The 71,227-nt window shown below is 43.2% G+C and overlaps 4 protein-coding genes across 6 annotated transcripts; 3 read left to right on the plus strand and 1 right to left on the minus strand.

Annotated features, from left to right (window-relative positions):
- The first annotated feature begins 12,737 nt into the window (after positions 1 to 12,737).
- Positions 12,738 to 22,050, plus strand: zgc:158260 (uncharacterized protein LOC571389 homolog). 2 transcript variants are annotated; one of them, XM_049001708.1, is made up of 8 exons: positions 12,738 to 12,873; positions 14,070 to 14,445; positions 14,659 to 14,801; positions 16,481 to 16,649; positions 17,893 to 18,087; positions 20,620 to 20,691; positions 20,925 to 21,002; positions 21,362 to 22,050. In XM_049001708.1, the coding sequence occupies exons 1-8, from the start codon at positions 12,827 to 12,829 to the stop codon at positions 21,440 to 21,442; spliced, it is 1,161 nt and encodes a 386-aa protein (XP_048857665.1). In that variant the 5' UTR covers positions 12,738 to 12,826; the 3' UTR covers positions 21,443 to 22,050. The 2 variants fall into 2 exon arrangements, with proteins under 2 accessions (XP_048857665.1, XP_048857657.1); XM_049001700.1 differs by having other exon boundaries at positions 16,469 to 16,649; positions 21,362 to 22,049.
- Positions 22,051 to 22,570: 520 nt separating this feature from the next.
- On the plus strand, positions 22,571 to 26,176 carry LOC125725078 (uncharacterized). The gene is made up of 2 exons (XM_049001699.1): positions 22,571 to 22,891; positions 23,994 to 26,176. Exons 1-2 carry the CDS (start codon positions 22,654 to 22,656, stop codon positions 25,124 to 25,126), a joined length of 1,371 nt encoding a protein of 456 aa, XP_048857656.1. The 5' UTR covers positions 22,571 to 22,653; the 3' UTR covers positions 25,127 to 26,176.
- Positions 26,021 to 41,636, minus strand: LOC125725071 (coiled-coil domain-containing protein 158-like). 2 transcript variants are annotated; one of them, XM_049001698.1, is made up of 21 exons: positions 41,465 to 41,636; positions 38,305 to 38,450; positions 37,360 to 37,440; positions 36,952 to 36,994; positions 36,523 to 36,653; positions 35,687 to 35,790; positions 35,190 to 35,299; positions 33,949 to 34,204; positions 33,203 to 33,279; positions 31,695 to 31,794; positions 31,303 to 31,422; positions 30,836 to 31,210; positions 30,217 to 30,394; positions 29,929 to 30,081; positions 28,713 to 28,825; positions 28,423 to 28,581; positions 27,947 to 28,039; positions 27,670 to 27,783; positions 27,412 to 27,551; positions 27,203 to 27,264; positions 26,021 to 27,053 (listed from the first exon to the last, which is right to left on the minus strand). In XM_049001698.1, exons 3-21 carry the CDS (start codon positions 37,424 to 37,426, stop codon positions 26,890 to 26,892), a joined length of 2,559 nt encoding a protein of 852 aa, XP_048857655.1. In that variant the 5' UTR covers positions 37,427 to 37,440; positions 38,305 to 38,450; positions 41,465 to 41,636; the 3' UTR covers positions 26,021 to 26,889. The 2 variants fall into 2 exon arrangements, with proteins under 2 accessions (XP_048857655.1, XP_048857648.1); XM_049001691.1 differs by lacking the exons at positions 38,305 to 38,450; positions 41,465 to 41,636 and having other exon boundaries at positions 33,967 to 34,204; positions 37,360 to 37,782.
- A 2,180-nt stretch (positions 41,637 to 43,816) lies between these two features.
- ccng2 (cyclin G2) lies at positions 43,817 to 48,587 on the plus strand. The gene is made up of 8 exons (XM_049000225.1): positions 43,817 to 44,056; positions 45,266 to 45,401; positions 45,608 to 45,745; positions 46,087 to 46,337; positions 46,672 to 46,750; positions 46,841 to 46,939; positions 47,073 to 47,275; positions 47,605 to 48,587. Exons 2-8 carry the CDS (start codon positions 45,267 to 45,269, stop codon positions 47,708 to 47,710), a joined length of 1,011 nt encoding a protein of 336 aa, XP_048856182.1. The 5' UTR covers positions 43,817 to 44,056; position 45,266; the 3' UTR covers positions 47,711 to 48,587.
- Positions 48,588 to 71,227: the final 22,640 nt, after the last annotated feature.

The following is a 71,227-nucleotide window of genomic DNA, read 5'->3' on the forward strand; positions in this document are numbered from 1 at the left end:
TTGTAAATCATTGCATTCAGTATTTGTTTTACACAGCGTCCCCACGTTTTTGGAAATGGGGCTGCAATATCATTGAGCAGCATTTTGCCATCGACAAAAATGTGTCTCTAAAATGGCAAATATATAGGGTATTATGATAGTTTCACAAAGTATACTGTCAAAAAAAGCAGCTTTTGGAGACAAAACATTAACATTGAATTATTATGCTAACTATAGCTATTACCCGCTTTTGTTTTAAAGCAGGAAGCTGACACAAGTTAGCTCACAGAATGTTTGTTTCGAATGCTCTTTCATGCATGTCCTACAATGTCAGTCTGTTTTTGCATTTTTCAAACCGACTCCAACATGCCAGAACTGTTTTGTTTGCTAACACTCCACTTGATTGTAATACTTTCCACTTTCAGTTTTATTATACAAGTTCCACTCTGTGTCAAGAACAGACAGAAGACGAAAAGCTCCATAATACTCTGATCTGTGGAAATTATCATGGTAAATTAACGAAATGGACGCTTTTTTTATTTTCAGATGTATTTATTTATTAACTTTGTTGCGGTCCTAATTCATTTGTAATTTATTACAGGTTTACCGAGTCACTTTAGTGAATGTATACAATTTTCCAAACCCTTTATAAAAATTGTAGTAGGACTGGGGGTATAAAGCAAGATTCTTTTGGTTACAGATTTGCGCCTGGCGCACTTCACTATGGCAAAGTTTAACGTGGCTTAAGGATGAGGGTGAGGCCGGTTAAGGTGACCGTTTGGCTGGGAGGTACTGGCCATACAACTAAAATAAAAGGGACCTTGGAAAGGAAAATCTCACAGCTGTGAGAGATGGATGTTTCAGGAAGATTGGTTTTATCCACACTTTTGGCATTGTACAGTGTGTCACCAGTGCTTAATGATAAATCAGTCCTTTGTGGAATTCAAACGTGTTGTGGAACTTTTCTCTGAAGTTGCATCTATTACAGCTTTTCGGGAAGATAGTACATCGTCCATTCCATATGCAAAAAAAAAAATAGTGCTTTTACAGATGGTCTCCTCATAGATGTCCATGTATTATCGTTGCTGTAGATTTAGCTTGGCCTAAGGAGGTCATAGTATTCTATTGTTTTTTGCCTTAGCAAAGGCTCTCACAGAACTGCTTATGGTGGAGAGAGAGAGCTGCATCATCAAGACAGAGAGCACACTAATGAGTTACTGAAGATAAAGTGTTTGGGGTTAGGAAGTATAGGAGAAGAAGCCAGATTATAGCAGATATGGACCCTGGGTGTGAAAGACTCTTGTGCTGACTGACACATTTCAGACAAACATGCAAATAGCTTGAAGTTCAAACAGGCCATTCACAACTGGGTGCAGAGCAATATACTCACAGCCCATTGTAACTTTCTGTGGATCCCAATTTCTGTGCTTATATGCAAACTACAATACAGAGAAAAACATTCCAGTTCAATTGCAATTTGGTCAGTTACACAAAAGTGTAGAAATCATGCGGAAAAATTGATAAATATGAGATCTACCACAACACTCAAAATTTTGAAGATTTTTTTTAAGGTCACAATGAATTTGGGAGGAAAAAATATAAAGGTTTCACTTCTGCTTGGAACACCATTCTAGTTTTTTGAATCTTAAGTTCTAGATGGGGCTTTTACTCCAAATTAGTAAAAAAAAGAAAGGGTAATGTTTCACATAAACTGCACCTTCATAATGCTTTTATATTGCATTCATAAAACGTTTAGTACACCTTCATAATGTATTCATTAAGTATTCATAAAACATTCATAAACATCATGTATGTATACCTTAACATCCTAACATCTATTAACAGCTGTAATATACATTAATAACAAACATTATATAAAAATTACAAACATCATAATTGTATAATCAGTTAAAGCTGTTAAGACTGCTTAGGAATGTTCTATGAATGCATTATGAATGCATTATTAAGGTTCTACCTACAGAGCCCCAGCCAGGTCTCTCTATTTAACATTTCCTTGGCTACTGCTCTCTGATTTCTGTATAAATACAGCCCCCTAGTGTGACTACTGCAGCCTTTCATATTAGTTGACCTGATAAGTAATTCTACATTGAGATTTACTTCTGCAAATACAAGCTTTAGTGTGTGGCAATGGAATGAGTTTGGAATTGTAAACCTAATTACTTTTTTCCAGCACACAAACATCTTTATTTACTCCTTCCAAATGGTAGCTTGTGTCACATGTCTGACAATCCCCCTACAGAACTGGCACAGACGTTTGAGATAGATAAGAGCATTCTAGTCTTACAAGGTCTCTGCAAGGTCAAAAGAGGCCACGGAGTAAATGATCTTGAAGGAAAACCTTACTTTCGTCATTCTTGTTTTGCACTTATTTGACAGACAATGTGCAGCTCAGTGGGTTGGAACACAGTACCTATAATCAGAAGCAGGGGCACTGTAAAGGAGGAGGGGAGTAGCAGGGGGATGTATGGACAATCCCAAGCTCAGGGGCCCTAAAAAATTTGGAACATAATTGGATTGGTCTGGGTTGGGGGACCAATATCACATACTTTCATGGGTCCTCCTGATGAGAAGATCACCAGGCTAGGCAGAGTGATTGTACCACTAGGCCCTTGAGCAAGGCGTTTAACCAAGATGGTCTGTGGTCTGCCTCTGCTTTCCCAAAATGCATGTTGCTTTGGATAAAAGCGTCTGCTAAATCAATAAAATGTAAGCAAGAGTAGGAAATTAAGAAATGAAACATGCCGACATAATGGCAGAGAAGCTACGAGGAGGCTTCACGCTGGGGCCGAAACAGCAGCTGACGAGATGTTTTCAGTCCACCGAAAGACCTTGTGATGGGTAAGAGGTAGCAAGATGGATGGACTGACTTCCGTCTGTATGTCCAAAAACATCTGCCATCCCAGCTCAGTCGGAACTAATAAATAATCAGAATAGAGAGATAGTTAGGATGTGATCCCTGTGTGAACATACCTCTGTGCGTCTTCAGAATGTCTTCACAATGCGATCTGTCTTAAGGCTCATTTCCTTATACATAGGCCACACCCCAGTACGGGGCAGGCAAGGTCATGGCAGATAATGACAAGGCCGGGAGACACATCTTATGAAGATTCTGCAGTTTGTACTTTGATCAGGCACTAATGCTTGATTATGTGTTTTTTATAAAGAGGTGCTTCCCCCCCCACACCCCCGGCACCAAACCTCAGAGCTGCTCCAGCCCCACCAATATCAAGCCACATCTACCCCGTTATGCAGCGCGCTCAATGTCAATGAGAGTGAGTGTGATATGGCGTGACGATTTGCAGTTTGTGAAGAGTGTAGGGTCGTCTGCCTGTGTTCAGTCCAGGCAACCTATCATATCACGTCACGGAGGCAAGAGCCTGGATCACAGAGCTGTTGTGGAGTTGGGTGGGGACTCAATCAGCCCTTTTCTCAGTGGCTGGCATGGATCCAAGTTGGATGACCCCAACTCTAGGTAAAGTTCTTCCTGTCTTGGTCACGGAGCGTTCTATTAAATATTAAATAATCTCACATAAACAAAATCTCCAGGTCTGAAGAAAATCATCTTCGTTGTCTGAGTCTTCTGTGCTCCTCTGGACTTTGAAATGATGATATTAAGTGTCCTACACAGAAGAAATACAGTTCAATGTCTAACTTTTGAATATCCATTTCTTTTACAGTTAGCGGTGTTGAAATAAGGTGTTCAGGACTCTGCCTATAATTATTTCATGTGGACATAATCCTGTGGTCTTCGTAGGTATTACTCTTGTACACACAGAAAATGTGGACATTATGTGGATTCAGTTCTAAGATAATTGAGCATAACTTTTCTGCAAATTGTCCTTTAAGGTCCTGCTGTATCTCTCTACCACTCGTGCTGATTGCAGGTGATAAGAGCAATGCAGATAGTTATATTTGCATGTCTTTGCACAGTTCTTTCACCACTTATGTAAAGTGGGGTACTTGGCCATCAAATTCCTGGGGATCCCAAATCTGCATACAAAGACCTTCAGCAAAGCTTTGACCAATAAAGTGACCACTGATCCTCTACAACAGGGGTGGGAAATCCTATCCTCAAAGGGCCAGTGTGTATGCAGGTTTTTCGGTCAGCTGTTCAAACCCAGGTGTGAGAACTTTTTAGCCATACGAATGAACAACGGCCCTTTCTGGATAAGACTGCCTACCTCAGGTCTACAACAGTGTTTTTCAAACCGGTCCGCGGGGACCCCCAGGCAGTGCAGGTTTTTGCTCCCTCCCAGCTCCCTGCCAGGCAGTGCAGGTTTTTGCTCCCTCCCAGCTCCCTGCCAGGCAGTGCACATATTTGCTCAAAAACAAGCAAAAACATGGACTGTCTGTGGCTTCCTGAAGACTGAGCTGAGAAACAATCTACATGGATTAGCTTCCACCCATTTAGACAACATGACTACTATGCCTAGTATAGAAATGTTTTTATATTCAGCCGGCATTTCAATAATGTTCGTCTGCAGATGTCTAAATGGACCTTTGGGGGGGGGGGGGGGGTATGCTGTGCTGATGGGCAGGTTTCTTAGCCTTTTCCTCACATTGTACTACCGGTATACGTGGCATCGTTTATACATACCACCAGCATTTTTAGCAATCCCAGGTTATATGACTCTTTCAGGATACATACACACACATGTCCTTTGGCCACATGGTAGACACCATGCACCATGTAGGCCAAGCGGGGCCCCCAAGAGGAGGGTGCCAGTACATGGCAGAGCTCTCAGAAGCCCAGCCTTCCAGGAACCGAGCTCTTTTTCCTTCCGGCTGCGTCAGTGGCAGCCTGTAAATCAGCCGCGTCATTAAGAGAAGGAAAGTCAAGGGAGAAACCACAGGACGGTTTTGAAGTAGCCGCTTAGCTGACTGCTGCGTCAGCCCCGGCACTGATGTATGACAAGATGGGTGTGAGCTTCACGTTTAACAACTGCAAGCTTAGCAGGTAGCAGAACTGAGGAAGGTACAGTATCTTAGGCAGACAAAAATCTTAGGCAGTCAGAGGAAATGTTTAAAGCTAGTAAGGTAGTAAGTACACATTTACTCAAAAAAAAAAAAACAATTTACCGTTAGAACATATGCAAATTAAGAGTAATACGTTAAAATCCAACAAGAATTTTTTCCTGTTCTCCAAAAAACACAGTAAGAAGGTTCTAGGTCATTTTCCAGATCAGCAGATCATTTTTGTGTGGAGTTTGCATGGGTTTCCTCCCTCAGTCAAAAAGTGTGTGCAGTAGTTTAATTGGCAAATCTAAGTTGGCCCCGTGTGTGTGTGTGTGTGTGTGTGTGTGTGTGTGTGTGCGGGTTCCTGTCTGGACCTGTTGTTCCCAGGATAGACTCCAGTCACCCCAGTTCCGATTGAGTGGTTATGGAGATAAATAGATATACTGTTGGCTGCCTCAAAGAACATTGCTTTGGTTCCCAAATTCCTCCTCAGGGACACCTTAGCCATTCCATATATATGTCACCTCTCACCACCAACTCACTTAATTAATATCTCCATTAATATGGAGAAAACAAAAGAGACTGCTGTGGATTTTAGGAGGACCAAGAAAGCTTACACCCCCCTTCACACCGGAGCTACAGCAGTAAAGAGGCTGTCAGCTTTAACATCCAGTGAGTGCACGTTGCTGACGGCCCACAAATACCTCGCATATTGTGAAGAAAGCCCACCAACGCCTCTACTTCCTGAGGAAATTAAAACAGCCTGGACTAAGGACATATGTCCTTAGCATCTTTTACAGATGTGCAGTCGAGAGGATCCTGATGTCCTGCAGCTCGGCAGCTGTACTGCGGGGGACAGAAGCTGCCTGCAGAGGGTGATTCAAACTGCCCAGACGATTACTGATACTAGTTTGCCATCCATTGGTGAGGTTTATACCAGAAAATGCAGGTTTCTAGTATCATCAAGAACTCTAGATGACATAGTAACTAATGCTCCCTTCAGTGCTTGTGTACATCTCACTGCCTGTTTGTACATTCACTTGCTTCCATTTATTTATTGTTTTATTACATATGGTTGAACCCTGTACTCCCATCTGTACCAGGCTTCCAAATAAACTACAGTCTCATTCTCATTAACTTGTGTTTTGCAGAATGACAAAAAAAAGTTCAGAAAAACTGAAATCTTAATTTAATGAGTTTAAAAGTTCAGTGACGCCTTGATTGGCCATATGGGGGAAGGGTATGTAATCAAATCGAAAAATATATTAATGTTGGAAGGTTGCTGCAAACACTGGGGTGACTTTAGGAGAGGTCTTGGAACAGTTAAACTAACACACTTTGACATAGTTTTATAGTTTTACACCAACATGATTATTTAAACATTATTTTCATTGACAATACTGTAGGTTTTGAAGAAGAATGTGTAATAGGCTTACCAGAGGACACAAGAAAATCACACTGCTTCCACAAAGTTCTGTGTAACCTCAGACCCTTACCTCAGAGTCTGTATATATGGTTAGATGTTCATTCGGAGAGACAGCAGGCTCTAGTAAGAACAAAGAATTCAGCCTGGTGAGCTGAGGTTGCATTTGGTGCTTGAGTGCTTTCCAGAATCTATCTATCAGAACAATCTACGTATCCTGTGCTTATTATGCCATCTGCAGTGGGAGAAGATGAACTATCAATATAAAAGATCTTCTCAGGGTTGGCAAATGGGACAGCTGATCAACATATGTCTTAATGGAGGCAGATACAGCTGGCTTGCAATCGTGTGGTTCGCAATCTTCAGGGCAAGGAAAAAGTCTACCTGGATTCAAAGGAGAAAGATCTCTGTATTGTGACATTTAGGCAAAGTACATTCGATACCATATGCTCTCTAAGCTAACAGATGTGGTGTGACGGACTTCAACTTAATTACAAGTGGAGCGATAGGGACAAGGGGTTGTCCCAGTACCTCAGGAGCAGCACATGAAGCTGGTATTACTGCTGTAAGACACGGAGGATGACCTGCAGCAAAAGGCCCCCTAAGCAGAGGGTTCTGCTGGGAACCATGGTTTTCCGTTAAGATCAGCGATGCAAATCCTCAAGTCTCATAGCAAAATAAAATAAAGGGTTTGGAGTGATCATGCAGAGCATGAGTTGGCGCACAGCTAAGGGCTTTTGTCTAGGCCATGGAGGGCGAGGCCTCTACCTCAGTCCATTCCAGTGGCTCCAGGCTGGAAGGTGAACTGATCTCCAATAAGGATCACGCTAATATGGCATGATCTAAGATCTCCTGTCCTCATTAACCTCACACACGTCAGAAAGTGTTCATCTATTTCATGGTAATGGGGTGAGGCAAGGAGGATATTGTCTGAACTCGCCCTGGTGAGATAAAGTGAGTACTGCCCTTCGAGGCGTGCCGTACAATTTTAACAGAAAGAGACTGGTGTTGGGATACAACCGAGAATGGCTGCTGCATTTGGGACTACTGGAAAAGCAGGAATGGCACATGCATTTGCTGCCCTAAGGACTTGCACATATGTGACCCATCACCACAAAATGAGTCTCATGGGTGTATTTCTACCAGTGCAACTTAAGACTCATTTCGTGGTGATGGGTCACATATCACAGTGAATATTTTCCCAGTTTCTTGACAGGCAATATAGGAGTGTTACAAGGGCTGTGGGCTGTGGGTGGCAATTGTTACCCTTTGTTTTAGCAGAGCCGGAATTACTGGTGCGATATTTCTTTCATCCTCTGGGCTAAATCGGTACTCCTGTTTCATTAGGTGGTTCTCAAATAATATGGACAGCGGTAGCTGAGCGAACACAACAAAATCAGAATGCACTTCTGGCAGCTGATCATGCATGTTTAAATACATTCAATGTGCCCAGAGATGCTGGAAACGCCACACGATAGTATCCGTCTGCTCCATGGATAAGCAATCCTCCTGTGTCTCTGTGGACACTCTGCCCAAATCATTGGTTGATAACAAAGCCAAATCACACATGTATATGTTGGTGGAAACTTGATACAACTGAGTTTGGGCATCCGAAAGAGAAAAGGGTGGAGACCCTTTTGTGATGTTAAACAAATGGAGACCATAGCTCTTTGAAATCCAGCCTTGTACAGGCCTCACTGCATTTCCCGCGATCTCCACAAAGTCTGGGCTCTCATAGTCTGTCCTTAGCATTTGTCAGTTACGGTGAAAAAAAAAAATGGAACTGATAAGATTAAATTCTGTAGCTTACCATACAAAAAAAGTGGTCAGTACATTCCCACCAGTACACAGTATTGATGCAACACTATCATTGTAAAGCTAGAAGCCACTAAAGTTTCAAAGTTCTGGTAACACCAGGTATCTCTAGAAATTGTCTAGCTGGGTCACGTTAGACTGTAGAGTTTTTTAAATATATTTTATACGTGTCTCTCACTGAAGGGACCCATTTGTACAGGTAACGGATTAGAAGAGTGTTTCTCAACCTAGTCCAGAAAGTAAAACTCCAGACAAGAATTTTGTTTCAACTAATCAGTTGAGTATAAAAAGTCACAGTAACAGAGTATTCAACTGGTTAGTTGAAACCTCTGCAGGTTATAGCTAATGACTATGCTGGACTTTTCTACCACCCCCTAGTAACTCCTGCGCAGCTTTACTCACCCACCCTATGTAGTATTTTCATCTCCTAACTTTCCCTATAGCCCACTTACAAATGCATGAGCAAGAGTACACTTAGAAGTGTCTTCTTCCTCTGTCAGTCCTGAGTTTCCCCCCCCCCCCCCCCCCCCCCAAGTACTCTCCTGGGTCCTCTGCAGACTTGCTTACCAGCCTACGCATTAGACCAGACCACATTCGAGGGAGCTACGTATGTCTTTAGCCACTAGCACTGGCCTCTCCCTTGCCCCACGTAAAACACTTTCAGATACCTCACTATTGGGCCATTATCCTGACACTTGATTTTTACAGTTCTTGCAAAACATTTGTATCTTCCCGAGTGGGATTGGCTGTGTATAGCTATGCCCAGATATTTCTGAAAGTGTGTCAGGTCTGGTTTAAGATTACAAAACTGCATGGCTACATCTCTTAATTCAGTAACTGTCTAAGGCAGATTTACCCAAACTGTACTTCCATACAGGCCAGAAATCCCCTGCTGGGGGTAACATTGTAGTAACTTTCTTGCGCTTATTCACGGTTTTCGAATGACTGTCATATTCCTATTGTTAACCCCTACCTCTTTCACTACTGCTATAACTACTGCTGTCGCTATGACGATCTGACTTAAGATCACTACCAGACGTGCTATACGAGTGCTCTGCTTTGGATGTGTGTCTCCTTGAGATATGCTTTGGGGGAGGGAGAGAAGTTGTTGCACCTGGAGGTTCTGTCTGTTTCCTCTCAGCACACACACCTTCCCCTGTCTCATTTGGGGTGGGGTACATACTGCCTGTGCCTGGGCTGTTGCTTGTACATTGAAAAGGGGGGGGGGGGGTCTGCGAGTTAATATGGCCGCTGCAAAATGATCAGCTCACTCACTACGCTTAGGCACATCTCCCTCCTGAATTTGTAGGACTGGAGACAGTGTCACAGCGTATCTCGCATCTTTATCCTTTTGCCATTCTATGCTGTGCTACTGTTTAGCCCTTATTCTCTTTGACATTTCTTTGTGGTTCTCTGCTTCCCAGCGCCACATACTAAATGTTCTCCCCTCTTTTCGTTCCGTCTTCTCTCACACCTCTCTTACACACTCCAATCTATCTGTTAAAGCTACCATTCTTCTGGCCACCACCACCCCCCCCATTCCACATTTGACAGATTTAGATCCATAATTCTATCTCTTCACCCTTTATTCCATTTCATGCTGCATCTGACTGCAAGTAGACAGTTTGATGTTAAACACATGTAAAGCTTCATGTGTACATACATGTATACATACATGTATACTCTCTTAAATTGTCTTGCATTGTTGTATGTTATACTGGGGCCACACCCACCAAGACAAATTCCTTGTATGTTTAACATACTTTGCCAATAACGATCGGATTGTAATTCTGATTAGGCAAAGAGTAACTCTAACTGATCTTTATTCTGCTGTGTTCTAACACTGACCCTATCCCTCTTCTAAAGAAACATCCTGAATACCTCTTCTCAGTCCAAAACGTCCACAGTTCATCAGGTTCAACCTAATCTGTCCAATCCAGTTCCGTGCCTTTGATCCTCTTAGAAAGAAAGTACTTTCTGCAAAAAGAATCTTGTGTCACAGCCAGAATCGGGCCCCCTCCCACGGATCAGCCCACAGGCAAATCGCCTGACTGGAAAACTTATATTAAAAAGGTGTTCCCTTGCCATTATTTTTTTTAGGAACATCCGTCGAATTTTAGTCCCCTGAACTGCCTGGTCTTGCAATGTTGTTTGTGAAGCCAATTAACTGGTGAAAAATGTACTCCCTAGTCTGAAGGTTCCATGGACTTACATACCCTTGATACCTCATGCCCAGGCATGACAGCAAACACTCCACCAATCACAGTAGCATATATGAAGTTATAAATGAATATAATTACATGAAGCAGATATACACAGCGGAAAATTCCAGGTTTCATGAAAGCCAACAACTCACATGAACCTTGGGGGCTGATATGATCAAACTCTACTGAAATGACCATCACCATAGTCAATAGTGTACGATGCATTTAATAGTTGCCTTTTACCATGGCGGACCATGAGCACATGTAACATTTCTGATTCATATGTTACATTTAAATAGCGCTTCAGAGAGCCAATGGGCACTGTGCCACTGTGTAACGCCCACCTGGATGATGCAATGGCAGCCATTCTGTACTCAACACACAGTAGCTAAGGTGGTGAATGAGCAGGAAAGAATTCAGCAGTAAGATACGGGATGATCAGGAGGCCAGATTTGATTGGGCCACAGTGGGCGATTTTAGCCAAGACATCAGGGTACCACACATCCTCTTTCAAAGGAGACCCAGGGATCTTTTATGACCTCAGAGGGTCAGGAGCTCGGTTTCACATCTCATCCAAAAGGGCTGCACTGGAGCAAAGGGATCCATAAAGACCACAAGATGGACTAACCTATTGGCCAATACAAAATCTCTTCCAGTAGTAACCCAGTATCTTTCCCAGTCGGTTTCCCATGCAAGTACTGGTCAGGTCCAAACCTGCTTCGCTTCACATGGATTGCCCACGCTGCACGGCAGGTGACATGGCTGTTGACAAATGCTGCCAAAGCCAAATTTAAGAAAAACTCTCTTACCTTCATAAACTGATATTTCTTACAGGTGCCATATATTGAAAGTGTTATTTCTGGGTTCAGCTATCCAGGTTTTATGGGACATTCGGCGCAATCCTGCATGTGTGTCCCAGTCCCAGAGGGAAAAGCTCTGACTCTGCTTTAGCAAATCACTCAGTCCACCTTCTGGTCCTGGAATACATTAATGTCTGTCAGATCCAGCTGCCAGCAAAACACTGAATGTGGAACAAATTACTGCAAGCGAATGCTGTATAAACACCATACATTGAGCAGTCAGTCACCAGCCCTGGACCCGGAGGCCCATAGTACACACTGGTTCTTTACCTCTAAATGGATGAACTCTGTGCTGATATAGAATATTAAAGATTGCATATATTTATAAATAATACTCAGAGTTTCTGTCTCTTAAACAACACAACTAGCAGCAGAAATTACAGAGATGTGCAGGTGTTTCTTGTGTTTACGTATTTTCCAGTATTGTTGTCTACAAGAATGTGTGTGGGTGTGTTTTCTGAGGACTGGCCATCCTGTACTCGTTAACCAGCTATGGATGATCCCTCCCAGCTTCCAGCCAATCCAGAACACCAAATACCCGATTACAGGTGAGCTGGGAGTTGGGAGGGAGCAAAAATGTGCACTGTCGAGGGGTGACACAAACTAGGTTGCGAAACACTTCTCTAATCCACATTATATACTTGTCCCAGAGCCCTGGTTCAAAACAACATTCAATACCTCAAAGATTGTTTTAAACCAAGATACATACTTGAAAAGTACTGCAACCTGGACCAAGACAAGATGGATGGATGGATGGATGGATGGATATAACCATAACTGCTCAATGAGTTTCCTTGTTTTTTTCCATATCAGTTATTGTTTGAAGCTCTTAAAGCAGAATTAAGTTGTTAAAATGATCCTACACTGGTGTTTTTGACCCACAAATTTCCAAGTCCTGCTGTGCACTGGCATCCTACACTGGGTGTACCCCCCCCCCCCCCCCCCCATCTGATTGTCAGGGGTCTTTCAACTGAAATCTAGGGCATCTAACTGGATGCTACATGCCTTTACACATCAGCTTAAGGGGACAGCGGAACATGATGCTATCACCTTAAAGCTTCAAGTTGAAGTTTTATACACTGCAAGTTGCCAAGCTTGTTGTTAATAGCCGTTGTAGATTAATTTTATTTTACAGAACTGAAATGGCAAATCTCTTCTTTACAATAACAATGTAAATGTATGCCCTCCAGGGTGTCTCCTATTTCATGTCCTGTGCTTCTTGGTATATACTGCCGGTTCACCACGACACTAAAAATCTTTTTCACTGTAGTGGGAAAAAAACATTGTAACGTTTTCACACATGATAACTTTCCTAAACTGTCTGGCTGTGAAACTAACGAAGAATGTAATGTAAACCGATCAATTTAAAGATAGTAATGTTACACAAATATCGTTTCTTTCTAAATGTTTTCCAAACTATAATTCGCGTTTGTAAATTATCCTAGTGTTGTCGGTATCTTAGCAACCAATATGCGTTTAAACTGGGGGGTGAACTTCAAGGGGCTGTTTTAATGGTAAAACGGTCTCATTCTGGAAAATATTACTAGATAGCGCATTTCGCGAACTGAATGGCAAAGAAAACCCCTTTTACTGACCGCAGTTCGTTGCATCCATGGTAAGAAAACGGCTTTGGGTCCAGGGAAGTTTGGTAGCCAGACAAAATGTAAAATTACCCACTTCACCAGAAGATGGGACAGCTGAAATAAATATGAAATCCATTTACATAGAAATTGATAGAATACATGTAAATTGTTTATATTTCGAAATAATATGTTTTTTTAAAATGCATTTTGGGAAATTATTGAAAATGAAACTTTTAACTTTTCTAACTAGTTAACTTGTCACTAATTTTACATTTCCATGGGTTTATTGTTGAGTTTTCCTTCTTTATTCTGAGTCAATCAGCTACAATCACCACTTGGTGACGTCTTGGTGACGTTAGTACGCACGTCATACGTTAGCCATTTAATTTGCATATAGAAGATACTGTTTATGATTTCCCAAAATGTATTCTACCAGAACGGCCTTATACAGTTCACTTCTTTTGAACTATGCCTCGAAAGTGCAGTCCAGGACAGTCATCTTGCTTTATAGCTAATGTCCGCAGTACTGTGTGGAAGTATAAAGCTATATCAAGTATATATTAACCCTGCTTTTTGTGCTATGCTACCTGGAAAAGGCTCAGGGCGCGCCCTCTCCCTGACCCTGCTAGGATAAATGGTCAGATGGATGGATATATTCTGCCATATTCATGTATTACTGCAAATTTATAAATCCTTTCCTAATTTCACAGTCTGTAAGGTAATGTAAACCCTGCTTGTGGAGTGCATAGCACTCACACAGGGGCTCACTTAAGCCAGACAGCAGCCAATACCATGCCTGAGCATTTTATCGACTGCATCTTGCAAATGTAGCCAAATTGCACTCAAGCCATCTGAAGTTGTCTTCCATGATAAGACAGATCCAGTCCATAGGGCAGAACATGGTTCTGGGTTCTGGAAAAGCATGGAAAATGCTTTTCTTCTTCCACAGCTCTCTGAGTCAACAATTTTCTTTCCCGCAAAGCATCTGGAATCATCCAAACGGGTGTCTCTCCCTGCATCAAACTAGCTATGAACAGCATTTTTGTGTGTGTGTGTGTGTGTGATAGACTAAATTAAGATTTGAAAGTTTTAAGAGTTTCCATTTTCCGTTTGATTGACAATGTTATGGTGGTACATGACTCCCAAAATGCACTGCTCTTAACGCGGGACCATTATACAGGACCATTTACCAAGAACCCTACTTTGCCATTCATTTCTTCACCTTAAGGTACAAGGAAAGGCTGCCCAGCAGATACATGAGGGAGAATATGAAAATACAGCAACCCTCAGGTGTCCTTGACTCAGGCCGCTGGCATTTTCTGCAGCCTGGGCTGGACGGGTTGATGGCTGCAAGGCCATCAGGCAGCATGCAGACTCAGAGGGAGGTGTGCCCCAGTCTACACCGTAACACCGGCTCAGCCTGTGCCTCCACCAGCAGCAACAAATCCAGTCCTCAGAAACGCTTCAGCAAGGAGCAAGTGTACCTGTCTAAACAGAACCCGCAGCAACTAGCGCGGCGGGAACATCTCGCTCAGGTGGAGCAGAGATTATCCCAGCACCCTCTTGCCCTCCACCAATTCCTGAAGGAGAGCATGCCCCCCGAGGTGAGACACACCCATTCCATGTGCATGCCAGGACAAAAACGATCTGCAGAGAAAAGCAGCCAGGTGTAGGCTGCCTGATGATGTTTGTACTTGCTGTAGATGTCTGGTGACATGGGTTTTGGTGACGCACATCAAATTGTGTGTGCATCCTTTTACCTTTTGGGAACGGGGTATGCGTACGTATCTTTTCACCAATTCACGGTTGTGCTATAGCTTTTCATTGAGGTGGCATCCTTGTTGGAGCCCGAGATGCCCGTGGACAGTGACGAAGTTGCGAAAGAGGAACATTGCGCCGGTGACGTCGGTTCACAGTGTGAGACGGAGACACGGGAAGTCACAGTCACAGGCAGCGCACAGTAGGTTAACTTCTCACAGAGTCTAACACACCGCTGAACACTGATCTATAATGGAGGGGCCATGAAATACATACCCCGCTGTTCTGGGTGGGGGATTTGATTTTGCAATAAGTATGCAATGCCTTTAAAAAGTCAACACACCCCTGTAAAACCTGGAGGTTTTTTTGACGCAAAAATTTAACCAGGATAAGTCATGTCAGATCTTTTCCCATCATTATTGCGATATTGCAACGGACAAAATTCCAGTAAAAAAAAAAACACTAACGGAAACTTTTTTGGGAAAAATAACTTTAAATAACTGGGTTGCATATGTGTACACTCCCTTTTATGGTGGGACATGTGGATGTGTTCAGAATCCAATCACCTTCAAACTGATGTTCAAAAGCAATTATACTCCTGTCAGAGATGAAGCGTTGATCCTGATTAACCTGAAATAAGTAAATAGAGATCAGCTGTTTCTGTCAGAATATGTTGACATCTTTTTGGTTGCATCCAGTGCTGTTGATCCCATTAGGTGGCATAGCAGCTGCCTTTGGGTGCATTTGTCTGAGGGGAAGTTGACTTAGCCCCCCCCCCCCCCCCAAGAGCTCTAGTGTGAGTACCGCCCAAAACTAAGCTGGTTAGGCTTGCCTGGGTGGAGCTATTTCTCATGGAAAAAAAGAAACATCCAAGCCTACCTAAAATTTGTCAGAACACACACACATGGGTCTCACTTACTGTGAGCATTCAATAAGTATGCAATTCCTCTAAAAAGTCAACACACCCCTGTTAAAACTGGAAGTTTTTGTGATGTAAAAAAATTAAACCAGGATAAATCATGTCAGCTCGTTTCCCACCTTTATTGTGATATCGGAACTGACAAAATTACAGTAAAAAAAGTTATTTGATGAGACCGAGATAGAACTTTTTGGTCATTATTTCAACAGATATGTTTCATGCAACGGTAAGACAGTTCATCACCCAAAGAACCCCTTACTCATGGTGAAGCATGGTGGTGACAACATCATGCTATGGGGTGGCTTCTCTTCATCTGGGACTGAGGTTCTAGTCCATATAGTAGGAATCATGGACAGCTTCTCCATGCCAATCTATTTTGGCACAAAACCCGCAGGTGTCTGTTAGAAAGGTGAAGAAGAATTAAGCAAGTGAAAGCATTTATCCAGCAATTTATCCATAAATTAAGAAAGTAAAAGCATTTATCCAGCTCAAGAAAGGAATGGCTTCAGGAGAAGAATATCTAAGTTGTGGAACGGCTCAGACCTAAATCCTACTAAGAACCAGTAGTGCTTCAACAAAGTATCATATAAGGGGTGTGCACACTTAAGCAACCAGGCTATTGTAATTTTTTTTTTTCTCCCAAATAGTTTCTGTTTATTTTTCATTAGTATTTTGTTGCATTAAATATGACATCATTTTTCTTGGTTTTATTTTTACAAAACAACACCCTGCAATTTTAATATGGGTGTGGAGAACATTTAAATCCACTGTAATTTCAAGTTTTATTGTCATGTATTCTGCCTTGAAATTCTTATAATTACAACATAATGTGTATCTAAAAGATATGAACAGATATTTTGCAAGTGGTAACTTGCAGAATGGCATGTGTGAGATTAAAAGAATTAAATATATATCGCTCTAGTACTAGCATGTTCTGGGGACTGACACAGGACTCTATCCAGCTCCAAGCCTGATAGATCTAGACCAGGAAACCCACATCTCTGGAAAGTGAAAGGCAGTATGAACCCCTGTGGGGTCCAGGGGTGGCTCTTGAAGTCCCGAAGCACCATCTCCCAGGATGAGGATACCCAGAAAGCGATCAGTCAGTTATGCAGCTTCATAGCATCACTGGTGAGTGAGGTCAAGCTAACCTGCTATAGTGTTAGCCAGTCACAAGCTTATTCACCTCCCGAAATATTCACCTGCTATACTGTTAGCCAGTCGCAAACTTACTCATCTCCTGAAATTTTCACCTGCTATATTGTTAGCCTGTCACAAACTTACTCACCTCCCGAAATAGTCACCTGCTATTCTGTTAGCCAGTTGCATACTTATTCACCTCCCAAAATATTCACCTGCTATAAGATTGCTTACTTCTTTAAATAGTCTAGTATGCACTCTGGAAAAAGCTAAGAGGCCACAGCAAAAATTTTATTCAATTTATGAGCAGGTTACTGTGTAAAATATGCATTTTCGTTTTTCAAACTCCAGTCTGGTTCTTCCCTGCTTCTCACAGATGAACAGCTTCCTCCTTGCTTTGCGGGTCTTCAGTCCTGCTTCTAGGAGCCTGTTATGAATTGTCCTAGCAGTGCACATCACACCGCTTAATGTTTCCCCTTCCCTTTGAAGGTCACTTGAGGTCATCCTCCGATTCATGAGAAGCTGTCGGATAAGTTGATGGTCATCTCTTAGAAAGTGGCTTCCGCCCTCTACCTGGCTGGTTTTCGGTCATTCCCAGTCTCTCCTGCTTCACCTTGTTCTTGTGTACTGCTGTCTTAGAAACTTTGAGCCTGGAAGCAGCCTGCCTTGCAGTGTAGCATTTTTGCCGACAGAACAAGGATTAAACCAGGATTTAAAAATGCAGATTTATTTTTTTAAATTTAGTGTGGTTTTTTAAAAATTTTGTTCCTGAACTGTGTATTTGGGAACACATTACTTGAGGGAGCATAATAAATGATATAGCGGCACACACTTACTTAATGCATCAATTAACCAGTATCAAACTGTTAGTTATGTAGTGATCCCATCTTCGTTCATCAGTTATCAGTCCATGCATTTCATGTAGGAACTTTATTAGTTCATGAATTGTTCTGGAGTAGTAACTGAATAACTAAGATAATTATGGCCCTTCAAGTAAAGTGTGATTGTATATTCCCAGTCATAATAAACCCTATAACAAGTGCCACTTCTCTATTCATTCAACTCCTCTTTTATTTTATATATATATTTTTTTGCAGTAGATGACACAGGAAAAACTCTCTGAGAGGATTCAGTTAACACCTAGTGTTTATATGAGGCTTAGAGAATTCAGAGAAAAGGGATGAATGTCAGTAGTCCAGCTGCCTAGCTGTCATGCTTCTCTGTCCCCAACCAGCCCGGTGAAAGTGGCGACCTCGATGAGGCCACCCTCCAGGACCTCTTTGACAGCAGCTACGAGAGGAAACAATCGCAGACCTTCCCCATCCAGGTGGTGTCGCCCTCTAGTGCGGCAGGCGAGTTGCGCCGTTCCCCGGAAGACCCGCACAGAGTGATGACCCACGATATCCCGTCTAACCAAGAGGCACCTGAGGTAACCGGCGTCACTCTCAGAACTGCACAACAGTCACACCGCGCTGAAAAACACGCTCATTCATAGACGCGCCAAAAACACTGGCTGCTGTAGTACTTGGTATCATTAATAATCCGTTTAGCAAATTGTCTGCCAAATTTGCACTGTGCCGCAATATTGTCAAAGGATTAATAAACTGCCAACTGCCACCAGCTTTCTGAAAACCTGCGGGCATTGGACAGCTTGCGTGATGTATCAAAATTTAATGCAATAAAGTGAATGGCACCTATATCTAGTGGCTCACCGGATATATTAGTGTATATGTGTATATTAGTGCGCACCTGCAAGGTTGTGGCTCTGTTTCCAGTCCCTGGTTCTCTGTGTGTGGAGTTTGCATCCTCTATTTGTTCAAATTGATTTCAGTTATGTACTCAGGTTTGATCCCACAGTCCAAAGATTTCGGTTATATAGCTTGGTGCATCTGCTGGGCCTTTGGCTTGTGTCTGTGCACTCTCTTATTGCCTGGCACCCGTCCCACGCTGGGATAGGCTAACAGTCATCCTCACTCACCTGCAATCAGTTACTATGTTCCTGTTCTCATATTTCCCCGGTCTGTTAGTCCCTTTGTTAGAATCAAAATGGTTGTTCTTGCTGCTTGTTCCGCTCCCCCAATCCTTTGAAGTAAATGCTAAGAAAAAAGTCTTTGACGTAATTCTGGTATTGTCATAATAATAGGTCTACCTAGCTAGCACCACTGGTTCACCATGGTAAAAGCCCAGTTTCCCATACATTGTTCTGTGATCATATTTCAGTATCTCACGGATCACTTGCATAGTTTCTGCTAACTTTCTGTCCGCACAATGCAGAACAGGGCAAGAGTGACACTCTCTTCTGAAAGACAGCATACAAGTAAATATATACAATAGAATACATAAAATATTGACCAATGACTACCTCTGACAGTGATATTAGATTAACTGTATTCAATCAACATTACCTGCATTTTCCAATTCATTAATAACCAAATCAAGTAGGTTTATTAATCGTTCCAGCCACATACACAGTATACAGTACAAATGTTGTTGTATTGGTTACTTGATAATGCTAACTGTCACAAAGACAAAAGAAATTGCAAGTTAGAATCCAGGTGCAGAGTTTTATTCAAAAAGCCAAATTGGATGTAAGACAAAGAAAAGAGCTGGTGCAAACAGTATTGGGAAAACCTAGAACTTTAAAAGGAGAAATCAAGCAAAGGGCCGTGCACTAGGGAATCCAGAACCAAACCAACCACTTAGATCAGGACTCAAGTGAAACAGATGACACTTCACACTAAGGTGAGAGTCTCAAGTGTTTAAGCACGCGATTGGAAATACCTGACAGGTGTACACAGGAACTGGAACAGTGTGCTTAGTGTTCAGGAGAGGGGGATCGCTGAGAAGAACTGAAGGACTGGGGTGGTGTGACAGTAACATAGTAATATGATACTATCCATCCATCCATCCATCCATCCATCCATCCATCCATGTGTTGTAACTGCTTGTCCTATTCAGGATCACAGGGCGTCAGGAGTCTATCCCAGAGGCTACAGGTGCAAGGCAGAGAACAACCCAGGATGGGACACCGACCCATCACAGGGCACATTCACACACCATTCACTCACACCTATAGGCAATTTGGTAACTCCAATTAGCCTTAGCATGCTTTTGGACTGGGGGGGGACCACAATACCCAGAGAAATCCCCACCATGGCACAAGGAGAACATGCAAACTCCACACCCACAGAACCCTGGAGGAGACTTGATCGGTGAACCCAGAGGTGGAAGGTGGCAGTGCTAACCACTGCACCACCATGTCAGCCCATAAAATGCTGTTTTATAACTACTCTCATTCTACACCATGTTGGTTTGAAGTAATCAGTTCATTACACTTTAGTAGTAATTGGATTTAAAGTTTAACTTCATCAGTGATGAGTAGCACAGTGATTCCCTGGGCATCACCATAGCCTCACACCCTCCAGGTTCTGGATGTGAATCCCATCCCTGCTCTGTGGGCTTCTTCCTGCAGTCCAAAAACGTGTTCAAGCAAACTGGTGTCTCTACATTTCCCATAGGGTACATGTCCTCGTGGTTGGTAATTTTCACCTAGGCAACTTCTGCAAGCTTTTGCTGAGTAAGCGGATAGATATTTCCATTAATGACTAGGTTATGGGAGTTTTACTTACACAAAAATGAGGACAGAAGGAAAAATGATTGATTCTGAGAGATTACCAATCAGACTGTAGAGCAGGTGGGACCAAGTAACCAATCAGATATCTTGGTCCTGCCTAATCTAGTTGCTTGGGCCCATCTCCTCTATAATCTGATTGGTTACCTATCCGAACCAATCATTTTTCCTTCTGCCTTCAGAACATTTTTGTGCAAGTAAAACTCCTATGAACTAATGAGCGACATCTGCTTATATATAAAACTAGTGGTTTAAAGTTTTGTTCATCATACCACAGAATCACCTAGAGAAGCACTGATTAAACATTGGACCTGGTACTTCAATCCACAGATATCATGGAAGCAGACTGCATGTGAAGATGATGTTCCTGAGGACCAAGGGCTCATGCAGCCAAGCCTCAAGGTAGGCCTGCCTAAGGAGTAGAAGAGAGTTTGATATGGAGGGTGGAGGGCTGGGACAACTTAATAATTTAAATGCAAAGGTCTATTTTTTGCAGGCTTGAAGCAAAATTAAACACTGGGGGGGGGGGTTCCTCTCTGGTTCTTACATACCTGGGACCTCCTGTCTGAGTTGTTAATATTCCAAAGTCAACAAGGAGAAAATGGCTACTGTCTGTAATGATGGATCTTCTTCAGGACGAGGAGCTGAAGCAGCTTCCTGTAACCCTGGCCTTCAAAGAGTTCATACACCGCAAGGGTCTGAGGGAGCCCAGGGTAAGAGAGGAGCCTGTGCTCATCACTTTGAGACATGAACTTAGCAGACAAACACTTCACTCCAGTCTTTTCCAATCCGGTCCATGAGGAACCGCAGACAATCCACAGTTTTGCTACCTCCCAGCCCCAGGAGCAAAAATGTGGACCATCTGCATGTTCCTGAGGACCGGGTTGGGAAACACTGCTTTGCTATGTCCTACCACAGACTATGATGTGCATCTTCACTATTTACTTAACCTTTGGCAGGAAAGTCCTTCACCACTATGAATTTTCTACAGTGTGTGTGCAGTTCCATGGAATTCTTTTGTCCTATTAAAGTGTCAGATCGTAACTCCACTGGCTTACATGTGTCTTCACAGTTCCTCCGCGCTCTTTTCTCCAACGAGGAGCAGAAGGACAAAAGAACCAGAAGCTTCATGAACACTATGACCTCCACTTAACAGAGGAGCATGATGATCTTATAGCAGCTGCTACTCATCATTACTCATCAGCTACGCGGAGTCAGTATGAAAGACACGGTTTTGATGTCACTCTCAGGTGCGAATGTCACCTGCTCCATATACAATGTGTTTGCCTTGCGTCTGAATGCCATCTTCCTAGTAAACTTGACGTCTGACCCTCTGCTGCAACTTTATTCAACGTCAGCCCCAAATCGAACGTGTCCTGCTATACAAAACTGGTGCCCTAATATAACTTGCGATACTAACCCACCTGAGTCTCCTGTTTTCTTCAGACGTACCTGTGTGGCTCAAAAGGTGGAATTAGGCAGTCTAGCTTGTTATCCTGGTATCTATTTAATAATGTCATTTACGTTTGTCATGGTGATTAAAATATATTTTAAATAATGAAGAATCGCACAATAATATTATGGGCCAGTGACTCACAGTTCAAATGTCTATGTTGTCAAAAGAGGGACTGAGGGCGCATTCATAATGCAATTAATGCAACGGACAGTAGATGCTTTTGGATCCACTGTGTACAAAACATAATGGAAGTGTTGTTTTTTTTTAATAAAAGGCATATAGAACCTTGCATTTCAAATGGCTGCCAGATCATAATGGACGATGACATTTACTGAGCTGAGAGGCAAAACTGTATGAGATACACATAGCCCAACAGACGGCAAAATATATTTTAAGAAATACATAGTTCCATGTTCAATTGTAATTGGATAAGCTTCTGTAAATCATTACCTTCTGTCAGATCAGTCTATCGAAATGCAAGCCTGAATTTGCAAGGCCGTTACCCAACTAACTGCAGGAGTTGCATATCAAAAGGTATGAAAACCACCTAAATGTTAGGCCTGATATTCCGAAAATCTTGAATTACAAAATCATAAGCAGTCTATGCGAGGCGTCCTCAACTCATTCCCGAGTACCAAGGTCGCAAAAAAATACCCAACCGATCAATTTTACTTCCAACAGCTGGTGACCACTGGTTGCTCTCAGTATTATATTAATGTTTAATGTTGTACTTTCCATTTTTCCATCTATTTCGGGGGCTGCTGGTGGTCCTACGACTTTATCAACCAATAGGCAGCGGGTTCCACCTGCGCGTGGAGCCCGTTTCGTACCGATTTGGTATCAGGCGCTGCAGCAGGGCAGTGATTTGGTACCGAGGGAGCAGCACTGGCTACTGCATTTCTGCAACAATGTTGCACAGAAGAACCAAAGCGATCGCTGCCGGACGGCGCGATAACAATCGCTTTCTTTGTACGATAGTAAGATACGGACCGGCGGTGGGAGTCGTGATTTTCTCCTTGCTGTCCCTCTGGGCTGTAATTGCTATATACAGGACTATGACCGGTGAAAAGAAGAACAAGAAATACGCGTCGGAGAGGAAAGAAATCTCAACTGAAAGACACGCCCCGTGTAACAGTAAATTAACAGGTAATAAGTACGCTTCCCTGCAGCATAAAATGCAATATGAGTACAGACCATACACAGTTCTCTAATGCAATAGCAGTAGTGTGAGCTATGTAAACGCTGTGAAGGCTACATTTTGAATGACTATGAAATACCCGCTGTTTGAGGATTTAAAGAAAGAGGAAACTTTATTTTTGGATTAGTGTCGGTGATTTACATATGATCTTTTTTCATTCTGCCGGTGTATGTCACGTTTTTTTCTGGGGAAAAAAGCAAAAAAAAAAAAAGTTGTTTAGTACTTTCTGCTAAACATGTAATAGCAGAAAATAATACCTTAACATACAATAATACGCCAATTGGAAAGCCAATAATGGAAAGAAATAATTATTTATAAAAGAAATTAAAGAGAAAGTATCAGCATAGCTTCATAGAAGGTCAGGGACATGCCATTTGGTGCTACCCTACATATCTATCAGCCAGTTAGTATAACGTCCTTTTAGCTCATTGGAATGAAGTTCAAATGCCAGTCGGTGAGTAGATGCAATATGGGCGAGAGAGAAAGAGCAACAGCTCAGGTTTCCGTATGAAATCATTGCGTTAAACGTTTTCAGTATCTCCTGACCTATTCAGTTACTTAAACAACGACTATTACGGCTGAAATTATTCTAAAACCAGAAAGCGCATACAAAGGTCATTTAGTCTAAATCACAGCGGTTCAAATACATGAAAGATATTTTAGCCGATAATACGGCGCCTTACGGGAGCTGATTATATATTTCTTCCAAGGGTCATTATTTTATGTAATTCATGTGGCCAGAAGAGTGTCAATATTAAATTAGTAGGAATCTGATAATGGTGGTATCAAGTCCAGTCATTGAAAAATTAAACATATAACATGATGAAAACGAATGCTTTATGCAGATGAAAGAGAGGTCTTTATAAACATGGGCGTCGCTGCCATTAAATCTGAGGGGGCCTTGTCCCCCTCACATTTCATAATTATTTGTTAGTTTTATGCCAGTGTGTGTCCCCCACTTTCAAAATGCTTCTGACCCTACCTGCGGATAAGTATAATGTTATGTCTTAATTGTTTTCCCTTTTGAAAAATAGTATTTTTATTTTGTAGAGAATTCTGTGGACTGTGCTAAGGACTGCAGAGAAAATGCATGGCTGCCAGGTGAACAGCAGAACCTGTGTGCTCGTTCCACAACAACAGATGAGCTACACCAATGTTTTGAGTCAGGCTTGGGAAAGGAGCAGGAAGAACATCCCGCTCAACTTCATGCAACCGGTCAAGCTGAAACTCCACCTGCACACAGCGACGTCAGCAGTTGCATCACACCAAAATACTGCATGGGTGGCCAACACGAACGCAGCTGCAGTGGTAATGATCATTATCACAATGACCGGCCTGATCTCCCAGCAAAGCTGACTGGCGGTTATCATGGTAGTACGGGGACTGACAGTACCATTGACGAGACTGAAATGAATATAGGAATCTTGGCCTCTGGCTGTGATATACAGGTACAAGACAACCCCAGATTTCCAGTGGTACTGGACACTGAAGTTCACGGCGGATATCCAAATAGTCATCACTGTCTCGAACAGGAGTGTCTCAGCATCCATATAAATGATGATTCAGGGGCAGGAAATATGACCTCAGATAAAAATGAAGACTTAGAGACAGAAAGCAATGTGATGGGTCGGATTTGCGACAAGAACGTCACAGAAGGGACCCTGGACAGTAGCCAACGATTTGCAACGATCAGTACAGGTGTTGGTGAGCATGAGCATGAAGGACTTGTGGATATCTTGGACACAAAATGTACTTTCCCAGAGAGGTATGTAGAGGAACAAGCAGATGCAGACCTGGCTGTAAGTGCATTAAAGGAGTCTAGCTGCCAGAGCTCATTAGATGGGGACCCCATGGGTAAGAGGGTAGTGGTCGTACCACCTATGCCCCAGATGGTGGCGATCCACTTTGGCGTGCACTATATTACCAGATCGCCCTCCCAGCAGCTGGCCATCACAGGCAGCATCCCGGAACTGGGTGACTGGACCAGCTTTGTGCCACTTTGCCAGTCCCCTAATGGCTTGTGGGTCGACACTGTGGCGCTGCCTGCAGACAGACAGGTAGAGTGGAAGTTCGTTCTGGTGGAGGATGGCAAGATTCAGCGCTGGGAAGAGTGTGCAAACCGCCACTTGGTGACTGGCAGTGACAGAGATATTCTGCTTCACAAAGCATGGGGCATCATCTGATAAATAAAGGAGAAGGGCATTAAGGCAGATAGGTTGTGTGCACCATTGCAGTAAATACGTTTATGAGAATATCAATAAAGGATCGGACACTGTTCAAGATATTACTAGTTCTGATATACAGTTGAACCTTCCACATCGTGCTGGGGAGAAAAAGAAAAAAAAAAAAAAAAAAAAATCACATAATTTTTTGGTCCCCTTGGCAAGTGAAGTGAAAAGATATGAGAAACATGACATACAAAGATCACTGCAAGATCACTGCGAGATCACTGCTAGATATCACATGAGAGGCAGCAGTAAACGCGCTTGTCATCCTCCAAACCGGTACTGTACATATATTTTATACATTTATGAGTTACTAAACATTTTGGGCCATGTCTGCAGCTTTTTCAAAACTCCCAAAAAAATCCGTTTTAATTTCTTATGCCGAACGTGTGATAAAATTGCGATGAAAAGTTGCGATGCAGAAGGGTCGACTATATATTGTGTAGGTATTCTTTGTCAATTGCCTTAAAGTCTAAAGTTGTAGTGCTTCTAATCTAAGCTCATGTAGCAGTGCTGACAAACCACAGATTAATTTTGTTGCTTGTTACAGAATTTACTATTTAGAAAGTATTTAGAAAGAAGTTTGGACAGCATTGAATCACAGAGGAATATTAATGTCCAAAGTGTTGGCTGCCAAAGACACCTCAATATGTACATACTTGACTAATTCCTATAAAATGTTTGACTTTTTGCATTTCACTGAGACAAACTGGTTTCCCAGATTCTCACCTGAACAAGAGCTAGATGGTGAACTGGATCTTAATTTTGATTATAATCAAATTTTGGTTGTGAACCATGAGTTACGAAGCATCAGTACTTAAGTCTTTAACACATAACACATAATACAAAGAGCCAAAAATGTAAGCATTTATTTTGCTAAAAAAGGCATTCAGTCCTTAAGTTTTCATAATCAAATATCTTTTGCCTTATGATTATGATTCAGTTTTAAGAAAATATTATAAATGTCAACAGGAACCGGATCCATTAAAAGACTCTGTCCTTGTCCAATACTTGTCGTATCTTCTTTGCCTGGCATTAAAACATCCGTGAAGGAATGTGTGTGCATTTCAGGTTCAGTAAACCACAGTAGACGAATGGTAGCACATTTCCTTGGGGAAAAGACAACACAAAACCAAGCTTGTGTGTCACGGGGACCCTGTACTGAATAAGCAGTCATGGATGGATGAATGAATGAATGGATGGATGGATGGATGGATGCCATCTCAGTGCCCTTCGCACTGCAGAATTGAGTGAGTAACTAAACAGGAACTCAAGACTCAACTTCTCGCCTAACTTGTATATTGCTCTTGACATATGGGTCTGCTATATAAATAGATGTAAACTTTCAAAGTAAAGTTGTAGCTCCTACAACAGAAGACAAACATTGTTTTATAAATATTCTGAGGTTTCTGGTGCAAATTGATGGTGGCACAGAGGCCAGTACTAACTTAGAGACTCACACATAAACGCAAAGTAGTATGCATGACACGGCTACGCCCAGCCGGCACAGGGTACTCGTCCATCGACGGGGAGCCAGCGGAGGACCGCCCCCTGGTTTTCGGTCTGGAGATTCTGGACACTGCCCAGGTTCCTCTGCAGCTTATTCCCTGTCTCCAGTGTCAGTCTCTAGTTGCTGATCAACTATCAATCTCAAGCCTATACGTTGTTCATCAGGCACGATGTGCAATGGATTAAATTCATTTAGAGACATTACTTAGCCATCAGGGTGGAGGCATGCTGGTGCCAAGATTGGTGACCGAGAGTGAGATCTGGGGGCTGGAGGTCAGTAGTGCATAGACAGGGGATCGACGGCCCTGGTCCAACCCGAGCTCAGTCCCCTGCGGTAAAGGGGTGACCCTTGAGGGTGTTTCTGGCAAACCACTTCCTGATGAAGGAAGAACACAAGGTCAGAAGGAAAACCAGCAAACCACAGGACATCAAGGCTACTGCTACTTATGCTACAAGTACAAGAATGCACTTAAGACAGCGGGAAGACATGCAGCAGGAGATAAGGGCAGATGTCGTGAGACTCACCCTCGCAGGAAAAGCCATTGTTCCTCACATCAAAATCAGCAGCATGCAGGGGGCAAACCTCCCTGCAAGCACACAGAAATACAGACTTAGGAATGCATATGACTAAGGCAGGACAGTCAAAAGTATATCCAAAATATAACTATTAAGACTATTAAGAGTAAATAATGCCGCATAAATACACATAAACACAGGTTATAGTTTTTCCTTACAGGCCTGAGGGGCGTGGCCTATCTGGAGCTGACCGCCTGCGAGGGCGGGGCTTGTTGTCGTCCCCTGTCAAACTGCGCAACTCCTGCACCAATGAGTGAAGTTCGAAGGTGGGGTCCTCCGCTAGGGCACCACGGTTAGCCTGCAGCAGTGTAGTTCAGAGGGGAGAGAGATAACAGGACACTCCGAGTCCCAGCGCCGTACAAAGAGGTAATTCAATCTAGACATTAGGGTTACAGGTGATGGACAAGGCTGCTGACCTCTGACTGCGAAGGGTTTTTCTGGATGGTTGGCAACAATGAGGGATGTGAGAAAATCTTTGGATTTGTCTGCTCCAGGTGCACAGTTGTCTGCAGGTTCCGTCCCTGGAGCTCCTAGGGGTGGAGAGAGAGGCCACTGATATACAGCACTACTGCCACCTGTTGTACAGGAGTGGTGCAAAAAAATGAGAACGACCCAGATCCTGCAACAGTTCAAAAATATAACAAAATATAAACAGTAAAGAGATGGGTGACTCCTGCCCCCCAGCGGCCCCACCCTGAGGTCCAGGGCATGCTGGAGCTTCAGCCGGGCCAGCTCCTGCTCCTGCTGCTGCACATGACCCTGGCACTCACCGAACCTGACAGATATCTGCAGAGGAAATTAAAGAAAGGGAGGGTTCAGCACAGGAAGTGATGTCAGAGCGAGAAGCCATGTCTCGTTACTTTTCTTGTGTAGGAAAGAAAAGACGGGGATAAAACAGTGGGAGTTTATGGCAGGAAACAGTGTGACGTTAATGGTCTTAAAGCAGGAAGGGGGTGTCACAGCGGGAGTATAAAACAGAAGGATGCAGAGGCGCCGTAAACTGGGTGGGGGTGGGGAGTCAAGGCATTTCCAAAGGGCCACTAAGCAGCAGGAGGCCAAAAAATTTGGAACATAATTGGACTGGGATTGGGTAGGGGGCCCAAAATCTCTACAAGCATTTCTGGAAGGGTGACTATCATTCAGAAACAATTTTCGGAAGCCTGATATACCTTGCCCAGTGCAGTTTCCAGCCCTTCCACTCTGTCCCTGAGCTGCGTCTCTAGACACCGCAGGGCCTCCACCTCAGCCTGAACGCACCTCCACTCCACGCTCACGCTGGCCAGGCGCCGGCTGCGTTCCCGCTCGTCTGCCACCCAGGCCTGCCTCTCCTAGGCAGCACAGCAGGCCACTCTGACTCACCGGCAGCTACACGGCCAAGGGAACGCGGCACACGGGCGAGCACGTAGACGAGATCCAGCAAGGAGAACCACGAAACCAGATACGGAGAAGGGAACCTTGCCTGGGTCAGGCTGTCCAAGGTCTCCTCCAGCCGCTGGACACGGCTCTGGAGGCTGTCGATTTGCTGGCGCTTGGCGGTGATCTGCCGCTGCATGGCGACAGACGCCTTCAGGCCTAAGAGGGAATGAGAAGGAAGGGTCCTGCAGGTCTAGATTTCAGAGTTCCTCATTACACCATCTATCAGAACACCCTGCTGACTTCTGTCTGTCTTAGTACCCCTTTGGAATCTTGACTATAATTGCCATTAATAGCAAAACGGAAGGAACAGTACTGAATGAGTAAGCCAACAAATTATGACACTTAATAAAAAGGAAATGTCTGTGTGGATGGCATTTGCAGATGTTAAACATTGCTTGTCGATGAGTTGGACTTTTGTTATGAAACCAATAAATTTACAATATTTGTACTGTACTACAATTAAGCATCTGTCCCAAGACTTTCTGAGCGCTGTATGTCCAAATTGGACATGAAAGACCTCCAATATTTTTTAATAATCTGTGAATAAGTACAACATTATTACGTCATTGCACAGTAGGTACAAGAAATAATTGATGGTGTCTTATCTGTTTAATCATTAATATTTAGAGCAGTGTTTCCCAATCTGGTCCTTGGATCCATGTTTTTGCGCCCTCAAAGCTCCCTGCCAGACATACCACATTTTTGCTGCAGAAACAGGAGCAAAAAAGTGAACGGTCTGTGGGTCCCTGAGAAGCAGATTGGGAAACACCGATTTAGAACATGAATGAGCAGTGAGCCACAGGCCTTTGGTCAGCTGTGGTCAATGAGCCCTCCCAACCCGCCTTTGGTTTCAGTAACCCGACAGTCACATGACTAATCTTTGCTGATATACTAGCTAAAACTAGCACTGGTTAAAACCCAACACCTCGGCCTGACCTCCTTGCTGAGCTAATCACCAGGTCTCCCAGGAAGGCTGTTGGTATTTTTGGCTTCTGGGAGTTTTGTCCTATAAATAAACATTCCTCTGTCTCCTCCTAGCACAGCACCAGGATTACCACTGACCTTTTGGACAGCTGGAATTTGGCAGAGGCTCTAAAAGGCTTGAGTCCGCATGGAAGATCCAGAGAAACTTGGAGTCTAGCTACAACCACATGGAACTATTCACTTCCTCTGTACCTGCCCAGCATACAGGTCCAGACTTCCCCGTCACCTACCCTTCTGCAGGGTACAGAGTACGGGCTCAAGGCAGCAGAACCTACCATGTCTGTCCGCTCCATCCGTGGCCTTCAAAGCCCTCTTGGTGTGGTACAGCTCACTGCGCGCTACCCGCAGCTGGGCCCTCAGATGGATATTGGCGTTCTCCAGTTCAGCTTGATGGGCTCCGTGACTCTGCTTAAGGGACGCCTGCTCCTCTGAGAAAAGACTCAAAACGTGAGCGACTCACGCTCAAACGGAAAAAGGACATGACAGTAAGCAGGAGGCCTCAGAAGAGTAATCAGTGAGTGACATGATAGCGTGTCACAGTATGTTATGGTAAACAGGGTCACCCATCAAGGCGTCCAATTGCACGCTCTGAGCTTTCAGCTCGTTGGCCAGATGCTGCCTCTCCAGTACGATTTTCTCCAGGCTGCAACCCTTCTCCCTCAGGGTGGCCTGCACTTCACACAGCTCCCTCTCTAAGGCGGCGGCTCTGGATTCCTGCTGTTCCAAGCGGACCTGCTTCACCTCAGACACAACAGAGGCAGCGTCTCAAAACAACACACGCACAAGTGAATACTGCTGAAATCACTCAAGCTGGAACACATGCTGCAATCTGTATCCTTTCAGCTACCCTCTGTCAGGTCTGTAAGAACAATGCCACCTGTTGGATTAACAGCGCATTACACCGGGCAAGCACTCCATCAAGCCAGCCGGCATCCCCAAACGCCAATGGACACGTCCAAACAAACATACAAATTAACCTGCAAACCAACCCATACACAAATCTGAAGGCACTTATGCAAAGTAACCCAGACACACGCAGATACGACCTTCAAGGAAGGCAGTCAAGGTCAGTGAAACCCACAACCAGATGGAGGCACAGACACACACACACACACACACACACACACACACACACACACACACACACACACACACACACACACACACAGCACCCTGCTGCACCTCCAGCTTGTGTTGATTCAGCTGGTCACTCATGTGGCTCCTGTCTGTCTGCATGGCATCCAGGCTGCAACTCTGCCCCTCGGCTAACCGAGCGAGACCATCCAGCTGCAGCTGCAGTTGCTTCACTGTGCCCTCCCTGTCTTCCAGCTTTAACCGCAGGGCTGCGCTCTCTGCCTGCAGCTCCAAAACACGGGGCTCTGCCTCCAGCTCCTGCCGACGACCCTGCTTAAGGGAGGCTGCCCGCGCTTCCAGCTGCTTGGCCTCCAGGTGGCGCCGGTCCAGCTCCTCTCGCAGCGCATCCAAGGCAGAGGTGCGTGCCATGTCTCGCTCGCAAAGCAGCTGGTTCTGCTCCTTCTGGGTCTGATGTAGATCCGCCTGCACCAGAAAGAAAAGCGGACGGGGTTCCTGAGCACGCCTTCCACCCCAAGAGCAGGACATCTGTGTGCTCAACAGCAGGAATGTGGTACCATTAGCTGGGACAGCTGACAGTACTGATCCTGGACCTGCTGGACACTGGGTTCCCTGATCACCCGGGCCTCTTTCATCTGGGCTTGACCTTCAAATAACCGTTGCTGTAGCACCCCCGTCTGGTGGGAGGATAGATAGATGTGCATGCAGATATACAACCTAAGGAACGGACTGATCTGCAATACACAAAGACTGTAGCTAAACGTTCAGAACTAGACAGAATGATTCGGTTGCATTGTCGCATTTTCTAATGGCCCATAGACCAATACACTAAGAGCACTCCGGGTGCTTTGCTTTCAACACCAGTGGTCACCAATGACAACAATTGAATCTGGACTACACAATCCCTGCCGTACCCCCTACTGCATGTTTGGTAGAAGGGTATGCTCACCTGCTCCAAGGGTGCCTTCTGGGCATGTACAGCAGAGAGGGGGTTCTCAACATTATTAATCTGCTTCTGGTACACAGAGATCTGAGCTGCAGTCCGTTTCCTGGATGTCAGGGATATGGGCAGAGGTCAGACTCACTTGTGTGTGACAGATGCATCCAATGCATCTAGGGGTGTGTACTCATACTAGGCAACCTGTACCGTGACCGAGCACCTTTCAGTCCCAATGTCTAATTTGTTTGACTAGTGTGATCACTTGAAGAGGTGGACCTGGTCGCATCTAGAGTGGTCACTAACTGTGCCCAAGCACGTAATACAGGCATGACATCAATGAAAGTCATGCAGTGACAAACATTTAACGAACACAGTGGAATAATGGATCACTTTAGTCTACAGCAGAAATGCAATGTGTGCTGGAAATTTGGGCTGACAAGAGTGTCCAGGAACAGCTTGGATGCAGCACACAAAAAGCCCAAGATGTCAGGTAAAATATGGGACAGTCGTCTTATACCTGCAGCACGGTTTAATGAAAATGGCTGCATTGCATTCTGCATAAATCTATAAGGGGGCCATGTGTCACCGTGCCCAAAATAATTCAATAAATAAACAAAACAACTCAAAACGAATAAGCCACAGAATAACATCATTGACACATAGTGATGTTGAACACGGGGCGGCATGGTGGTGCAGTGGTTAGCACTGTTGCCTCACATCTTGGTCCCAGGTTCGAGTCTTCGCCTGGGTCACATGTGTGTGGAGTTTGCATGTTCTCCCCATGTCGTCGTGGGGTTTCCTCTGGGTACTCCGGTTTCCCCCCACGGTCCAAAAACATGCTTAGGCTGATTGGACTTGCTAAATTGCCCATAGGTGTGCATGTGTGAGTGAATGGTGTGTGAGTGTGCCCTGTGATGGGCTGGCCCCCCATCCTGGGTTGTTCCCTGACTCATGCCCATTGCTTCCGGGATAGGCTCCGGACTCCCCGCGACCCAGTAGGATAAGCGGTTTGGAAAATGGATGGATGATGTTGAACACAGGCTTCGGCCTGCAACGTTAGAAGCAATGTGAACGCAGACCAGAGGGGGAGTGGGGAAGGTGGACAACTGTGGTTGGACACTGTACAAGGCAACTGGGCCAAAGTGTTAGTACACCCAAAGTGAATAATTTATCTTTGATCGTCATCTATACTATAATGTGCTATGGGTCCATTAACCAAAGTAACTGCAGCACGACTAAATACAAAGCAATTATGGGTCTTTAGAGATAAGACAGAGGGCTTTCTTTCTGTAGAAAATTAATCTTGGCCAACTATTGGCCATTTCAAAAACCCGCACCCACACTGGCCCTCCATGGATCAGGTTTCCCGCCCCTGTCCTAGAGGATGGTGGCACATTATGTTCAGAGCCACTGAGCTTCTCCCTGATCACCACCACCTCCGGACCATGGCTGACCCCCCTTCACTGCCCCCCGGGTTACAAGCACACAGGCTGCGAGGCGTGCAGATGAACCTTTACCTCTCCGCCTTCTCCTTCACCAGACGGACTGCTTTTTCCTGACATTCAGATCTCAACACTTCCAGCTGTTCTTCCAACTGAGGGAACACGAGACAGACGCTTAACGCAAGCAGACATACCGCGACGCCCCTCAATACCAAAAATACAGTCTCTCTCAGTCACCGACAGCAGGCCAGGTCAGCAACTGTGGAAAAATTATTTGAAAGACAAGGAAACAGGCCGTTAGAAATATTTACATAACATTCAGGATGTGTTTTACTGTCTTGATAGGAATACTGACAATCACCTTTCCCCGGGAGGAAGTTTGTAAAATGCAGAGTGTTCCGCAAGCAAATGAGAATGACCTGCATCTTAACATACTCCCATTATAGGCTGAATAAGTGTTTATCTTGGCCAATGAATCAACAAGAATAAATGCAACATTTCATGATGTTCCGCACAGGGTGTCTAACCTCATTAACAGCAATAACAGCCTGGTATGAAGTCAGCTGATGCAGAAAAAAACCTATGGGGTACTACCCATATTATTCATGCTACTACCCATAGGTGGAAATGGATCTTAGATGGCCTGTTGACTAAGATGATTTTAGCTTACAGCAGTGTTTCTCAGGGACCCCCAGACAGTATACATTTTTGCTCTCTCCCAGCTCCCAGGACCAGGTATTCAGTGTTCTTGATTGGCTGGGAGCCAGTAGGGAGTAAAAATGTGGACCGTATGAGGAGTGGATTGAGAAACACTGGCTTACAGGATGAGAGTGTCTTACGGGCTGCAGTCTAGCCCACAGGCCGGCATTCTCAGCCTCCAGGTCCCTTTGCACCATCTCCACGGCGACACCCAGCTGTCTCCCGTCATCCGGTCCCGGCGCCGCAAACGGCACTCTGTCGCAGCGGCCTGTGCGTGCCGACAGCGCGGCGCCCACCTCTCGAAGCGCCCGCTCCAGCGCCCCCTGCTTCCGGCAGAGGTCCTCCTGCGCATCCGCCTGCCTGCGGGACTCCATGGCACTGCATGGCACACGGACAGGCTGGCAGCTCAGAACCACTACGCACGTTCGGGAAAACCGGAAGGGGGTGACACTGAGGACCAGTTAAACACGACTTCAAATCGCCACATTATTATCGTCTGCCTGTTTTATGAGTCATCCTCGATGGACAACGAAAGCAGATGCTTTAATTAAACGCCTTTTACACTTTTGCGAATTTATAAATTATAATCCAGCCACTCTAGGTGAACTCACTGAGAAGGAAGAACAATGTACCAGTTTCTCTCACACACGTAGGTCAGACAGGTGTGGTCACATTGGGAAGCAAACATGTTGCTGGGGGCAGCGTGTGGATCAGTGGGCTAAACCACCATGCCTGTGATCAGAAGGTCACTGGTTCGAGCCTCACCACATCTGAGAGTCCTTGGACAAGGCCCATAACCCACAGCTCCCTGGGTGCCTCTTACAGGCAGTTTGCTCTCACCTACAGAGAGCAAGTCAGGGGAGGCGTATAGAGAATTTCCCCACGGGGATCAATAAAGTATCAATTAATATTATTATTGTTCAATAACTTGACCTCCTGGTTTTGCCAAGCTGGTGCCAAAAATTCACGTTCTGAAAAACTTCTTGGCGTGAATAAGCTGTTTCGTCTCACTGATACTTTCTTATCTACTCTCTTTTAGATTTCCACATACCTGTCATTTTCACTGTGACATGTTACTTCTAAGCAAGTACTGTAATTTTACACCAGTGTTCACTAACTGTCCCTGACAGCATCTGGATTACCAGATGACTTATTCAGGTTAAACCACAGCAAGTGTTGACGACCTCCAGCAGAAACCACTATCTTCGCAGCCTCTATTCAAGGTTGTAAAAATGCAGAGATTATCCACCGTACTGAAAGATTTAGACACGTACAAATGCCCTATATCTCCAGGTATTTGGTACCTTTAAAATAATTTAGGATTTAATTCCCATGACAGTGAAGGTGTAAAGGAAAGGCTGACCTCCAGTGTGCAAGGACCTCCCTCTCCGCCCGAGCCTCCTGCAGCTGGGTCTGCAGCCGGTCCACAGCCTGCTGCAGCGGAAGCTCCTGCTGCTCGTGGAGCCTGTGGTCCTGGAGCATACATTACAATCAGCACTCTGCCATTCTCAGAAGCAGAATTATCATTACTGTGATTTTATTATTAAGTAAAACACTTTTATCCAATGGCTCTACAAATGCTGTAATCTGCACTTAACAAGCTAAATATTAGTTTCAAGAATTTGTTGCATGTATATAGTACTATGAAATTTGTACAATGACTAAATACAAGGGCAGACAAAATAACACTGCAGAACACAATTAATCACATACACAAAAAAACCCTGAAGTCTATTGAAGTGTCAAATGTCCAACCATACATATAATTAGATCATAGAATATTATGTATTGGCCTGGGATTTGAACCAATAACTTCTAGTCATGCGTGCATCCTATTGAGAGAGCAAAAGCAACTCCTACCTCGCTGTGGCGCATCTGCCACAAAGAGTCCTGTGGCGAGGTCTGCTCTACGCGGCCTTCTTTACCCTCCTGGGCGAAGTGGCCCTCTGGCATGGCAGGGCTGACTGTACCAGCCGGGGAAAGAAGCACACGGTCACATGATTCGAATAGGTGCTCAGCTTCTGCTAGCTGTAGGACAGTATGACACAACTCAAGGTCTATTTCCAGAGGTCTTCCTCATGGATGGATGGGTGAATGGATCAATGGAATGACTCGCAGAGGAATGGCGATCACTCAGATTCAGTGTTTGGTGGCATACAACTGGCATGCGGGCAAATTCTTCAGACTAATCTGAATTGCAGATATCATACCTACTCTTCCAGTTAAATCCTGTGCAAATCACATTTATACATGTACAGCCCGCTACGTTGCAGTGTGCTGTTATGCCCGATACCATGAGAGACAATTTCTAAAATAATTCCTAATCGCTCCTCATGCCTTATAATCAGCATTTCTAATGTATGGGCCAGACAGTTGTGGCTTCACCTCCCCAGCGTTGTGAAATTCCCCCAGAGCCCTGGCTCTGTGCTTATGGGAGTCTGCATATCTGCACAGGTGCCTTGCGTTTGTGTGCATTTCCTCTGGGCTTTCTGGTACCCACTGACCCAGCTGCCCTAAGCGTTGTGACCAAGTGTTCCGCACAGGGTGTACGCTACAGGAAGACTGCAACCACAATGGCTAAAGACGTCATTAAAGACATTTTAGTTTAAATGCATGACGGATTAATGGACTGATTTTAACCCAAGCCACCCATTACATGCTGTGCCCAGTACGTGTCTCCATGAACTGACAATCACCCTTTAAGGGCTGTAACTGGAGAGGACCCAACGCTGGGGTCTGTCCAATCCCCTCCAAGGTGAGCTGGGTGGCACGCTCCACCTCCCTCTGCATTTCCTGGGTCTCCATGATACACCGGTGCAGCTCCTCACTAGTTATTTTTCACCCACAGGGAAAAGGACAAAACAACCAGGAGGGAGAGAATGACTGTCATATACGGGGTGAGATTCAGGTGCATATGACATACAGATCAAGACCATTCAAACAGAGCAAGTGCAGTGCAATACTACTCAAAAAGAGGACTCAGTACTATAGGTTTCTGGTTACAAATGAAAAGCCAGGGAATCATACCACTGATTTAACTCACTTATACAGGAGAGAGTTCACCGAAGAGAAGCCACCATTTCTAAGTTCTTATTTATAAATTACTTTATCCTCGAAATTCATACCTCAGTTCCTCCAGATGGCGGTTTCTTTTCTGACATACTGTCCCTGTAAACAATACCAATTGACGCAATTAAAGTTTCTTTCACCTCAATTCATTCAAATCGCGATGTAAAAACGGTATTTTTCCAAATAAAAATGACACCTACATTACTTTGTTCTCTCTAACATAAGCTATATATATATATATATATATATACACACACATACATACATACATACATACACACACTGTAATTTGTAGTGATATTTAAGCGAAATATAAGTGTTAATAATTAACTCTAACAAATTCCTCTTACTTAAAATGATCAGGTTATAAAATATAATCAAAACACAATAGCAGTGCGAGTGTGATGTAAATAAAATTTAACCAAGAAGATAATGAGAGTATAACGTCGGGAGCGGGACGTTACCGTCGGCCGGAGGAGTCCTGCGGGCACGCGGCGCGTCCTCCGCAGCCAAGCACGAGCTCGCAGCCATGCCGCAATCATGGGCTACAAAAAGGGGTTCATCCACTTTATTCTTGCCCTGGCGTCCATAAAACATTTTCCTCGCAAAACATTAAAATTGGAAGGAGAATATGAATTTTTAGCGCAAAGCAGACGGCTAGCTAACCCTGTTAACCAGTCAGAGGGCTACATCTCCAAGGCAACCGCTCAACTTACTGAAAACAACTGAAAAACTTTGATTTTTTTCAACACAATACACATATGTTTAAAGCGACACCTCATTCTGCCCATCTAAGTACCACTCTTCCATTTCTTCACCCTTTACTTTAAAAACTTTCATGCTGTATCCATCATCTTAAAATTACAAGGACACCTGTGCGGTTTAAACGCACCCCCCCCCCCTTCAAAGACCTTATTGTCACAAAATGGGATTGTGGGCCCTGTAGTTTTCTATTGTGATTCATTGTTGATGATTAAAAGAAAAAAAAACAATACATCAAATTCGTTGGTACATGTACTATAGATGATACTATTTTGACCAGATGTTTAAGATATCTTACAAGTTTTGTAATTCGGGTCCGAATAACTTCAATACGTTGTACTTGCATTTACGTCATGTGCCTTGACAATAACGTTGAATCTTAATCTTAATAACGGGCACTTCGACGTAAGCCACGTTATGATCCCGACATAGGTTAACCACCTGAAAGTTGGCATCTATTTGCAACTTTTTAAATAATTGGAAATGCCGCTGTATGTTGAAATAATGTAGAACCAAACAGAAAGGTTAACTTTAAATAGGTCTAATCGAAAACCCCTCAAAATGGGACATGGTACGTCTATTGTATGGCCGCGGGCTAAACAAATCAAAAATAATTTTTTACATTTTACGTGCTTGCCGACACAAACCGTTTTCCTGGTTACAAATCCGACATCAGTGTGGTTCATAAAAAGCTTGATGGAAATCGTTATGGCGCCCTCTGTGGATAACTTTCGCATCGCAGCTAAATCGCGTACTAAGCACCGATGTCTAATCAAAGAAGTCCTTACGAAGCCTGGGGAGACAAAGAAAGACGATTGTAGAGCCTGTTTAGGATGCCTTCAGCCGCCTTATTTTAGACCTCAGGAACTACAAAATAATACACAATTAATAATAATAATAATAATAAATAATAATCATGAATTCAAAATCACTTATTTTGGATAAATCCAAAGACATTCATAGTCGTTTAGTTTATCTAATAATAGACAAGCAAAATCTTCAGATAACGTATTGATTCAGAATGAATTTAACAGAGCACTCAAATGTAACATTTAAGCAGATCTAATTCGTTCAATTAATAGTGCACTTGAGCCCCGAGACTCGTTATTGAATAAACCATTGGAAGATAGATTGATGGATTACTGCCCTACCCTAATATTTTGCGATCCTAATATTTTTTTCTAATGATGTACGTATGATTCAGGCACGTAGCCAGTTAGCAAAATTACAGGGTAGCTGCTGGTCTGTAAAATGTACCGAGGGGGAGCGATAACTATTTCTTGCAACAAGCCTGCTATGATCTGCCTTTTATTAATTGTAAATAAAGCTTTACATCAAATCTTTCGGCGATTAACAAGAAAACGTTTTCGAATCCTAACAGGTAAATTAAATTATTATTAAGAATATTATGCCAATTTCCAAGGAATTAGTATATCTGCCAATTCATCACAAACGGGATAAGAAATGCATTTCGTAAATTAAAGCTTACAACATACCAATGGCCTAGCCATATACACAGTTCACACATAGGTTATTAGGCTACGAAAGATTCCGTGCATTATCTGCCAGAAAGATGTTGCAGGCTCTGCTGAACTGTGACCCCTATTCAGAAAACACGTCTGAAGGGGTGGATCTTAATTCAGTCACACGTAAGCATGAAGGGCAATCGTCCGATGGTCTGTAGTCCTCCGCTCTGGTGAAATCGCGCTGTTATTAGACAATTTCTGCTATTTAAATATTCAGATCTTCGTATTATATTTGTTTCCATTCAGCGGGGGTTTTACAAAATATGGAGTATACAGCAGCATTTGAGATTGCATTGGGCGTAAAACATTTAAGCTCATTTCTCAGAAAAAACGGCGTGTGTTTACATGGCCACTAGGTGGCAAAATATACTAATTTATCCAACCATCCATCTTCCACCTGCTTGTCCTGAACAGGGTCGCAGAAGACCTGGAACCAATCCGAAACAAAGAGGCACAAGACACATATACATCGTGAATGGGATGCTAGTCCATCTCAGGGCACATGCATACACACACACCCGTTTGTACTCATATGTTTGTGGGGAAAATCCATTCATTTCTATTTGCAAAACCCAACTCATGTGAAAAGGGAGTCAATGTACCCAGAAGATCCTGACATATGGTGCACATGCCGTTTCCATACAGAGAGAGAAGATGGAATTTAAGCCCAGAGCTGTGAGGTCACAGTGCTACATACTAGACCACTGTGCTGGACTGTGAAAAAAATTCAGCTGTGGACTTCGGGCTCCCCCATGGTAAATTTTGCCAGCCCACAAACCTGGAATGCCAAGTTGCCAGTCCCCCACCCCATTTTGTACTTTATCTGATCGCTATCAGTATGCCCATGTGAACAATGAATCATCCAAGGCCACAAAAGTTGAATATGGTGTCCCACAGGGATCAGTCCTGGGCCCGCTACTGTTTACCCTATACATGCTACCTCTTGGTAACATTATTAGAAATCATGGTGTTGGGTTTCATTGTTATGCAGATGATACACAGTTGTTCATATCTGTTAACCCTGATGATATATCACTGCTATCTTGGTTAGAAGACTGTCTATTAGATATCCGGTGCTGGATGGCAAACAATTTCCTTATGTTAAACACAGAAAAAACAGAAGTTCTGGTAATTGGTCCCAAGGCTGCTAGAAATAAGTTTCACCACCTCAACGTTGGTAGCCTTCCTACACAACCTAACATGGTGGTTAGAAATCTTGGCGTTCTTGTCGATTCAGATCTATGCTTTGATGCTCACATAAGAAGTACTACTAGAACTGCATTTTATCATCTACGGAACATAGCCAAGTTTCGTAAGATGCTCTCACTTAATGATGCAGAAAAACTAATACATGCCTTCGTAAGTTCCAAACTGGATTACTGTAATGCCCTCCTATCGGGTTGCCCGTCTGGATCCTTGCATAAACTTCAGATGGTACAGAATGCGGCAGCCAGAGTTCTAACAAACACTAAAAAATTTGATCATATTAGACCGGTCTTATCCTCTCTTCATTGGCTGCCAGTTAAGTCTCGAATTGACTATAAAATACTGCTATTAACTTATAAAGCACTAAATGGCCTTGCACCAGAATACCTTAGTGATCTGCTGACCACATACAACCCTCCACGCTTGCTTCGCTCTCAAGCCATGGGATATCTGTTAGTACCCAGGGTAGAAAGAGCTACGGCAGGCTGCAGAGCTTTCTCCTACAGAGAAGAGGAATGGTCTTCCACCGGATGTGCGGGTTTCAGGTTCACTCTCAATATTCAAGTCCAGACTAAAAACACACCTGTTTAGTTTAGCGTATAGGGACACTAGTTCTAGCTCTAGCTAACTCTTCACTCCCAGTCAGACCTGTAGTGTGAGGTGTAGAGCTGGGTGGGGATCGGTGCCATTGACTTTGGATAAACTGGATTGTCAGTGCTGTCACTCTAGCTTCGCAATCTCTTGTGGAACTGGAGTGCTGACATTTCAGGGACTCCCCATGCCTGCATTCCCACTTGCCTCTCCCTCCTATTGATGCTGCCATAGCCATATCTGCCGGAGCTTGCACATTGCACTTCATATTGCACTCACCTAGCTTTTAGCACTGCCAATAGCCTCCTCTACTTTGCCTAATTGTACATTTTATTTCCCCTACTCCTCCTGGGGGGTGATGCCTGGAGACCTCAATCTATCAAGATATCCAGCACACCCGGCAACATGTGACGTCGCCACCACCAGTGACGTCCCTGCATCCAGCTCGCCGTTCTGATCTTCCATGTATGACCCGCTGCCTTACCTCTGGTTGCCTGGCGATTGGAAGAAGACTCGGCATCGGCATTGACTTGTCATCTTCCTTGCTCTCCAGTTATTTCCCAAATCTTATGATTGGGACAATGTGACTTGGCCCATCTCTGGCACTTAACCATCTCTCTATTTGACTATCCCTGCCGGCCCCTGGAGGATGGGCTCCCCCTTTGAGTCTGGTCCCTCTCAAGGTTTCTTCCTTCTAGGGAGATTTTCCTTGCCACTGTCGCCTATGGCTTACTCACTGGGGGCTTTGGGTGAGGATGCTGTAAAGCGCTTTGAGACAATGTAATGTTGTGATAATGCGCTATATAAAAATAAATTTGTTGTTGTTGTTGTTGATGGTATTATAAAAATATGGCATTTAAAGCAGCAGACTTCTTTAGTGTGTTTAGGGAATTTAAAGAAGATTTAATACTGATATGTTGATATTTATTAATAAATAACTAAATATCGAATAAGGTGTCCTAATTTTTCACATTACTGTATAATAAATATTGTATATTAATATTTTATATAAGACTGTTCAAAAGAGCATTATATAGAGCATCTATATTAGGCAGTGTAAAAATGGTGCAGTGACAGACATAATTAACTAATGAACAGTTGTAAAACAGTCATTGGGCATGTCCATGTTGAGGAGACCGATGGCCTGAAAATAGAAGCTCTTCCAAATCTCTTCAGTTTTGGTCAAAAGACAGGCAGTTGCTGGTATGGGCGGGTGGGTGGTACCTTTGAAGATTGTTTTGTTTTCATCCTACTACCCCAAACAGATTTGATTTTTTTTTTACCTTACCTTTTTACTTATGAATTTTAAATGATCTACATTCTTTTTTTGTAGTTTGTGTCAGATTTTCTAATAACTGTAAGTTGTAGCAATGTAACCGTGCATGTGGCAAATAAAATCTTGAATCCTGTGTTCATATTTTGCTTTTACTTTGAGCTACTAATTTCTTCACCTTTTCACTTAAAAACCTCACATCATTTTTACCTTAAATTATACATTAAGCCACTCTATGACTGAATAAGTCTTGTTTTTTTTCAGCATTTCATCCATGTGTTCACTATAAAGTGTTAGGTGACTGTGTATTAAGATAAGACTGCATGCTAAGTAATTTAATATTATTTTCTGTCCAACTGATGTCAAATATTATTTTACCATAATATCCTGCCTTTGTTCTGGTTCTTTAAGCTTCCCAAATGCCAGGCTTATTTAAGCTAAAACTGTAATATAAGCAAAATTACTAAAAACAAATATTTTGTGCACTGGCAGGCTGACCAATTAAATCTCACTACAAAAACTCTGATCAGATCCTCTGATGATGCATCCTGCTAATATGTCTGATGATGAATTGTATGGGAACCCTGGCTTATCAGGACATTGCAAAACAGGAGCTGCTGCGTAGTTTCACCCACTGTTGCATAATATTTAGGCTTGACTGAGGAAGTCTGGGTTTCTCCATGTAACTACGTCAATTGCTATTGACTCGATGTCGGTGTGACCTCACAAACAATTCATCAGCAATCCTTGTATGCGTTATTTAACCACAAAAATGTGCTTCGTTGCCAAGCAAGTAATGTTTTTACATTATGTGTCTAGTTATTGAGATCGATACAATAAAGGTTACGACCTAAAATGATTATTGTTCTTAGTTTTATTTGAAGCCTTGAACGCGGCTTCAAATCGATCTTTATTCGACTATGATACCTATGATATATTCTGCACCTTGCATTACGTTTTATTGTCTTCAATCAAACTAATCAAATATGTCGTCTACCGAAGAAGCAAAAAAAAACAATCTCAACTAGAACTATTACAGCGCTACAAAACGTTGATTTTACGCGTAATTTTTGGAATTGTAAAATCTGTTTAAAACAATTGCATTTTACTTGATCGCAGAAATTATATACAATCACAATAGCTAAATTTTACTCATAATGAATTGTACAGTAGGATAACAAAAACAGGAAGACACAGGTCCAGCAACCAAGTCCAATCACGACGCAGGAACCATGTCGACCAATAGAACCAAAGTATTTTCCATCGTGTGTCCAATAGCTGGAGAGAAATTTTGGGCGGACTTTTTGAACATACAAAACAAACTGGGTCATTTAAAAGAAGTGGTTCGCCTAATTAAAAAGGAGAAGTGCGAGTCAAACAGCTGGTTATGTAGCTTATATAATATATAAATTTTCAGAGAAACAATAATAACCACAGATTTAATTTATATTTAAGAAAGTCTGCACAAAACATGTGAATTTTAAGCGTTTTGATGATCGCGTAGGAACTATACTTCTGATGCTATCAGCTTTTAAAATCCAGATCCTTCCGCCCAAGATGACGTAGTGCACTGGGCGTGGAAATCAGCGAACATCAACAAGAGGAAAAAGACAAGGAAACAAGAAAATTGGTCGGGCTTGGATTTGGATTATTTTAATACAAGAATGTATTTTTAACTACAAATTATCGAAATGGGGCCTTAAGGAAACAGTGTATAGCTTTATACACTACGCTATTTTATTATTTTTCTATTTTTGACACCGTTTGTTTTTCTTCTGAGAACAGATTTTTTTTTCTGACAAGGTATCTGTCTGGCCGTCGTTAAATAGTCGTTTCATTAGATTATTATAAAAACGACTCTTTTGTGTATGGCGACACACGCATTGCTTTTGACATCGCTTCCAATAATCGGTCATTGCTAGATGAATATGAAGGCTTCGACGCTTCCTTTTATTTAGCTGCAAATGGTGTTTTTGTTATATGTGTTTGTTTGCCTGTCTGCTGGACTCCTTTCTCTTTCTGCCAGTGTCTGCGGTGTTTAGCTCACTGTAATGCTCGTGCATTAACGTCGTCATGGATGTAAAGGCATCTTTTCAGGTTTTCGGCGATTCCTTTTTAGATGCATATTTTTTTACGAGCCTGTTGACTTTGTTCAGTGTTTACTTTGCCTATGGTTGCTTCGCAGCCACCGAAAAGGGAAGCTACTATGACAACTGCTGTCGTGAAATAATATATCATCTTTCCGGTTTTAAAACCTTAAGTTTAACCTTTAGTAACGTTAACGTTTGCTGGACACTGTAAGGCGACTAAGCGGTGTCTTTGTGACCGAACGGCAGTCGCTAGTTAATGTAAAACTGTAACGCCCGAAATACCGTTTCTGGGTGGGAATCGGGTTAACGGTGAACTGTCAAGTAATAGTTCAGAAATTAACTTGCAAATGGATGCCTGAAATGCTAAAAAAATATGGAAAATGTGATATTTTATGTGTAGGTATGTTTGTATAAATAAAACCTCCGATTTGGACCGACTTTTCGTCTCAAGTCCAGTAGTCTGGAACTCCAGTACTTTCATTTTTAGTGTTTTGTTTTCAACATAGCTTGTAAATACGACCGATACAGTTTCTTTTTATATATATTTCGCTGTTTAAATCGCTTTGTTCTGCGCTTTGTTTGCATGTATTTGGAATTATCGAGCTATAATACTGCAGACTATGGCTAAGTTAGCTTGTCGCAGCTTGACCGCGGAATTAAATACTGTTCGGTATCGCCAGCTACCCTTACGGTTAGCAGTGTTACGTTTCTTGTAAGAAGTTGTGCAGAAAAGGTCGAATTATCACGCCAGTGGGACAAAAGATTTATGCTAAAGGCGTTGACCTACTGGCTACGTGACACCTAGTCCGACCGATTCGAGGGGGGAGGGGGCTAGTTAACGCCTCCAAATGCTACAAGCAGCTACACTGTACTTGACTTTTGTATGTTTTTCCACCACTTTTTCTTTATTTTGTCTATGTAGAATGAAGGGCTTTCTGAACCAAGATCAGGAGAAGGAAGCCTACACACTCATGAAAGAACTGAGGTCCAACCTGGAGCAAGAAGCCATCTACTTGCCAAGGGAAGCCGGCCTGAAGCTGATCGAGTCCACTGTGGAGGTAAAGTGACCCTTAGCTGAGCCGTGTGTACCGATTTAGACAAGGCTGCTGGAGAAAGGAGTTCAGGTTCGGCCCGCAGGACAGTGTTGTATTACCCTACCTGTTCTCACATTTTTAAATGGTCGATAAGTCATAGTAATTTGATTTATGAGTTGTCATTTTAGCCAGTGGATCTATATGAATGTGTATTTCTGTTTCATTTTCAGAAAAAGAATGGAATCTCTGCTAAATGCAGGGATACTATTGTGGAGGATCTCTGGAGTCTGACCAGCTTTTTTGGCTACAGCACCCAGACCTTCGTCCAGGCTGTGAACCTCCTAGACAGGTTCCTCGCCATGATGAAGGTGAGGATCTTTGCGTCACGTCGGCATAATACCTCAAAGATGCATGCGATTCTGCTGACTTGGTAGTGATTTATCACTGAAAGTACTGTTCTATGATATGGTTAGTGATATGGCTCTGTTGCCTTGATATATATATGACGATTCAATTTATTTAATTGCAAAAGTGAGTAGCATGGTATTATTTAATAAATATTTAGCTGTTTTGAAAAGAATTTAGTTGATGCTTGTAAATACCACCAGGATGCTTGTTCAGTTCTTCTTTTCTGTGTCAGTGAAGTTGGTGAGGAAATCTGCAGCGTCGATGGAAATTTACCTGTAACTGTCCCTCCTTTTTCTCCCAGGTCCAGCCCAAGCACCTGCCCTGCATCGGAGTGTGCTGCCTCCACATAGCAGCCCGCGAGCTGGAGGAGGAGTGCAACGTGGCACCTTCCCACGAGCTCATCCGCATCAGCCAGTGCAAGTTCACCGTGTCGGACCTCAGCCGCATGGAGAAGATCGTCTCGGAGAAGCTAGATTTCCGCTTTAAAGCTGTCACTGCCCTAACCTTTTTGCACTTGTACCACGCAGTGGCGCTCTCACATACCTCAGACAGGTGAGCTGACGTTTGCCTGACAGTGGCTCACAATGGTGGGTTTGGGGACACGCCTTTCTCATACGGAAGGTCGTTGTTAGTAAGCTAACAAAAGCTCAACCTGGTGTTCTGCAGGTCTAGTAAGCAAGAAGTATGTAAAACATTTCAGGCCACAATGCAGGGCTCAAAAGTATGACTGGAATGAAGATTCCAGAAATGTTGCAGTGTCTTATTCCCTTCCGCCCTCATCTCTGTATATATGTGCTTTCAGTTGGACTTGTTCGCACCCTTTGCAGAAACCTGAAAGGTAGAATTAAACGCTGATGTTCCCCCCCCCCCTCACATTATTTTCCAGGAAGGAGATTCTGAACCTCGACAAACTGGAGGCTCAGCTGAAAGCCTGCCTCTGCAGACTAGTTTTTTCAAAAGCAAAAGTAAGCATTTCTTATAACCAGTAGGGTTTTTTTAGCTTCCCATTCGTTAAGAATGTTTGTTTTTTTAATACTTGTTTTTTACTCTTCTAGCCATCTGTCCTCGCCCTCTCACTAATGACCCTGGAGATTGAAGCCCTCCAGTCCGTCGACCTGCTGGAGATTGTCCAGAGGGTTCAAAGGCACCTTAAGGTCTGTTTTAGTATTATTTTTTTTTAACTCCCTATTATAGCCATAATATAGATATCTGACTCCTCTAACGTCATATGTTGCTTGTGAATGCGTAATTTTACACCTAGCATGTGGTTTTATTTAATCGTCACAGATAGCCGACAGTGAGCTCCTCTGCTGGAAAGAGCTCGTGGCCAAATGTATGGCAGAGTACCTGTCACCCGAATGTAGCAAACCCGACAACAAGAAGCTGGTATGGATCGTGTCTCGACGGACAGCGCAGAATCTGCACGCCAGCTATTACAGCGTCCCGGAGCTGCCCACCATCCCGGAGGGCGTTTGGGACGAGAGTGAAAGGTAACACAGCCGAGGGCTGTCAGGCCACGAAACAATAAAACCGCGAAACGAAACACTTCACCTGGTTTAGTCCTGGGACAGACCTCAGGACGGGTGTTTTTTTGAAAGGGCTGCTTTGTGCCAGGGAAATGCGAGTCGAGGTCAGCTGTTTCCAGTCACCCTTTGGGTGCTCACAAATACACTGCAGTGACGTTAGGTGGCTGTAGGGTTTGTTTCAGTTTTGCTTCTTCGTACAGTGTTGATCCAGTGGTTCCCGCAAACTGTCCGATATCGCCAGTGGCGTAATACTTATTGTTTCTGTCTTCCTCTCTCTCTCTCCTTCACTACAGTGAGGATTCTTCTGAAGACATGAGTTGTGGGGAGGACACCCTCAGCAGCTCTGCCGGCAGCGATGGAGAGGGCGCCTTCTTCCCTCGCCATTACTGCCGCCCTTAGATCACACCTCCATGTGTCCATGGGTACAGGCGACATGCCACGGTGCTATTAATAGTCATTGCTTTCCTTATTTAAAAAGAAAGAGAAAAATCGAATAATTTATCATATCAGTAGGGCTTATAAAATCTGCCTTTTTGCATTCTGGCAGCGTTATCTATTAGGCCTAACCAAGTGCCTGTTCAACGATATACTGTATGTCGGTTGGTTATACTCAAAATCTCCCAGGCTGATGCTGAATAATTCTGGCAGCTGATTCTGAACAGATATTTCAACCAAATGGTTATTTTTTTTTTTTCGGTATGTTTTTGAAGTTGATGCATGTTTAGACTCGTCACATTCCAGGTGATGTTAAAAGCACAAGGGTATCGTGCTGCTGCTCCTGTGATGTTGTAGACCTGTAAACCGTAAAGGATTGGAGACTGTTCAGCTCACATACGGAGCCCCTATTGCACGAGTTTTTTTTTTTTTGATGAAAGACTGACTTCGGAGGCTAAAGTCACAACACTGCTAACAGACCAGCTAGTGTACTCAATCTTCCAAGTTTGTATGTTGTTCGAGTTTAGAGTATGCATGGTGTTGAAATATAGAGTATGCCTTGTTTGTGACAGTTTTGTTTAAAAACCACTTCAGATAGTCAGAATGTGATAGAAACCTATAAATGTCAGATTGACATTGTACGTGTGCTATAAATGCAGTAAAACTGTTCAAATGTAAATAGAAAAAACTGTAAAAAACGTTGTAAAAATGAAAACTTTAAAAACAACATATTGTAGCCCTGTGAATAGTGTGCATTAGAAATTAACTTATTTCCTATTGTGATAAATGTTTTTGTCATTGTTTGTAAAACATCAAAATACAAATACTATTTTGAAACATGTATTTGTATTTATTTTTGTCTTGATGACCATCTCCCTCCTTTTATACATATATTTACAGTCGATTCATAATTTATCCGGACATACGTGGCTTTACTGCTTAGTTGTGAAACACTCTTACTTCCTGTCACAGCAGTAGTTTGAGTAGTGAAGACTAAACCAGTTGAATCTGACCTCAGCAAAGACCCAAAAGCAAAGAGGGCGTGTCTGTGTTCTAACAGCTGATTCACTGGAACTGGAAGTGACTCAAATTCTTATTAAATACTAGATCCTGCCTGTATGGCACTTAACAGGCAGCTGACAGTATTTCTTGGTTAAGCATGCTATGTTGCCTGACTACTTTGTTTACCTTCAGTCCCCAGACGCATTCCAGAATAATGCCAGTGATGACAATCAGCTGTTTACACTCACCGTTCACATTATGGGGGAGTCAACTGCAGTGGACCCTGATACAATCAGCTTTTCCACTATTGAGCAATACTACGGTAGTGTAAATGCTGGAATATAGGTGTTTTCCAGCCATAATGTTATGAGTGGTGTTTTCCAAAAATCACAAGGCAGTCCCTTTCCAGCAGAAGTGTGGAAGCCTATAATCTCTATACATGTTGTTATTTTTGAAATGGGAAAATTTGCCTCAGTATCACTGCTGCCTTACTCCTCTAGGCTTGTCAGTTGAAATCACACCCAGGGTGTAAGTGTGTGGTGTTTACATGTTCTTCCTTTTTTGGGTGGGATTCCACCAGGTGTTCCACTTTCCTCAGATGGCCGTTGGCAGATCTGGCAGTTCTAAATTGTGTTTGTGTGTTCAACCAGTGTTGGTCTGACAACGCAGACTGTCCCATGTCTTGTGTCCTATGCTCTGTGGGATGGACTCCTGGCCCCACCCCATGAATATATTCTGTGTAAGCAGTCGCAATATCCTTTAACATCGCACAATACATACAATTGTTTTACATGAATCCACCTATTCTCTTTGTAAGTGAAAATGAAACCAGTGGGAAAGTCCTTGCATTTCCCATTGACTGTTTACTAGGTGTGGTGTCATGGTGCAAGTAGAGGCAAGAAGTACATGACATAAGAAAGGGGTTTCCCTGAATGGGATGAAATGAGAAAACGTGTCAAGTTTGAGCTGTAACTCATTGCCTTCCTGCGGTATGGGAATAGCTTACTGCCCTTTTTAAAATAGGCAACTATACCAGACGATCAGCAATGATAGTGGCCACAGCGGGGAACTTAACGTAAAAAACAAGCCAGAATCACCCTAATTACTGAATCTGACTGGTTCCCTTGAAGCAGAATGTCCGGCAGCATTGTGTATCAAAGCCCTCCTCAAATACACAACACATACTGCACTAATCACTGTATCTATTACCAGTGTAAATGGATGGATGGATGGATGGATGGATAATACATTAACATGCCTTTCATGCAACATTCACCAGTATTTCACATCGTGTTTAACGCATAAACAGCAGCATCACAAGGCAGCTTTCATTTTCCAGGATTACCACTTTCTTGGAGAAATGAATGGTAACGTGTTTAAATTTGGAACGACCGCATAGGCACTCAAGGTAACCATATTAGCCTTAGTCCAAAGAGCAGTGGCTGTTGTTGGCATTTTCAGTCAAGATGTTTTCAAAAGAAGTCCATTTCAATGACTCTTCTGACATCCATCCATTTTCTGTAACTGTTTGTCCTATTCTGGGTCGCAGGGGGTTCGGAGCCTATCCCAGAGGCTACAGGCACAATTTTGGCGGATCAGAATCCATCACTGCAGCTGAAATTTGCTATGGTGATCAGAGAGAGGCAGGGCCGGTCAATCCTGTAGTTGACATAGGCAGTCTCTTAGTGTGGCAACGTTTGAATGGGCGCCTACCTGCCAGCCAATTTAACTTTGCCTCAGACTGGGGGCGTGCCAGTGGTGATGCTCCCTAGGCCACTACATCAGCTAGAAGTGGTACTGGTCAGCGGCGTCCATTGCGGAAAAGAAGAAGGGATAGACAAAGCCTGGATGTTTTCCAATTTTGTTGGAATGACATGATTGACATGCCCCTTCTACATTGATTAGAATGTAAATAAAGTGCATTTTCCTTAGCAAACAAGGGTGGTTCCTGTTTTTTTTAAAAGGAAAGGATCAGATGGTGTGTTAAAATAAACGGGTAGCAGATTTTTCAGGCTTCCTAGGATAGACTATGCCAGGCTACTGGAGGGGAGACTTCACTCAAAAGTTGAACCTAGCATTCAGGAGGAACGATATGGATTCTGGCCTTGCTGTGGAACAGTCGGCCATCTCTTCTGCCCCATACAGATCAATGAGCATTTGTGGAAATACGTTAACACAGTCTACATGTGCTTTGTGCACGTGGAGGAGGTATATTCCCTTGCGTTATGGATTGCACTGTGATCGGTGTTGCATTGATATGGGGCACAGAGGTCCATATGAATGCAATATGAGTTGTGCCCACATCCTTGGCACAAAATCAAAGCTGTTTAGAGTGGTTGTTGGTCTCCAGCGAGGGTGCATGTCGTCTCCACTCATGTTTGTGATTTACATGGAGATGCCATCAGTCGTGACTGGAAGGGTATCTGGTATACGGTGATAGAAGTGACATCCACGCATTTTTCAGATGATGTCGTGCATTTGACCTCATTCGGTCCAACTTCCAGGTATTAGAGAGGTGTGGGGTGGAGAAGCAGGAGTTTAGATGACATTCACCGTTTATTGTGAAATCAGTGTCCCTATGAGCAGAGGCCCCCGGGGGCCGACCAAAGCATGCTGGTTTGGGAATATCTGTGCACCCCCCCCCCCAAAAATGAGCTGGAATTCATACTTCTGCAAACTCAGGTTTGATGTAACCAGCATGTCATGCGGCCCAGCACGACCCTCACAAGAGGAAGCAGTATGACGATGATGATGATGATGATTTGCAGGTTCAAGCACCAATTTGAATGAACATTTAATCAGGATCATAATCCCCATAACCAAGGTTATTCTAACTTTTGGTTGGTACACGACTCTCGGAGACGGCGGGACAATAGACGACTAATAATTAGGGCAGAAGGTCGACAGAGAATAAATACAAGACACAAAAAACACAACAGGAAGCAGCACATGCAAGGTATCTGATTAATACACTCGTGCATATTCAATTAATGAAAAGCAGACATTTAATCAGGCACAGTAAAGACAACATAAAAACAGTACATGCAGTGCATAACTACACAATGCTGCAGTGCCTCACTTTTTATTTTATGTGATTTATCAGTTAAATAAAATGGCCAGTAATGGATAATTAATTTATATCTCATAGGGAACAAAACAAACACGCACTTAGTGCAAGTAGGATAAGTGCTGATAACCACTTGCATGGGTCACCTCTTTCAACCTAGAATGATCTATTTATACCTCAGCGACAGGATGAGGATTCTCATGTAATGGATGATCCTCATTCTGTGACACTGTGACATGTTTTCTGGGGGGGGCGGGGGGGGGGGGGTTTACAGTCATGTGCTTGTGATGTTTGTGATGTTGTGCAGTACAGCATTGTGGGAGTTTCTTCTGTAGTGGAAATTGTGGTAGAAATCTTACGATTAAGAAAGCTTACTTGTACTTAGTCTAGTTAAAAACCGACAGGTAAATTCATATTAGTGTTGTACTGAAATTGTGTCTTCAAATTTAACGGCTCGCACGATTCGAGCGGCAGAAAAGCATTTTATAAGAATTAAATGTGGTAATAATTCTTTTGAAGCTGCCCCTTGTTTAATCTCTGCTGATATTTTTCACATAACAAAATAAGACTGTTTAATCCATTTCATGTATATATGCCGGATCACCACCAAATCAACATTTTTTCATATCCTGAGAAATCAAGTGGAATCGCTTCACATTGGCTGAGGATTGTCTATATCAAATAGGCTTGTGATTAAGTCAAATTATGGTCCAGTGAATTCTTCACCTGTATTTTTTTTGTACCAGAATTATGCATAATGTTGGGGTTTAACATCAGTTACAATTAAACTAGCAATAGAACATTATAACACAAATGCACTTGGAGGACACGTTTAAATGAAATAAATAAATATCTTGACTAGGTTCAGCCACTAGGTGGAGACAGAATCTGTGGAGTGTGAATTCCATACGTAATGGCGATGGATGATCGAATGTCAGTGAAGAAGAAAGGGAAAACAAACCACTGCAGAGTTTTTATATTCAAGCTCTTTCGTAACTTTTTAAATGTTTTAAATTGATATGTAATTCATCCCATACAGGCCGGATAAGTATTTACTGGTGCCCTTTGTGGATAACCGATGCACGAACGAAATGCCGCATGCGATTAAAAAAAGACGTTTTCAGTTATTCTGGATTATCCCAGAGCCATGGACAACAAATAACTGCCAATGAAACAAACTCTAAATCTTGGAGCACTTTATTTGCAGGAAAGAAATAATACTGTATGAGTAAAAAATAGTATTTTTTGCATAATATATATGCACTAATAGAATTTCTGCTTTATTGAATATCCATTAGAAAGGCAATTTATTTTCGTTTTTGAAGGAAAGTCTCCCCTCCAGCTCACTCCGCAAACACACATAACAGAGAACTGGTCACGTGGAGATTGTATCCAAAGGGAGTTTTACATAGGGGTGCACAGGCATGCTCTCTGAATGCCACATAGAAACTGCATCTAAGATTACTTACAATGGCAAACTGACTATGGACTATGGGATACAGGCACAATCAGTCCGAATAGGATATACGCACTGGGGGAAGACACACTCAGGCTGAATTGGATATACGCACTGTGGGAAGACACACTCAGGCTGAATATGATATACGCACTGGGGGAAGACGCACTCAGGCTGAATAGGATATACGCACTGGGGGAAGACACACTCAGGGTGAATAGGATATACGCACTGGGGGAAGACACACTCAGGGTGAATAGGATATACGCACTGGGGGAAGACACACTCAGGGTGAATTGGATATACGCACTGAGGGAAGACACACTCAGGGTGAATAGGATATACGCACTGGGGGAAGACAGAGTCCGAATTGAATATACAAGTTGGGACATGTACACTGGGACAGAGACATACTGATTTGTTTTCTAAATCAGATTCTGACTATAATTTTACTGATAAATTCCATCCATCCATCCATTTTTCAACCCGATTATCCTACTGGGTCGTGGGGGGTCCGGAGCCTATCCCAGAAGCAATGGGCACGAGGCAGGAAACAACCCAGGATGGGGGGCCAGCCCATCGCAGGGCACACTCACACACCATTCATTCACACATGCACACTCAGAGGTGTGAGGCAACAGTGCTAACCACTAGACCACCATGCCGCCCCTGATAAATTTTACAAGCCAAAAATATTTTATAACAATTCAACATTTGGTATAACTTTATGCCCATTGGACTAATATTTTAGTGGCCTTTACCCCATGGCTATCCCTGTTCAATGAATCTATGTACAATGCATGAGGTTCCCAGCAGGTGGACACAGTGTGTTAATAGTATGGAAATCCTGGAACACAAATAGCTCGGATGGGACACAGAAATCGGAACACAGATGCAAAAGCACTAAAACTAAATAAATGTAAAAAAAAATTAAATACATTAAAAAAATTGCAATCACAGGGATGACTAGGGACATTTCCTAACTGCAATATGTCCTTGTGATTTTGTCAGCAGCTGTCCTTGTCTTCAAAAGTGAGGTTTCTCTTGCCTCGCTGGGGTAGATCTCTAGGATAGCTGTGGATTAATCTCAGTCCAGGAATTCTCAGATAGGCCATCTACCAGTCCCAATGAGGTAAGATGGCTTCCAGCCAATCATATATCATCACTAACAATATAATGGTCTAATTTAATCTCAAATGAAATTAATTTGTATGAAGCATAAATGACATCTTCAGTGGTTGTTATTGACTGGGATGCTGTGTATATGGATTATGATAATGGCTGAGAGGGCGAGGTCAATGCATTCTGCAGGTGTAGCAATTGAACTGCAGTTGCTGGTCTTTCCCAAAGTGCTAAAGCCTTCAGAAAAATCCAAAATACTACCCCAAGCATGCTTTGTTTTGAAAATACTTTTACACCATAGAAACAGGCACAGGAAAATGTGTTTTTTTCAATCAATCCGACTAAATATCTTTGCATAATGCACAAAAATTGCAAAAGGTCTAAATGTACCTTGATGTTGAATTCAAACAGAGAGGTGATTTGTTTACAATTATGATGGCAAGCAAACTTTTGCTATGTGACGATTTTCTTATTCGTGGTGAATTGTAAGGAAGCAAGCTGTTGCATTAAGCAGTTAAGATGACAGATTAAAAAACACTCTTGAATAGACAGCCAGTCCGATAATTAGATGCTATACAGTAAATTTCCAGTGTGAGCCAAACCAGGATTTTTATGTAAACATCAACCAGTTGCACAAATTACATACATCGAAAAGACCGGATTCCACATAAACAGGTTAGTTATACTGTAACGCAAATCTGTGATTTTTCAGAGCTACAGTTTAATGTTTAGGACACAAGATGTCAAGATGTTTTAGTTTTTATTTCTGACCTAAAGCTCATTATCATATAACATCTGATAGGAAAGCATGTTTGTTTCATGTCTGGCATGTGAGGTAGTGCAAAGGCATCAGAAGAAGAGAGGTTGTTTGTTATTAATTTGTTATAAATCCTTTGTAAGGTTTGGTCCAGAAGTCATCACTAGGGGGCATCAAACCCACAGCCATCCCGGTGTCACACGGGGTTACTAGTGTGTCATTAACTGCCCATGTGTACCGCTTGTATATGGACACTGAGAAGAACATGGTAACGCACTGGGGCAGTGAATATGTAATGTATTACCTTACTGTTAAACAGGAAGATGGAACAGATAGAGGAAGCAGTGTTCTCTGGTTTCTGGTCAAACTGTAAGACAGTTTAGTGTTGTCACTACAGAATGAGTCTTGTAGGCTACAGTAAGTCTAAGCTTGTGTGGTGATACAGGCCTCTTAATGGGATAGAGAGAAGCCTGCAGGGCGCTCTGGTCTTATTGGGGAGGGGGGGGACCTGTGTCCGTGGATCTCATTATTGGGATAAAAGGCCTGAATGGAAAAATGTAGCCACTCACATTTTAAGCAGCACAGTCATCCAGACATAAAGCAGGACTTGAAGCTTTGACATAGAGGGATGTGTGTCTGTCCAGGTGAGCGGATGGGCTTCATGGAAGCTAGTCTTGTGCCAGAATCCCCACTGATTTGCAATTCATTCCTGCAGCGGGAGTTGTGTGCTATCGGTCATGGCGGACCCTCGTGCTTCCTACCTTGGGGAATTGCTACCATGGCAATGGCTGCTGGTCAGTGTTGCGCTACCATGGCAACGGGGCGGGGGCAGGTAGCCTGACCCTTGCAAGGGTGCCAGATAGAGGGTCAAGGGTCACTTCATGCATTCTTCAGACCTGCTCAGAACTGGTTTACCAAACATGCACACGCATACAGTACTATACAAAAGCCGTAGGCAGCCAAAGAAAATATATAATCTCTGATTAGCCAAAGAAGGTGTGCTGGTGGTCGTGTCAAAAAATACATGGTATGTTAGATGGTTACTGAAAATTCTAGGGAGAATTTAGGAGAGGTTTTGAAATGACTAAGCTGATACACTTTGACTGACATATCTTAGTTTCACACCAACGTAAAGATAACTTAAACCTCATTTTCCCCTACTGCCCAAAACGTTTGCCTAGTAATGTACATACTCACACAAAGACAAACACATAAGACCCACTCCTTGACTGGGAATTACCTTTTCTTGTCCTTTCAATAGTACCTGACACAATTTCAGGATCTCTGATCTAAAAGAGCATCTACTGGCGTCAAATGCTGTGCACAAAAGTTCTTTGTGGTGATCTGGCCATTACTCTGTATAAAACGTGAACTTGCCGAGCGTCTTTCACTCAAAGCCCGCTGGTAGGGTCTTCTGGGACCATGCAGATATGTTGTGTTGTAGTTCATTCTGGACACTAGAATAAGAACCAAAGTTCACACTCCTCCCGGAACCTCCATACTTGCACACATCTTGATTTGAGATCAGTTAACAGTTACTATGAAATAATTACATATAATACAAAGCCCAAACTATAGCTATGTGTATATCCTACATATAACAGGGTCACCTACCTAAGTAATATTTATTGCTTTTGCAAAACACAAACTACGTCATGCAGCTAAAAGGTAACAGAGACCAGGTAGCAAAAAGATCAGTGCAAGCAAATGACAGACTAACTATTCAATGCCCAAAATAAAAACATTCTAAATCCTAAAATAAGAATGAGGTTGCAAAGGATCCGTTTTAAAATTAGAGTTTAGGAAGCCAACGCACAAATGTCAAACAACGATATGTGTATAAGCTCCCCGGCTGTGGGTGCATTTTTTTCACACACAAAATAAATACCTAGCAAGCATGGAAAATATATGAAACATCTATCCAGAAGGGGGGAGGTAGGGGGCGCTGTGGAGCATATACTGACTGTGGCTCAGAATAGTGTCTGCTTGCCTGTGTTTTTGCACAGAGCTGAGCATAGGGCTGTGGTTGGGACTGGCAGCCTGGAAGATATAGGATGCAGTGCATATGGGGAGCAGTACTGTAGTTATGGGATCTGTCAGTTGTACAGAAAAAAAATTAACAAAGATAACGCATAACAACCTGACACTTTTCTCTCTGTTACTAATATCAGATCATTTTTGCTTGTCTTACTGAAATATATGTTTATAGTGCATTAGGAAAAGAACACAAGTGTTTTAAACAAATATGAATATAATGTTAAACAAGCTTTAAATTTACAAAAAGCCATTTTGTCTATCACCAAGTCCATTATAAACCCATCACTGTTAAAAATCTCTAAATTCAAACTGAGTTTTAATAAATAAAACTAGGGTCTTTGACAACAACATAAAAAAGACCTGGGTGAAGCTGCTCGGACCATGCTTCACCTACCTCCACCTTCTTGCCCTCGCCTCTCAATTTTTTTAATCTTTCTGAAGGTGGAGAAAGTGAGCCGTGGAGTGTGAAGGACATGCTGGTCTTGGATCAGCAACCCTGGTATTAGAGAAATTAATGGGCAGCAAGGGCTTTGTGTATGACACCAAGGGTTTATGTGTGTGTGTTTGTGTGTGTGGATTACGTTTATTTTACATTGTGGGGACCAAATGTCACCCACAATATGATAAAAACCTGTTATTTTAACGTTGTGAGGGCCATTTTTCAGGTTCTCACAAAGGCCTGTGAATGCAATCAAAAAACTAAAAATTCCAAAAGTCTTTATTTTGGTTACTTATAGTTATGATTAGGGCTGGGTAGGGGTTAGGGTTAGGGCCGGGTAAGGGTTAGGGCTGGGTAGGGGTTAAGGGCGTCATGTTGGTATTATAATATTCCCCACAGAAATGATTGGAGTCCCCAAAGATATAATTACAAACTTCTGTGTGTGTGTGTGTGTGTGTGTGTACATGCATCTGAAAGAGACAGATGGGGATGCAGCTAAATAAACATATGAGGCCAAACAAACATTCATTATATCATCCATCCATCCATTTTCCAAACCGCTTATCCTACTGGGTCACGGGAGGTCCAGAGCCTATCCCGGAAGCAATGGGCACGAGGCAGGGAACAACCCAGGATGGGGGGCCAGCCCATCGCAGGGCACACTCACACACCATTCACTCACACATGCACACCTACGGGCAATTTAGTAACTCCAGTTAGCCTCAGCATGTTTTTGGACTGTGGGGGGAAACCGGAGTACCCGGAGGAAACCCCACGACGACATGGGGAGAACATGCAAACTCCACACACATGTAACCCAGGCGGAAACTCGAACCCGGGTCCCAGAGGTGTGAGGCAACAGCGCTAACCACTGCACCACCATGCCGCCCCGTTAGAAAATCAATTAATTAATAAAATTAATAGTAAAACTAAGAGTCGTGGAAAAAAATAAACATTATTTGATGCACAGTATACATCCGTTACAACAAATTTCCCAGAACACCAAAGTGAAATATGCTTTTGCCAGTGTGGGATAAATGTATTTACCAGTGGTACAGTATCTAAGCATTTCCCAAACAATACGGCAAACTCGCCCAGATTTAACTTCAAACATCGGGTCTAATAGATGGGAATTAACCATAAAACCTGCAATTGCAGGACACCCCTATCAATGGAGAAACTGGCCCCAACATACAGACAAGCTCCCTTAATAGCGACTCAGCCTTCCTTATAATGATCTACCTCTGACACAAAGTCCAGACCTCCCTAATATAAGCCTTCATCACAAAAAGCCCATCTCCTAAACACAGACCTTCAGCAGGGGCAAAGTTAGAGATTTCTGGCCACATGAAAGCATATTATTTTGGGCCCCCAATCCAGACATGTTCCAAATTTGTAGGGCCCCTGTCATTCAGGCATCCCTACAAGCAACCAATCAAGTGAAACATCAACCAAATCCATGGGGGTGTGACAGGGCTTTAGTATCATCAAAACTTTGAAATCAATGTTTCAGTCGAGGTGCTGGACCTGTAGCCCTGAGTAACAAATGAAACTCCTCTTATATGCAGATCAACCTGATTTACTTCAGCCTGCTGCTATAAAGGGCCAAACGATAGGTCAAGTTAAAAAATATCACTAACAGCACTGTTCGTCTTGTACTTACGTTTTAAAAAATCATCTTGGCAAAAAGCTTTATAGCACTAAAAGTGAGGGCTTGGGGCAGGTTTTATGCAATAAAAAGAAAAAATAAAGACCCATAAAAATATTGCTAAAGAGCTTAAATCCATCAGCCAGCCTTTGCCTCCGATGGCAGTGAAACACTCACAGGAGTGAATTTTCTTCATCGGGAAGAAAACCCAGTTGATAGCCTGCATGCAATCAAATTCTGGGTTCATTTAAAAATGTCTTATTACAGCTTCCACAATCACGCCATCACAAAACCCTATATTACGGAGCGCTTACTACAGACTGGCCTCCTTCTTCATTTGGTGCCGAGGCTCATTTTGCTGTCCCATCCTAACAAAAGGCAGCTTCAGGACTTATAAATATCTAGACACAAATGAAAAAACGAATCCAACTGGCCTTTAAAAATATAAAATATACATGTACTATGGAATGCTTAGTCTGCACTCAGCAAAACGCTAAACAATAGCAAATAGTTACTAAATATCACCAACAAATGTTACCACTAGGGGCACTTTAACATGATTAGAGGCCCCTGGGCTATTTGGGTTGTCAGAGGCACCTATTTGGGGCCCCTGTTTAGCAGAGGCTAAATACCATGCATTACCATGCCCCTGGTCACCGGGGGCAAACTCGATAGCCTGCCGAGAGCGGCAGACCCAGGTACCCCAGGAAAGCAGAGTCCCATCAGCTGGGTGGAGAGACAGAGCTTTACATTATTCTAAAGTATAATAAATTACAGAGGATGAGCGTTTCTGTCTATAAGAAGAGGAAGGGAATCAGCTATTACCTCTGAAATAGACTAAAACCAGTGTGAGCAGCTTTAACTGCCTCACCTGGAGCTTCTCTTCTATTTAAGCTTTGTCTCGCTTATCCTAATTGCGGCCTAATTACATTGGACTCCACATGTGTTTATAACAACCTTCCTCAGACCTTCGTTGCAGCTATATGTCTGTTCTGTGCTAACCTATCTACATTGGTCCTTACCTGTCCATATCGGTACAAATGTGCATAAACCTGTCTAAAGCTGTTACCCTATCTACCTTGGTCTGTACCTGTCTGTACTGGTACAAACGTGCATAAACCTGTTTAAACCGGTCTACAGCTGTGCTAACCTATCTACATTGGTCCATACCTGTCCGTATCGGTACAAACGTGCATAAACCTGTCTAAAGCTGTGTTACCCTGTCTACCTTGGTCTGTACCTGTCTGTACTGGTACAAACGTGCATAAACCTGTTTAAACCGGTCTACAGCTGTGCTAACCTGTCTACATTGGTCCATACCTGTCTGGACCGGTACAAACGTGCATAAACCTGTTTTAACCTGTCTACAGCTGTGTTACCCTGTCTACCTTGGTCTGAACCTGTCTGTACTGGTACAAACGTGCATAAACCTGTTTAAACCGGTCTACAGCTGTGCTAACCTGTCTACATTGGTCCATACCTGTCTGGACCGGTACAAACGTGCATAAACCTGTTTTAACCTGTCTACAGCTGTGTTAACCTGTCTACACCCGTCTGTACTTGACTGCACCTGTATAAACGTGCATAAACATGTTTAAACCTGTCTTCAGCTGTCTTAACCTGTGTATATTAGCCTGTATGTGCGCCAGACACCTGTGTGACCTTCTTGCACTTTTCTGTTATGAACATGCCTGTTGTCCCATACGCTACCCTAGATTACAGGAACTGGGACAGGTAAAAATACTCACATTCAGCTGGGCTACATTATTCTCCCACTGCTTGCACCTGCCCGAATGAAGCTAGTTTATCATGAAGGAGCCCTCTGGCACTCTGGCCAAATCAGAGGCCATCACTTCTGGGTTTTCCCCTAGAGTCGCACTCCCTGGCCCTGTAAAGGCATTATTAGATAAACCCCACTGATCCAAATCTGCTCTGCAGTTAATTAAACACCTGGAAACCAAAGTGCTCTCAGCAGCACATCCCAAGATAAGATAAAATACGATATAAGATAAGATGAAACTTTATTGATCCTGAGGGCAAATTTTTTGTTATCCAGCATCATTACAAATAAATAAATCCTTATACAATATGCTTCAGACAAACAAACACCCAAACAAAAACGGCAGTGCTTTACTACCCACACAGCACGCATAATTCTGGCCAGCATCTGCTCTGCGTACACAAGTAATGTCTTGGCAGCTGTCTTTCCATTATTAGAAAATGATTTTATAAAATGACTTGGTCAATTACTATGAAAATAGACCGATTGACTGCTGTGGTAACTCAATGGGACAAGACCTGCCACTTACAACACTTAGCTGCTGGCTATCTGGATGGAATGGGACCTACTACTAGGGACACTAGATGAAGAGAGACTCAGATCTACTGCTGAACTTTACATACACACATCTACTAGATGTATGTACTGGGTTTCAGTAGATAGACCTATATTTCCCCATTCCGCAAATCCTTTTTTTTTAACTTTTTTTTCTAATTCATTTTATTCCAGTTTTGTGATTACTGGCATTTTTAATGTCTGATTTGAAATTTGTTTTTTATTATTTTATTATTTTGCTAACATGTCATGATTTCATGACATTTTAATTTGCTTGTCTGTATTACTGTTCTGTATAATTGTATGTAGTTTATCGAATTAGCCAGCATTACAGTTGGGTTGTTTGTCTGTCTGGGGTTGAACTTCTAGTATCGATTTAATGGGCAGTTTTAAAAACAAGAAATGGAGCTGAGCGTGTTTTACTATTTTCAGTGCAGTTTGGCTAAACTCTTTTCCGTAAGTGATTAGTGGTTGCCGTGATTAGTAATTGCAGTAATTAGTGATTGCAGTGGAGTGTAAATGTTCTCATTGTATTTAAATCCATGAAGCTTGGCAAAACTTCAGATCACTATGTGTAATTAAGTTTCTCAGTGGGACTTGCAATATTAATGAATAGCTGAAAAGAACATTTAGATTAAAAATTGTTTAAATACCCTCATCATTAGGATGTTTGAGCTTATAGATAGGTTGGACTGGAGAAGTAGAAAAAGTATACCATAAAATAATGATAAAAAAGTACAGTATATAAAAGTATAGTATATAAAGTACAATATAAAAAGTCTAAAATAATGATTTAAAAGTACAGTACACTACATAAAATATTGCATTTACACACGTGGCACGCAGTAGGTTTGTTTACACCAGCAGCACCACAAACATGTGAGAAATGCCTGGTGCCCATGACATCACTAGGTGATGGGAATCCTTCAGTTCCTTTACAGTATAATGTTATGGCACCACCGTCATACGCCATCCATCGTTGACTGAAACGTCATTATGCGCCGCATAATCAGCACTTAGATCATCTTTTTTGCTTTAGCCTCCAGTTTACCTCTTGCCTCCTCAAACATAACTTCAACCGGGAAGGTTTTTATTCCACAGAGAGCATCTGCCGGCTTGCATTGCACTGAGGTATATGACCTGGCTGTGTGCAAATGTAGGTTATAATGGAGATCATTGGAATCCACACGATTAAACCAACGAATAACAGCGCACCAGTCGTGGTAGCCTTTAGCGTCTCTGTAGGCTGCTAGATGGAATGATTGAGGTTAATATACAACATGAAACCCACAATGCATGTGCTTCTGGGACATTACTATGGTAATGCTAATGAACACCAAGCCTTTTTCTCTGGCTGTCCGAAAGCCGACCCACAGACCTGCTTCTATAAAATTAAATCACACTGTCAATACATAAAAAATGAGAATATAAAGGTGATAAATTGCTTAGCAGGTTCCTAGTATTGACTGGCTTAAACAAACCTGGAGTCAGAAATCATATTTTTATTTTTAAGGTGGAAAGCCTGCAGCTGATTACAAGAGTCATTCACTTTGTTCGTGCCACATTGACATTAAAATGTGTCATTTTGTCAGATTAAACTGACCGGATGGAGAAATGAAGACTTTTTCCACATCCCATTTTCCGGGCTCCCAGCCGCAGCACCTGAGCTGGCAGGATGTGAAACGCATATATTCACATGTTCATTCTCATTACTTAAAATCTATGTTTAAGCGTGACTGTGCATCTTTTGATCTCTACATTTATAGTCATACTAGAAAGTGTTATGTGCATTTGAGTGACTGTCCAAGTAAGCATTTTTAATGCATGTGAATTGATATGTATGTATGCGTGTGTGTGGGGAGGTGGATTCTCCGTTCAGTCCCAGATGCTGATTGCTTGCCAGGACAATCCTTTGGTGTCTTGGCTGCCGCTATGGATTTAACCCTTCAAAAATGGTAAAACAAAAGTCTGATTTTCCTGTCAGGTTGTTGGGTGCTTCTGGCAAGAAGGCAACTGGAGAATATCTTGCTGGGTGGCATTTGGGTCTGTGGGTACCAGGTCACGGTCTAAGAATAGAGTTCTGCTAAGAGATTTAATTCAGCTGTAGTGTTGCAGGGAACTCCTTCAGCCAAAATGAACATACCCCCATAGCACAGAGGAGCATGGATACGGAATAATCCTGAGGCTATGCCAGTGTGCCGGGGCTTGGCTCACATTGCTAGGATGGCATGCAGCGGTCATATCAATTCTTCCATTTCCTCAGGCGCCAATGATCGCTATGCGCCAAACGGGCCAACAGTTTCTACCTACTTGCTGTCATGCTCATGAGCAGTTGACCTGCTGCACTCTGTCCCTTACAATAACTTGTTAACTTCTGTATAAAATGGTCTTTATTGTACATAACTCTACACATAATTAATTGTCCTGTAAATTCATTGTGCCGAAAATATCTGTCCATATGTCTATATGTGTGTGTCTGTTTATTTAATTATTTATACTTCATACTCAGCTATGACCTCATAAAACAGTAAGAACGTACGATTCAGTAAAACCCAAGCTGTGGCCTTGATTGAATAGGTCTGCAGTGAGAAGTAGAGTGGAGATCCCTTTAGTGCATTGTTTCCGTACCTGATGGGGTTCCCCGACCTCGGGGACCCTCAGACAGTTGCTCCCTCCCAGCTCTCTGCCAGACTCCACATTTTTTGCTACCTCCCAGATTCCTACTTCAGAGGGAGCTCAGAGGGAGCAAAAATGTGGACGTCTGCAGGTCCCCATGGACATCTTTTATTTTTATTGTATGAATTCCAAGATCCTACACGAAATATTTACAATATTATCAGAGAAAATATTTATATTCTCACAGGAGTAATGAGAAAACGTAACTGGTCTTATTCTGAACATATAATTCCTACACATTTCCTGAGTATGTACGCTTGTCAATCCTGATTACTGCTGTAGTATTATATTACTTAATCTTACTGTATAAACCACTGTATTTATCACCTACCTAACTACTGTGTAACATATCGTTTCTATGTATTCTGCTTCTGCCCTAGTTGTTAATTATTTTATTGTCATGGTGTCTATAGCACGATTTGCTACCACACATTTCCACCAGCCGTGGTCGTGCTGCAATAAGGATTCTGATTGTAATTCAAATGCTTTTTAATACACCACATATCAAATGTTTGCTGAAAAAAATGCAATATATGGCATATCAGATGTAGTGTGTACAATGGGATTATGGGTAATGGGCTGCCTGAGTGCTGAGGCAACGGGGAGTGAGCTGCTGCTGCTGTTACTGCTGCTTATTGCCTGCCTGCATTTTTGCCCCCTTTGTGGGGGGGGGGTCCTTTCCGTTTGTCTCGGAAGACAGAGCTGAGGGGGATGGATGGGGGGATGTCAAAGGTTACCAGTCCTATCGGGGTGTGTCGCACTCATTGCCTCACCCCGCCCTTGATAGGCCTCCTCTCTGACTAAAGACTTAGGCAAGAACGGCATACAGTCAAGCAATCAAGGCCGGACTGGAATACCCGGAGGACCTCTGCTCTGTTACCTATAAGCTACATGCTTGACCTGAATTACTCAAGCAAACAATCCAGCTGTATTATTGCATAAAAATTGCAAGTGGGTTAATGCGACAGCTTCAGAGTGCTTTGATGATGTAAGACGCGTCACACATTCCCTACCTGAAGGAGCCGCAGTTTCTGCCACGGCTCCTAAGCGCTGGTGTCTCGAAGCGATGTAGCTCAAAGTGTCGATGTTCTGTGGAATGGTACAAGCATTATAGTCCTCATTTTCTGTTTAAAACGAGTTTGGCTTGACAGGTGCAGGATCCATGTGTCTAAAAGACCCCCAGGGGTGTCACGGACAAGTCAGTGCTCAGTGGAGAGGTTGACAAAGGTAGTGGTGGTTATTGGTGCGTCAGCAACGGGAGCAGTGATGTGAAGGTCAGGAAGCCAACCGGGGGGCGTAGGGGAGTTTAAGGGTGTGTTTCAGCCCTCAAAACGAACTTGGCGCGATTAGTCAGCATTTCTTGCGCATATGGGAACGCTTCAAACAAACTCACACCCCCTGAGTTGAACTAAACATGAACCGCCTCAGGTCTGCATTGCGGTTCGCTTAACCTGTGCTTCGCGAAGGCAAAGCGCTCCAAGTACGCTTCACCGTTTGCCGTTCTATTCAAGCCCGCTAAACTTGCCGCAGTCAGGTCAAATGCTATTGCACTGGGATGCTTGAGAAAAACAAATATATGGATCCATGGCCGGCATTAATGATAGTGTGAACAGAAAGAGGACTGAGGCCCCATCAGAGCTGAAGTGGACCAGAAAGAGAACCTCTTTCAAATGAACTCACAATGTGAATGCAAAAAGAACTGCGTCCATTTTCTGTTAATCCAGTTTTTGGTTCACTTTAAAAGGACTGAGTTTTTTTTTTTTAAAAAAAAACTGTATGTGAAGAGACCCTAAGGTGTCTCAGCTCTGCTAAACTGTCTCAGTTGGGTGGTGGTGCCCCTCCTGCCACATATCTTGCTCAAATTAGTAATGCTAATGAGTTCTTGTGAAGTCTTGCCCAAAGAAGAGTCTTATGAGTCACATTAAGACTTCCGTACGGATTCATTTGGACTGTCAGATGTTTTCTTGCCCTGCCGGCTGCAGTGTGTCTCTCTCCAAATTCATGCCCCAATGGCACCTGCAGAGGTGGATGGTTCAGATTCTGTAATTAAAAATCCTGTCTTTCAGCCGACCAGTTCAGTTCTCTGTGACTGTGACTCTTTATACTGAACTAGGTGGTTGAAGCAAAATCTTGGTCTTTTTACTTTCTGCACCCAAACTTTCCATTTTCGGACACCTGGTCACGTCTCGTCCGGTTCTTAGCATGTCGTTCAGGTTCCTCGGCCTTGGCGGCACCCAGCCATTGGCTAAGAAGTTAGAAGTCATGGCTCTGTCCTCCCTGGCACCTTAATCGCTGCTCCCTGGAGTAAAACTCTCAGGCAGGTATGTGATGGTCCTGGGCCATAAGATATTGAAATGAAGTTAACCTTCAGAGAGAAGGTCAGAGAAAAGCCAGGGAATGAGGAGCTGCATCTTTAACCTTCACTGTGTTTTTTTAAACAAATTGTGTTTCCAATTATTGTGCCCCATCTGCTGACATTTATTTAAATGCATGCCAGTTTTTGCTATACTCCTGTAATTAATATTGTATTTTGCCATATAAATTAAATTACAGGATCTAAATGGAGGGTCTCGATTATATTTGACATTTGTTAAAGTGTTTAGGATCGTTCCAAGTTTTTTTGTACTTCTTGTAAAAATGCATTGTATCGAAGAACCTGATCTTAAATTGTCAAACGTGAAAGCCGTTTTCCATTTTGTTTGTTATTGGTAGTGGGGCAACGATGTGGAAACCAAATACCAAATGTCCGATACCAAAAACCAATGTATTTTTGTCTAATGTTACCGATAACAACAACTGACACCGATAACTGGCTAACCTCTAAACTGGTGATGTTATTTCTTGATTTGTGCTTAGCGCTGCAGTGATCCTGTGATGTGCATTTGGGAGATCCTGTGATGTGTGTTTGGGAGATCCTGTGATGTGCGTTTGGGTGATCCTGTGATGTGTGTTTGGGAGATCCTGTGATGTGCACTTGGGAGATTCTGTGATGTGCATTTGGGTGATAATGTGATGTGCGGTGGGTGATCCTGTGATGTGAGTTTGGGTGATAATGTGATGTGCATTTGGGAGATTCTGTGATGTGCTTTTGGGAGATCCTGTGATGTGAATTTGGGTGATAATGTGATGTGCATTTGGGTGATCCTGTGATGTGAGTTTGGGTGATAATGTGATGTTTGTTTGGCAGATCCTGTGATGTGCGTTTGGGTGATTCTGTGATATGGTTTTGTGAGATCCTGTGATGTGCTTTTGGGAGATCCTGTGATGTGCGTTTGGGTGATCCTGTGATGTGCTTTTGGGAGATCCTGTGATGTGCTTTTGGGAGATCCTGTGATGTGCGTTTGGGTGATCCTGTGATGTGTGTTTGGGAGATCCTGTGATGTGCGTTTGGGTGATCCTGTGATGTGCGTTTGGGTGATCCTGTGATGTGCATTTGGGAGATCCTGTGATGTGCGTTTGGGTGATCCTGTGATGTGCTTTTGTGTGATCCTGTGATGTGCGTTTGGGTGATCCTGTGATGTGCATTTGGGTGATCCTGTGATGTGCCTTTGGGTGATCCTGTGATGTGCATTTGGGAGATCCTGTGATGTGCGTTTGGGTGATCCTGTGATGTGCTTTTGGGATATCCTGTGATGTGCGTTTGGGAAATCCTGTGATGTGCGTTTGGGTGATCCTGTGATGTGCCTTTGGGTGATCCTGTGATGTGCCTTTGGGTGATCCTGTGATGTGCATTTGGGTGATCCTGTGATGTGCGTTTGGGTGATCCTGTGATGTGCCTTTGGGTGATCCTGTGATGTGAGTTTGGGTGATAATGTGATGTGCATTTGGGTGATCCTGTGATGTGCCTTTGGGAGATCCTGTGATGTGCGTTTGGGTGATCCTGTGATGTGTATTTGTGTGATCCTGTGATGTGCCTTTGGGTGATCCTGTGATGTGCGTTTGGGTGATCCTGTGATGTGCCTTTGGGTGATCCTGTGATGTGAGTTTGGGTGATAATGTGATGTGCATTTGGGTGATCCTGTGATGTGCCTTTGGGAGATCCTGTGATGTGCGTTTGGGTGATCCTCTGATGTGCCTTTGGGTGATCCTGTGATGTGCCTTTGGGTGATCCTGTGATGTGTCTTTGGGTGATCCTGTGATGTGCGTTTGGGTGATCCTGTGATGTGCCTTTGGGTGATCCTGTGATGTGCGTTTGTGTGATCCTGTGATGTGCCTTTGGGTGATCCTGTGATGTGCCTTTGGGTGATCCTGTGATGTGAGTTTGGGTGATAATGTGATGTGCATTTGGGTGATCCTGTGATGTGCTTTTGGGTGATCCTGTGATGTGCGTTTGGGTGATCCTGTGATGTGCATTTGTGTGATCCTGTGATGTGCCTTTGGGTGATCCTGTGATGTGCCTTTGGGTGATCCTGATCAGTAATTTGGTGCTTCTCGTGACTGAATAAGAAGGCAGCTGTCCAGTACGTTGCCTCATTTCTGTGTGGATGAGCCTAGTTGAGACATTCTAACCTGCGATTTGTCTTCGTCCACATCTATATCACCATCCTGTCACTTCATCCTGCCCTGTCTCTTGCCCCTATTCCTTGTCTTGCTTCCTGCCCCTCTCATTCTGCCTCTATATCTTCTCCTGCCCTACTCATTCTGCCCCTGACCCTCATCCTGCCCCTCTTTTCCTTCCACTCGCATCCCTCCTCTCTTTCATCCTACAGGACACATGCTCATGGGAGATACAATACAGGATTATACCCCAGCCTAATGTCACTCATCTATGGGGCTGATCCCCTGATCCCCTGTCAGGGGATTAACTTAATGGCCTGGCTTCACAGCCACCGATGGACTGTTTGAGTGTCACCCCGTAACCAGCTTAGTGTGGGGCAACTGGATTGGGGTTTGGGTGGGAAAACAAATAGGGCTGGAGTAGTATTGCAGTAGTCCTGCTGGTTCAGCGGGCCTCTGTAAGTTGATAAGTGAGAATATAGCAGAAATGCCCATAGCTGCCATTGACCAGACAGTGGAAACAAATGTGTGAGAGAAGGAAAAACACAGACAGATACAAGAAGGAGCGTGATCATTTGTTTATTGGTTAAAGAAGATGCGGTTACTCAACAGAACTGAGCATGTTTTCGGCAAGTACTGTAGAGGCAGCCACCAAGTAAAGAAAGTCTGATTTACAGACTACTCATGCTTACACATGGACTGCCATGAAGTCTGTTATATGCAAAATTCAGGTTGAATACAATGGTTGGTAATAACACACGCACTGCTTTGTGACACTCATGAAAACATGATGTGGCTTCAGCGCTTCGTCAAATCAAGGCACAGTACAGTAACATATGCAGCTACTATCATTGTTACTGTATAATTATCATTATTATGTACTGCATTCTTATTTTTCGACTTACCTACATATTCGACTTAAACACAGACTTAGGGAGCAGATCTTGCTCGTAGCCCAGATATCTTAGTTTGCAGCTGAAGTTCGCATTTTTAAAATATGGTTCAGTTTTCAGTTTAGACTTATTTTGTTTTGTAGTAACAATCTTGTTGCATCTCTAATTCCGACTGGGGGGGGGGGGGGGGGGGTGTTCCTCCCTTCACTGCCTCGTCTACGCCAGCAACCACATAGATGTCTTCAGGTTGCTCTGTGGGTCGTGTCTGGATGTGGCGAAACCCTTGCTAACTTTATAAGTCCCGGGAAAACTAATAACTGTGCTCCGTCCCGTCTGCCTTCCGGACATCTCAGGTTGCCCTCTCCAGTGGATTCTATGGTTCCTGATCCCTGCCTGTCTCCCGCTCATAACGCTGCATCTCTCCCCTGCCTGACGTACGATTACCTCCAGCCTGCCCGCTCTGTGGTTTATCATTCCTCTCCAGCCTTCAAGCTCTGTTGAGCCTCCGGATTCCTGCTCAGACTGATCTTGATTATTTTGTCTGTATTACTACTTTGCCCAGACCTTGGTACCTCTGCCCTAGCAAGACTCTGTGCTACAAGCTACTCCTCGCCCACCTAATCCCTCTTCTGCAGCAGCTTCTTAGTAACTATTAAGCAGCCCGAGGCTAAACTGACACAGAAAAACAGTCGCTCCAGGCAGAGAACCAAGACTTTCACTGATGTTTTAAAAGAAGCTTCCATTATACAGGTTGCTCTAACACACAAATATATTACGCCGATGTGGACGGGTTGTTGGGTGGTGCAGTAGTTAGCACTGTTGCCTCACGCCTCTGGGACCAAGTTTGAGTCACTGTGTTTGCATGTCCATCCGGATGTTCTGGTATCCACCCCCTCCCCCAACTGTCCAAAAGCATGCTACGGTGACTTGTAGGTAGCTGTAGGTTTGAATGGTGTATGTGCCCCTGTGCTGGGTCATTCTCTGCATTGTACCTATAGTCTCTGGGATCGGCTCTGGACCCCCATGACCTTGAATATGACAGGTGGATACAGGGGTACAGACAATGATTGGATAGTTAGTTTGTTATTTTTAGCTGTAAAGTTTTTAATTCTGTCTAGGCATCATCTGTCATCTACGTACTGATTTGTATGTTAAACGAAAAGCTTAGCATAGACAGGTTTACTTTCCAGCAACTCACACAGAATCATATTATTATTTTCTTATAATAAAACACCCAGAGTTCTAGGTCATCAACTTGGATGCATTGCAGGTGCCATCAAATGCATCCCGTACTATTACAGCATAAATACCTCTGCTATTGCTGTGAACACCTGCCTTTGTGAATTCCTTCAATTCCCAGAGCAAAATGCCACAGCGGACAGCAGATATTTATGTGTGTGTGCGTCTTGCACTGACATCTCAGCAGATGTGTGCCTTCTGAGTAATCTGCTCTTTTGTGTGTGTGTGGCAGCTCACGGCCCCCAGTCTTTGTGCTGAGCATGACTTTATTCCCCAGTAAATGACAGAGTTCTCTGCCCCGCTGCTGGGTTTT

The sequence above is a fragment of the Brienomyrus brachyistius genome, chromosome 2, assembly GCF_023856365.1.
Source record: "Brienomyrus brachyistius isolate T26 chromosome 2, BBRACH_0.4, whole genome shotgun sequence".
NCBI lineage: Eukaryota > Metazoa > Chordata > Actinopteri > Osteoglossiformes > Mormyridae > Brienomyrus > Brienomyrus brachyistius.

What these genes read in the sequence shown, in the direction of transcription:
- zgc:158260 (XM_049001700.1), top strand. Translation starts at nt 12,827, where the DNA reads ATGGCAAAGAAAACCCCTTTTACTGACCGCAGTTCGTTGCATCCATG. An exon ending in AGGAGAGCATGCCCCCCGAG is followed by an intron (nt 14,446 to 14,658) that starts GTGAGACACACC and finishes GTTGTGCTATAG; the next exon opens with CTTTTCATTGAGGTGGCATC. An exon ending in TCATGCAGCCAAGCCTCAAG is followed by an intron (nt 20,692 to 20,924) that starts GTAGGCCTGCCT and finishes GATCTTCTTCAG; the next exon opens with GACGAGGAGCTGAAGCAGCT.
- LOC125725078 (XM_049001699.1), top strand. Translation starts at nt 22,654, where the DNA reads ATGTTGCACAGAAGAACCAAAGCGATCGCTGCCGGACGGCGCGATAAC. An exon ending in GTGTAACAGTAAATTAACAG is followed by an intron (nt 22,892 to 23,993) that starts GTAATAAGTACG and finishes TTTATTTTGTAG; the next exon opens with AGAATTCTGTGGACTGTGCT.
- LOC125725071 (XM_049001691.1), bottom strand. Translation starts at nt 37,492, where the DNA reads ATGTTTTATGGACGCCAGGGCAAGAATAAAGTGGATGAACCCCTTTTT. An exon ending in CGCCATCTGGAGGAACTGAG is followed by an intron (nt 36,654 to 36,951) that starts GTATGAATTTCG and finishes AAAAATAACTAG; the next exon opens with TGAGGAGCTGCACCGGTGTA. An exon ending in GGCAGATGCGCCACAGCGAG is followed by an intron (nt 35,300 to 35,686) that starts GTAGGAGTTGCT and finishes TGTATGCTCCAG; the next exon opens with GACCACAGGCTCCACGAGCA.
- ccng2 (XM_049000225.1), top strand. Translation starts at nt 45,267, where the DNA reads ATGAAGGGCTTTCTGAACCAAGATCAGGAGAAGGAAGCCTACACACTC. An exon ending in GGTTCCTCGCCATGATGAAG is followed by an intron (nt 45,746 to 46,086) that starts GTGAGGATCTTT and finishes TTTTTCTCCCAG; the next exon opens with GTCCAGCCCAAGCACCTGCC. An exon ending in GGGTTCAAAGGCACCTTAAG is followed by an intron (nt 46,940 to 47,072) that starts GTCTGTTTTAGT and finishes TAATCGTCACAG; the next exon opens with ATAGCCGACAGTGAGCTCCT.